General features: G+C 35.9%; 1 protein-coding gene across 2 annotated transcripts; it reads right to left on the bottom strand.

Annotated features, from left to right (window-relative positions):
- Positions 1 to 16,829: 16,829 nt before the first annotated feature.
- On the bottom strand, positions 16,830 to 65,096 carry LOC136038023 (glucosamine-6-phosphate isomerase-like). Of its 2 annotated transcripts, XM_065720963.1 has the most exons (6): positions 64,755 to 65,096; positions 42,663 to 42,764; positions 38,935 to 39,117; positions 31,880 to 32,064; positions 27,275 to 27,448; positions 16,830 to 16,968 (listed from the first exon to the last, which is right to left on the bottom strand). In XM_065720963.1, exons 1-6 carry the CDS (start codon positions 64,876 to 64,878, stop codon positions 16,945 to 16,947), a joined length of 792 nt encoding a protein of 263 aa, XP_065577035.1. In that variant the 5' UTR covers positions 64,879 to 65,096; the 3' UTR covers positions 16,830 to 16,944. The 2 variants fall into 2 exon arrangements, with proteins under 2 accessions (XP_065577035.1, XP_065577043.1); XM_065720971.1 differs by lacking the exon at positions 42,663 to 42,764.
- Positions 65,097 to 66,206: the final 1,110 nt, after the last annotated feature.

Genomic DNA, 66,206 nt, shown 5'->3' with positions numbered 1-66,206 from the left:
ATCTCTGTTTAATCAATCAGTTTCATTATTTATTACAGTTAATATTGCCTTCTGTGTGCCCCAAGAATTTGTAGAAATTATTATGTATTCCTCCATGAACAAAAGAGCCATTCTGGCGAAAAATGTGCGTGGGAGAGGGGTAGTGGTACTCCATTTTGGTCGCTGAAAAAGAGCACTCTAACTTTTTAGTTTGTTTATATAAGTCCTCTTCTGATTTTCTAGGACAATTGGTTTGATATGATCACACTGGGGAACACAAATAAATAAATACTTTTCTGTGACTTTTATCCATTAAGATTCCTTGATTTTGAGGGGCCGCTCCCCCCTTTTTCCAGAATCAGGCAAATTTTCTCAGGCTAGTAGTCCTTGATGGGTAAAACTAAACTTATCGAATTTTACTTATTTGGAATCAGCACAATAAGTCATTTTATTTGATATATCTGTTGATATCAAATTCCATTTTTTAGAGTTTAGCTTACTATTGAGTCGCCTCACTCCTTACTTACAATTCATTTCCCCAAACCATTTGAACAATGGGAAAACTCCTTTTCACAAAGGCTATTGGAGTTCATGGCATACCCAGAGGTAAAATTATTGGACCTTTCAAATATACTGAACAAAATATCTGTCACAAAATTTTCATAGATCTTGGGGGGAGGAAAGTAAAAAAGGGACACGGAAGAGGGTTCGGTTTCCCTCCAGTCATTTTTGACTTTAAAAAGAGGCCACTAGAATGTTCAATTTCTAACCGCATTGGCTCCTATTGAAGTTTCTAGTACAACTTTTTCCATATGCAGCAGAATCCTTGAAAAATTAATTAAACAAATATTTTGAAGTTTGACAAAAGTGAATAGTTCTTGAAATGTTTAGTTGATCGAAGATAGATACAGGTTTCATTTTAGAGCTCTTAGCTCTTATTTTAAATCCAGAGCTCAGAGCTTTTATTTTAAATCCCGACCAGACCTGGTGACATTGGGGGGAGTTGGAGGGGGAAACCGGAAATTTTGGAAAATGCTTAGATTGGAGAGATCGGGATGAAACTTGGTGGGAAGAATAAGCACATGTCGTAGATACGTGATTGACGTAACCGGATTGGATCCGCTCTCTTTGGGGGAGTTAGGGGAGTCCAGTGTTTTGGCGAGTTCGGTGCTTCTGGGTGTGCTAGGACGATGGAAATTGGTAGGCGTGTCAGGGATCTGCACAGATTGACCTGATAACAGTCGTATCTCCGACTCGACCATCTGAGGGACTGAAGGGAGAAGAAAAATTAGAAAAAATGAGGTATTTTTAACTTACGAGTGGGTGATCGGATCTTGATGAATTTGATATTTAGAAGGAGCTTGTGTCTCAGAGCTCTTATTTTAAATCCCGGCCGGCATTAAGCCTCTGATTCTCCTTTTAAATCAATCTGTTGATTCTTAGAATTTTGCTAGGGCTCATGCCATATGAGCTCTTGGCTCTTCCGACCTCGTCACAAGTGCCATATGAGCTCTTAGCTCTTTTTGAATAGCAACAGGGTATTTTTATAATTTCCTCTGTTTCAGTTAGGTTCCCATCCACTCTACGTTCTAAAAGAACTTCAGATATAGCAAGGTTTGAAACACAAGTATTCATATTTTCAATCCGAAGTCTGGACATTCTAAATGCATCGAGGATTGTGAAACCTACAGCCTTTAAACCAGACTCATCTGAACTTCCAGACAAATAATACAGTAATGACCATAACATGGGAACTAGAAATACCTTTCCGGGACATAATTTAGGGTCTGAGTTAATTCCTGAAAGTTTGTTTCTTCTAGTGCAATTGAATAAAAAAAAACAAGTTTTTTTAAATGAAAGTAAGGAGCGACATTAAAACTTAAAACGAACATAAATTACTCCGTATATGAAATGGGCTTTTCTTCCTCAACGCCTCCCTCTGTACGCTAAAGTTTGACTCTTTCTCTTAGCTCTACTTTTTAAAAAAGGAAAAAACTTTAGCGTAAAGAGCGGGGCGATGAGGAAGAAAAGCCCCTTTCATATACGGAGTAATTTCTGTTCGTTTTAAGTTTTCATGTCGCTCCTTACTTCCATTTAAAATAACTTGTTTTTATTTAATTTCTGGACGTTTTTAATTCATGCATGTTTTGATCTTGGCTCTCCGCACATAAATAATTAAAACGAAATTTGCATATTAATTTTCTTTTTGGCTAAATGGCTTTCTCATAGTTTTAATCGGAAGATTTTGAGAAAAAAGGAGAGAGGGAGGAAGCCTAGCTGCCCTCTATTTTTTTGATTACTTAAAGAGGCAACTAGAACTTTTAATTGTTTTACGAATATTTTCATTAGTAAAAAATATACGTAATTTACGAACTAACTTACGTAACGAACTTCTATATTCGTATATTTTTATTGCGTATATGAGGGAATTCACCCCTCGTCGATACCTCGCTCTTTACACTAAAGCTTAAATTCTGTCCCAATTCCTTAAGAATGACCCTTGAATCACAAAGGCCGTAGAATAAATAGTTGAAATTATTAAAAATACTTTCGCGTAAAGAGCGAGGTATTACGAGGAGGTAAACCCCTCGTATGCGCAATAATTTCTCCTCGTTTTAAGTTTTGATGCTGCTCCTCACTCAGTAGAAAAAACTTCTCATATTTATTTTTTCCTTGTTTTTTTTTTAAATAATGCAAAAAATGAGAGGTTTTTACATGGAAAGATCCTCCCGCATAACTCCCCCCACCTTATCTCTCCCTCCCAAACCAAAAAAAATCCCCCTGAAAACGTCCGTACACTTCCCAGTAACCATTACTATATGTAAACACAGGTCAAAGTTTGTAACTTGTAACCCCTCCCAGGGAGACTGCAGGGTAGTAAGTCGTCCCCGAAGACATAGTTATTAGGTTTTTTGACTATAGTGAATAAAATGGCTATCTTAGAATTTTGATCCGGTGACTTTTGGGAAAAAATGAGCGTGGGAGGGGGCCTAGGTGCCCTCCAATTTTTTTGGTCACTTAAAAAGGGCACTAGAACTTTTAATTTCCGTTAGAATGAGCCCTCTCGCGATATTCTAGGACGAGTGGGTCGATACGATCACCCCTGGGGAAAAAAACAACAACAACAAAAAAAATAAACACGCATCCGTGATTTGTCTTCTGGCAAAAAATGCGAAATTCCACATTTTTGTAGATAGGAGCTTGAAACTTCTACAATAAGGTTCTCTGATATGCTGAATCTGATGGTGTGATTTTCGTTAAGATTGTATGACTTTAGGGGGTGTTTTCCCCTATTTTCTAAAATGAGGCAGATTTTCTCAGGCTCTTTTTCAGGCTCTCATGCAATTTTTTTGATGTAGCTATTGGTATCAAAATTCCATTTTTTTAGAGTTTTTGTTACTATTGAGCCGGGTCGCTCCTTACTACAGTTCGTTACCACGAACTGTTTGACTATATTCCAAGATAGTGAAATTCCCTTCAGCTGAAATTACACCTCATTCAGAGTATAGCCCACCTCTACTTATTAAAGTAGTTGACGACTAAAAAAATGTATATAACCCACCTACTTAGACGTTAGAGTGTGAATATAGACTAAAATGGAAATAATATAATATATTTTCTGCTTCTGCAAGAAACCTAAAATCGAGCCGCGTTTCGTAGATACTACGACTGCTCTCTATTACATTTTCCTTAATTTTTTTTCTTTATTTATGCAGTTTTAACGGTTTATGGCCATCTCCCTAATCTGCCATTTTGATATGCACTAAATTTACTATCCACTGACAATCACTTCCGTTGAATAGCATTTTCATCAGAATTTGCCTCAATGTATTCAAATAGCTGGAACGCAAACACAGTAAAACCAACAAATCCTACTAATAAAATCACCAAATTTAGGTAAAATCAGCAGATCACTAGAAAATCACAAACCGAAAATAAAGTCACAAATTTGGTGATAAATCATGAAAGGCGGCAACCTCGGTTTCAAAGTCAATTCTCCTTTTGGTGATTTATTCTAAGAGAAAATGGTCATTTTGTAATAGGTTCAGTGGTAAACCTATATCTATCTTCGATCAACTAAACATTTCAAAAATCATTTACTTTCTTCAAACTTCAAAATATTTATTTGATTAATTTTTCAGCGATTCTGCTTCATGGGGAGTTGGGAGGGGGAGAGGAAATCTTGGAAAACACTTAGAATGGAGAGATCGGGATGAAACTTGATAGGAAGAATAAGCACAAGTTATAGATACGTGATTGACATATTGGAACGGAGGTATTTTTAACTTAAAAACAGGTTACCAGATCTTAATGAAATTTAATATTTAGAAGGAACTCATGTCTCAGAGCTCTATTTCAAATCCTGATCAGATCTGTTGACATTGGGGGGAGTTGGAGGGGGGAAACCGGAAATCTTGGAAAACGCTTACAGTTGAGAGATCGGGATGAAACTTGGGGGGTAGAATAAGCAAATGTTGTAGATACTTGATTGATGTAACCGCACTGGATCCGCTCTCTTTGGGGGAGTTAGGGGGTGGGGTTCAGTGCTTTGGCGAGTTTGGTGCTTCTGGACGTGCTAGGACAATGAAAATTGGTAGGCGTGTCAGGGAGCTGTACAAATTGACTTGATAAAGTCGTTTCTCCCGATTCGACAATCTGGGGGGTTGAAGGGAGAGGAAAAATTAGAAAAAAGAGGTATTTTTAACTTACGAGTGGGTGATCGGATCTTAATGAATTTTGATATTTAGAAGGAGCTCGTGACTCAGAGCTCTTATTTTAAATCCCGACCGGCATTAAGACTCCGATTTTCCTTTTAAATCAATCTATTTGTTCTTAGAATTTTGCTAGAACTCATACCATATGAGCTCTTGGCTCTTCCGGCCTCGTCACAAGTGCCATATGAGCTCTTAGCTCTTGTTTATTATGGAGTCCACCTTTCGTTAGAAGCAACACTTTTATTTTAAAATTCCACTTTACATGATCTTTAAGGCTTTTAAGGTCCTTCGTTACATACCAAATTACAGACATGATTTTAAGGAAGCTTGTGTATGCTATCAAGAGTTCAAATTTAGTACAAACGGTATTATTCTTTTGTTTGCTATTACTTGTCGAAAAGAAACTGAAAATATACAATGAGTACATTAGAGTGGAAAGTTCAAAATACCTCATTTTTTTCTAATTTTCCGAAAAAGAAACTATTTATAATTCAATCTGGTCTGGTCCCTGATATACGTGCCAACTTTCATCGTCCTAGCTTATCCGGAAGTGTCCAAACTAGCAAAACCGGGAGTCCAACTTTGCACGGTCAACTTGGGGAAAAATCTGCAAGTGAGACTGCTGAAGAAGTGACACAGATAGTTCATTATGTTGAAGAAAAATTTGTAAATGCAAATGTTCAGACATTTGTGATGTAGGGTGCTTCAGTTATAAAGAGTTCTAGCCCAAACATTATATCTCTGTCTATTTCGTCACAAGAAGACATTCAGGAAATCAAAGGTGCGATGTAGTTAAAACACATACTCAAGAAAATTCTGGACCAGAAAGTGATTTCAACATTAATGGTGTTAATAATACTAACTCATTTGAAGAGTCAGATGAATCTGTTATGGCTCGTCCAGAGAAGAAACTGCCACTCACTTGTAAAGCAAGACACTTGGCTGAGGACACCAGTTGTGGTGAAAGCTAAGAAGTAAATGAAGCAATCAGGAAAAAAGAAAGAGACAAACCTACCGTTCCCTTTATGGCCTCGGAAAGGACAAATACAACTGCAATAATAAAAAACGCATTGCTCTAGGAATGACGCATAGACGGATAATTGATAGAAATATCTATTAACAAATGAACTAACATCATTTTAATACATTCCTAATAAGGGGGTTAATTCCAGATTTGCCTCTCACTAAATTGGACTATCTGTCATGGCTTTTCTACAATTAGCCATGGCTTGACGACCACAACTATTCGATTTTGATTCAAATACGAGATAGTTGCAGAATTCAAAGTGACCATGATCTCAATCATCATTGATGAATCGACAGACATAACAGCAACAAAATTTCTTGTAATAATTGTTCGCTATTATTCTCTTGATGAATTCAGTAAAAAAAAAAAAAAAAAAAAAAAAAATACTGCTGACGACCATAGTTGCTTTTGCTTCTTTGACAAAGCAAGTACCATGCTAGGATAAAAAAATGGCTTGGAAAAGTCTTTGAAGGATGACCTTCCATGGCTTGCAACTGTCGGTTGTATCTACCATTCGTTTACCGTTCGCCAAGCTGCTGCGTGTGATTTCTTAGACCTGTGTGTTTGGAGCTCAGTCATGACATTTTCCAGTTTTATTGCGTTTAGTACAAAGGGGAAAATAGAGTTTAGACAGTGCCAAGCATTTCTTGATACAGCTGAGGTGGCTTAACGTCTTCTAGAGCAAATGGCACAGTTAATTTTCAATCTTATCTTGCAGTTATGTTATCGTTATTTTCAATCTTATCTTGCAGATAATCAAGATAAGTCTTGATCCAAAGTTTGTTGTGTGGACACATTATTTCTGGATAATAACCTCTCAATAAAGTGAGGCTTCTACCTGGATGATTTCCCCTAGTGACACTTATAATCCGATTGTTTATGTAACTGCTATTGACACTAAATCTCCTGGGATTTAGTGACTTAATAAGTACAGAGTTGTGAAGAAAAGGATTCAATCAGCAGTATCTATTAGTGAAAGTTCTTAAGCCAAATCATAACAATTGTAATAACCGGCTTGGATACGGACTAGATAAGATAAGACTAATTTTTGCCTGTGATTTTTGCCTGTGATAATTGTGTGTGACGTTATGCATTCGAGAAAGGATTATTCAAACGGACATTGTGTAATCGCTCTGGAATAATGGCGAGCGAAGAACTGGTTTATTTGCCAGTTTTTAACTTTTTGCAGTTTAGCCGAAATAATGATGTTAATGATGATCTTATTATTCGGCTTGCCTTGGAATTCTTCGATGCAGCTGCTGTTGCGGCTGCAAAGTCTGCTTTTTTGAACAAAGTTTTGCCTGGAGAAATTTGCCCAAGACATGCAGGAAATAAGGCTACACAGAGTCATTTACGTGATATTCTTGAGCTGCTGACGAAATGCGATTCTGAAGATTTAACCGTACCTACGTATGTTATCTTGTCAGCTAATGAAGTTCCTTTGGTTCTTGACCTGATGTTTTCACATCTATCCTCGAAGCTCACGCAAATGGAAAAAAGTCCTTAATGCTGTTGTGTCGCGTGCGGAAGTTTATGATAACCATTTTCCGCCCCTTACTCAACCTATTGAACCAAATGTCCTAGCGACTATTGTGGTTTCTAAGATCCCTGCTTCACTTGACAATCTAATCAAAAGAAAAGAAATTCTGGATAAAATTACTGGTCATGAACGTGTTAGTTGTGTAAAAGCAAAAAAAAGACCAACTGATTGTTCATATAGACAAATCTGCAGTGAATGACTTTTGCTCTTCGATTAAAAATACGGTAACATCTTGTGCGACTAAGATTGTCACACAAAAAATACTTGGAATTGCTAAAGGAATTTCTCTTGACTTTGATGTTGACCAATTCTGCAGTGAGCCAGGCATAGCATCAACTAGTCGTCTTGGTGCCTCTACAGTTGTCAAGATTGAGTTTACAGATCTATTCTCAAAGACTCGGCTGCTAACAACAGGACTAAAAATCGGCTATGAATTTATTCGAGTTTCTGAGTTTCTGACCCGACCTAGATGTTGTCGCAAGTGTAGATCCCCCAGCCATATCCAGTCCGCCTGTTCCAGTTCAAATCCAAAGTGTGCAGTCTGCTCTGGGCCTCATGTCTCTACGAAAGACTCTCCCTGTAAACTCCCTGCGGATTGTGGTGGTCCGCATGTGTCGTTTAGCCTAAAATGTCAAGTCCTTAAAAAAGTGATTTCTGCTGCCAAGCGATGGCTCGCTCGATATCCCTACTCTCTTTTAATATTAATGGAACTAAGGATTAAGCCTCTGTGATCGAAGAGTTCATAAATGACTACGATATAGTCTACGTACAAGAACACCTGCTCTCTCCCACCAGTTCCAGTTTCCTACAACGAAGTACATCACATCAGTTATTTCTTATAAATGCCCGCACAACCTTTGGCAGACCCTCTAGAGGGCTTGCATGTTTTGTGAAGCGGAGTTTAAGTGGTCTAAATCCCACTTGCTTATGCTCGAACGATCATTTTCTTGCCATCCAGTTAGGCAATACTGTTATAATTAACACTTATTTGCCACATAATGCACGTGGAATTGATTATATGACTCGGTTCGCTAAAGCTTGCTCCTCGTTATGCTCAGCTGGGAAGCAATTCGCTGATTCCGTACTTACATATCTGATTGTTGGTGACTTGAACTGCAATATTTTAGATAACTCGGCCAGAACTGACTGCTTGTTAAATTTAGTTCCTGATTATAAAATTGTGCCAAAGGATTAATCCTAAACTTACATTCATCATTCAGGAAGTGTATCAAATATTGACCATGTAATCTGTTCGCCAAGTCTCAGTATTTCTGAAGTGCATGTCCTTACGGATGAACAAGACATTGATCATATGCCGATGTCATTTACGTTTTCCCTATATGATGTTCCTGCATATTCCTCTATTCCCAAGCCCTCGCGGTGTTTCGACAAGTATAATTGGAATCGCGGAAATATTGCCCTTTACAGTGTGACGCTTGCTACACTGCTTAGTTCTATTCGTATTCCGTTTCATTTGCTCCAGACGCGGGTGCCTGTGAAAAATGTGGTTGCCGATATTAACCTGTACTATTCTCAAATTATTTCGTGTTTGAAAAACGCTGAGTCTTGTGCTGTCCCTTGTGAACGAGTTAGGTTAGGGACTCGTCAACCTGTGTGGAATAATGATTCAGAGTTGAAGTCGATTAAGAACCGTGCAAAGTTATGGTTGCGTATATGGTCAGAATGCAGAAGGCCTGCTTCTGGTATTGTTTTCAGCATTAAAAATCGCACTAAATCTGCTTATAAGAAATATCTTCGTGCAGCCGATTTCGGGGTCTTGATTTTCCATCAAATCCTAGTGATTGGAAGAAAGTTTAAAATTCTAGTAAAATTATTAGTGATGGTCCTGGCAATTATATTTCTAAGTCAGCTTGGGAATTTCATTATACTGCTATTTTTTCCCAAATTAATTATGCAGTTCATTCACGTTTTTTAGCTGTTTTGAAACGTATGCTACCGTCTGCTTTATCTCAGCAGGATATATTACCGATATCCGCTGATTCCATTTACCTGGCTATTAAAAGGCTTAAGTCTAAGTCAGTTGACACCGACGGAATATCAGTGAATCATTTAAAACCTGATTACCCCCCTTTGATATCGCATTTACAACTACTTTTTCAAATGTGTTTGTGTTGTTCTGTCGTGCCGGACAGTTTCTTGTGTGGCACAGTTACTTCTATTTTAAAAAGGGGGAAAGATCAATTTTCATGTTCATCTTATCGTCCTATCACTGTTTCTTTTACCTTAAGCAAAGTTCTTGAGTATTTACTTCCCCCTTCTATAACAGATAATATAAATTTTGGAGGTAACCAGTTTGGTTTTCAGCGTGGTCCGGGATGTCAGCATGCCCATAAAGTTCTTTCTACTCTGCTTTCTGATGCTTCCGGGAAGGGCTATGATCTTTTTTGTTCTTTGGATCTATCTAAGGCTTTTGATTCTGTAGTTCACTCCCAAGCCCTGTTTTCTTTGCTTAAATGTGGAGTGAATGTTTCTATTGTTTCTTTATTAAAATTTTGGTATGGTCATTCTTTCCTTCATATTAAATCTTCTCCTTCTGATCATTCTATGTTAAAGATCTCTGTAAGACAAAGTGTGAGACATGGTGGAGTTTTATCTCCATTAATTTTCAAAATTTGTATTGCTGATATTTTAAATAGTCTTCCAACAACTTACCTTTTAGGTAGTTCAAATGTCTCATATCTTGCTTATGCAGACGATATTCTTCTCATTAGTAGAACTAAGTCTGGGCTTTCGGCTTCTGTTCGTTCTATCTCTACTGCTTTCTCGAATGTAGGTCTAACCCTTAACCCTGATAAATGTGAATTCCTTCATTTTGGTCCTTCTCCTAACCAATCTTCTAGACTTAACTGTTCTGAATTTAGCATTCCGTGCGTAACTTCTTTAAGGTGGTTGGGCATTACCCTTACTAACAATTTAGTCTCTTTTCGTAATAAAATTGTTTCTGATGCTAAGGTTAAACTTCAAGTGGGTTATTCTAAAATTGTTGCGAACAGGGGGAAATACAACCACAAAGCCCTTTCACAAATTCATTCTTGCTTTTGTGATCACTCGGTTTTATATCTTTCAGGATTGTATCCTGTTTTAAAAAGAAAAGATTTAAAGGCTCTCAAGTCATCTTATTTTCGTTTCCTCTGATTTTTGTTGTATCTTCCTCCCTGGTACAAGAACAGTGATATGGTAACAAATTTCGGGGCTCCAGATTTATTAAATAAACTTAAAGTGCTACACCAGAAACTATCCGATTCGATACATTTTACTATTAACCCTTTCATGGTCTTCTAAAATGTTTTCTACAGTAATTTAATGTGTTATCAGAAGTTTCTTTTTCTGTGTGTTTGTTTTCTACTCCGCTGTTTCAAGTGGGTCACAAATAAATTATTATTAATATCATCCACTCATGTCCTTTACAACGCACTTATATGCGACGATTTTAAATTACATTGTGTTCCTTGGTTACATTCTAACAGTTGTGAACAGAATTAAAGTAGAGTTTCAGAGTGGAAGATAAGTTCAGTTACTTCTTGATATGGTGAAAATGATATACTTGAAGGAAATACTGTCAAATTTCGTCAAAGTATATATTTAGGCTCGCACTACCCCATTTGCTATAGACGTTACAAAGCCTGATAATCTGTAAAAGTTCAAAGACATATATTTTGGAGCCAAATTTGAAGCATATATCAGTAACATGAGAGCAAAATCTTGAACACCAAGTATCGGACTGTTTGCTGCTCAAATTAGTCACTTTCTATTAAAAACTATGTTTGCATATTAAATCATGAATCAATGCATGTGGTCCTTTTTTGAATCAGCTCAAATGTTTTTGTCCAACAATTATCATTTCTGGTATAATTCAACGATTCCCTCTATTGCTTTTGATGCACAGCAGGTTTCTGCAACTCTAAATTTTGAAGAAGACTTGTGGAACACCGAATATACAACGCTTCTGCATGTTGACCACGAAATAAAAAAAAAAAAAAAAAAAAAAAAAAAAAAAAAAACAAAAAAAAACAAACGAAAAAAAACCCCACCAAGCTAAAGCATATGCAGTTTTGGTTTTTTAGGGGTTTGTAAGGACATTCAATGGAAATTCTTTGTTCTTGAGCCTCCTTAGGCTCACAAAAGTATTGATGTCCCAGCCTCACTCTAGTGCCTCAGTAGGGTCCAGTGGCTAATCCCTAATACCATTTCGTCTCTCATGCATGTGCATAGGTTTCTTCCAGATGCATTTTTTGGACATACCTAATGCACCTGTGTCAAAGGTGGAAAAATGGAATTTCAAGAAGATTAATACTCAAAACTCATTGAACTCAAGCATTTTTTTTATAATTAAACGAAGGCACTGTGTTTTGTTGTCAGTTGAAAAATAAGTTGAGACGCCTAAGAACACATTTTGCCTTGGAGGAGCTATTTAAAGGCCTTATCAAGGCTTCTGGCATATGGAGGGCCCATTATAAAACTTAATTTTGTTCAATTCAGCCTGGCTTCAAATGTTTACTAAATTCCATCCATAGAATACAACTGAAAAAACAAATAAGCAATGTCACTTGGCAAAGGCCGGTGTAAGCCAACAGCTTTGACAAAACGAAATTATAATGGATTAAAGGTAATTAATTGGTTAAAAAATAAATAAATAAAAAAAAGACATAATAAAAAATACGAAAAAAAAGAATACGACCGAAAAACATAACTAAGCAGTATCACTTGGCAAAAGCTGGTTTAAGCGACCAGCTTTGACAAAAAGAAATTATAATGGATTAAAGGTAATTAATTGGTTAATATATGCAAAAAAAACTGTTTTGTACTTTAGAAATTGAGATAAACAAGCACTTGAACAAGGTCTTGACCTTAATCATCTACCCAATTACCTAGAACAAAACAGTATAGCTCAAACATTAGCCAAACAGAAGTGTCCCAATTCATGCCAAGTTATCAAACAGCTCGTGGTAACGAACTGTAGTAAGGAGTGACCCGGCTCAATAGTAACCAAAACTCTAAAAAATGGAATTTTGATATCAATACCTACATCAAAAGAATCGCATTGTAATGCTGATTTTAAATATATAAGTTTCATCAAATTTAGTCTTACCCATCAAAAGTTACGAGCCTGAGAAAATTTGCGTTATTTTGGAAAATAGGGGGAAACGCCCCCTAGAAGTCATAGAATCTTAACGAAAATCACACCATCAGATTCAGCGTATCAGAGAGCCGTATTGTAGAAGTTTCAAGCTCCTATCTACAAAAATGTGGAATTTTGTATTTTTTGCCAGAAGGCAGATCACGGATGCGTGTTTATTTGTTTTTTTTTTTTTTTTGTTGTTTTTTTCCAGGGGTGATCGTATCGACCCAGTTGTCCTAGAATGTTGCAAGAGGGCTCATTCTAACGGAAATGAAAAGTTCTAGTGCCCTTTTTCAGTGACCAAAAAAATCGGAGGGCACCTAGGCCCCCTCCCACGCTAATTATTTTACCAAAGTCAACGGATCCAAATTCTGAGATAGCCATTTTATTCAGCGTAGTCGAAAAACCTTATAAGTATGTCTTTGGGGACGACTTACTCCCCCACACTCCCCATGGGAGGGGCAACAAGTTACAAACTTTGACCAATGCTTACATATAGTAATGGTTATTGGGAATTGTAAAGACGTTTCAGGTGGATTTTTTTGGTTGGGGGAGGGGTTGAGAAGAGGAGGATATGCTGGGGGAACTTTCCTTCTATAATTTGTCATGGGGGAAGAAAATCTCCATGAAGGGAGCGCAGGATTTACTAGCATTATTTAAAAACACAATGAAAAAATAAATATGAAAAAGTTCGTTCAGCTGGAAGTAAGGAACAGCATTAAAACTTAAAAAAAAACAGAAATTATTACCCATTTGAGGGGCTCACCTCCTCCTAATACCTCGCTCTTTACGTTAAAGTATTTTTAGTAATTTCAACTATTTATTCTACGGCTTTTGTGATTCTGGGGTCATTCTTAATGAATTGAGACAAAATTTAAGCTTTAGTGTAAAGAGCGAGGATCTGACAAGGGGGCGAACCCCCTCATATATGCAATAAAAATATGGGAATACAAAAGTTCTTTACGTAAGCTAATTTATAAGTTACGTAAATCTTTTACTAATAAAAATATTCGTAAAAAATTAAAAGTTCTAGTTGCCTTTTTAATTGACCAAAAAATCGGAGGGCAACTAGGCTTCCTCCCCCGCTCTTTTTTTCTCAAAATCATTCGATCAAAATTATGAGAAAGCCATTTAGCCAAAAAAAAAAAAAAAAATGCAAATTTCGTTTTAATTATTCCTCTGCGGAGAGCCAAAATCAAAAAATGCATTGATTCAAAAACGTTCAGAGATTAAATAAAAAAAACAAGTTTTTTTAACTGAAAGTAAGGAGCGACATTAAAACTTAAAACGAACAGAAATTACTTCGTATATGAAAGAGGCTGCTTCCTCATCAACGCCCCGCTCTCTACGCTGAAGTTTTTTACTGTTTTAAAAAGAAGAATTGAGAAACAGAGTAAAACTTTAGCGTAAAGAGCGGGGCGTTGATGAGGAAGCAGCCTCTTTCATATACGAAGTAATTTCTGTTCGTTTTAAGTTTTAATATCGCTCCTTACTTTCAGTTAAAAAAACTTGTTTTTTTTTATTTAATCATTAACAGATGTAGTTCGTTATAAAACTACAAACCAAACCATAATGGTAATTTTAACCAGTTTAAATCTGATTTACATGTGGAGTTGCTCGGTAGGTATGCTTTCGAAACAGATTAACTATATTTTCAGTGGATTATTTTTCTGTATTTTTTAATGTGTTTTTTTGGGGGGTTTTATATTTTAGTGTTTCGTTGTTTATTTTTATGTTGGTTTCGGTAAATGGTCTCTTGCTCCATACTCTTTTTCTTTTTCTTTTTTATTTTTTATTTTAGCACATCCTTGCAAGCTCCGCTTTTGTTGTGCTATTATATAAAAACGATTATTTTCAATTAAATTATTCTACTACTACTACTACTACCCCTATTCATGAAACTTAGGAGTATAGCTTACAATAACATATTTTTTAAGCTATCGTTGTTCTCTTTTTTACTCCGCCAGACGGACGAGATGGCTAAAATCCATATATTGTATCAAATAACTCGCGGCAATGGGCTGTAAGTAAGGAGTGACTTGGTCCAATAGTCTAGATACAAAAGTCTAGATACATAACAATAGCCTAGGTACATCAAAAGAATTGGCTTTTTCTGCTGATTTCAAATATATAAATTTCATAAGGTTTATTATTTAAATTTACCCATTAAAAGCTACGAGCCTTAGAATATTTGCCTGATTTTCCAAAAAAAAGGGAAACACCCCACAAAAAGTCAAGTGATCTTAATAAAAAAGCCCACCATCAGATTCAAGATATCTGATAACCAGTTTGTAGAGATTTCAAGCTCCTATCTACAAAAATATGTAATTTTGTGTTGTTTTTTTTTTTCAGAGAAAAAGGCCGTGGATGCGTGTCTAATTTTTACAGGTGATCGTATCAAACCAATGGTCCTAGGAGAACAGGAAAAGGCTCATTCGAGTAGAAATCAAAAGCTCTAGTAACTATTTTTAAGTGACCAATAAGATAGAACAACTAGTCTTCCTCTCATGCTCTATTCCCCTAATGACACCTGATCAAAATTTTGAGATCACCATTTGATTCAACACAATCGAAAAGTCTAATAAATACACCTTTGTGAATTAAAAGACCCCATATCCCTTTGAAAAGGGCTGTAGATTATGCAGTTTGCCCATTGTTCTAATACTGTATTTGTTGTCAAAAAATGTACGGAAATTTAAAGGGAATATTTTTGCAGGGGAGGATAATTATCCATAGGGAGGAAAGTTTTTGGAGAGAATTTTCCTTGATCAAGTTTTATACTGGGGGAAGGGATGCCATGGCATGATTTGAAAAATGGTCAGAAATTAGAAGCGAAAACACAAGTTTTTTTCGACTGAAAGTAAGAACCAACATTAAACTAAAACGAACAGAAATTATTCCGTATATGAGGAGGACTACTCCTTCCTCAGCACTCACTGTTTACGCTAAACTTTGACTTTTTTTTTAACAATCCTTTAAGCTTCTCCAATACAAGAGTCGCTGAATTTGAGTTAGAAGTGATCTAAAGAACTTTAAGACTTTAGCGTAAGGAGTAAGGGTTTGGAAAGGGGTATTCCTCTTAAGTGCGGAATAATTCTTACTGGTTTAACTATTACTGTTGCTCCTTAGTACCAGCAAAAAAAATTTTAATATATAAAGTAAGCATAGGATGAACAAAGATTTAGTCTGGAGCGCTAAGTAAAGTGGTATGAATCCATGATAAAGGGAAATAGCGAATAAGAACTTCTAAGCCCATTTCGAAAATTTTATTATTTTCCATATTTTTGGGTCTTTGGGTCTCAGAAACTGTGGGCTTATAAATATCTGTATGTCAAGCATCTTCATGATTCGAAATCCCGATAGTGGTAATTTTCCTAACAAATTGCCCGCATCGCAATAGCTTGTAAATTAATCATACAAGAAACCAAAGATTCCCAGAATTATTTTGATTTGACTTATAGGCTAATTAATTCTTTTGCTTGTAATGTTTCAAGTAAGCATGGAAGTTCTTCAGGGGCAAACCTCTTTTTACACTTCTCACACATCTTACATCTTACGCATTTGGCTATATACCTTTCAGAAACTTTGCTGCGTTTTGATGACAGTACTTGAGGGATATCAAGATGGATTGGGATATTGAGAATCGAAGCGTTGTTAATTTAAGTAGAAACTACAATCAATAGTAATCTCCTTAACACAATTTTCACTAAGTTATCATTTATTTCATAAAGCAGATCCATAATTTTTAGGAGTCCTCATTTGTTTATGAAGGTAAAAATCATAGCTATTATCTTAGTTTACCGCCAATTACCACGGGCCTTTACTATACATCGTGAAAAATTTGTACAGGGTATATGATGCTTTCATACATGGTTTCCTAAGGGTATGTTCCATAATTCAGTCATTATGAATTACCTTTAATTCTTTATTGCTTTAAGTCTAGATTGGAAGACAAATAAAGCTGCCCCATTAATTTGGTTATAATACGCAAAAGGGGTTAACATTTCAGTTCGTTATATACTTACAATGACACAAGTTGTTCGTGATTGTGTATTATATATTGCCTTGGATCGGAAATAATGTGAAAACAATTAATTATCATTAAGGATTGTTGAGTTCTGGATGACACTCTAAGCTTTATTGACTATATTCAATGTTGTCCATTAAAAGAATGTAAGAAACATACATAAATTAAGAAAAAACTGTCTTTCTTCGATTTTAGGACCGATTTATTTTTCATTAGTAAAACCTTGCTTGAGAAAGAAAGGAGAGTAAATTAGTAGTGATAATTTAATAAAGTTTTTAAATCAAGCTAGGGTTATTTGCGTATTGATGTAAAGTGCCAATTTGTGTTGCCAGATAAAGTCCCTTGCAAACTTCTGACACTTTAAAGGTAGTTCTGAAACTAATCATTTTCATTAATAAAGCTTCTTACTGAAGAAAGATTTATTCTACAGCTACTTTATTTTAGTTTTCCTCGGCTTATCATTTTCATATTCAGTAGCAAGGGCTTTCAACTTCTCTGATTCTCCGTCTCGGGTTGCTAAACACTGTGTTCCAGTAAACTCTGAAATAAAAAAAATTACCAATTAGTCGCTATTGTACCTGAGCAAACTCAAGAGGGGGTATGCTGGAGTTTATTTCCAAGTATTTGTTCCGTCCTTCTCCTAGAAAAAAAATTGCTGATTTAATCTCTAGAATCCTGTGTCTGGGTGCCCACATCAATATAAACATCATAATTACCTATTCATTTTCAGTTGGAAAACTATAGGCTCTATCACTATTTTAGCTCTATGACTATCTACTTTGGTTCTACTGCCCTAGAATGACGCATGGACGGATAATAGATAAACATATCTATTGACAAATGAACTAACCTCATTTTTATACAATCCTAATAAGGGGCGATTAATGCCAGAATTGCCACCCGCTTCATTGGACTATTTGTCTTGGCTTTTTCTACAATTAGCCATGACTTGATGCCCACAGCTATTCCATTTTAATTGAAAAATCAACGGATTTTTTAATCAACGGATTCATAATTTATAATTTATATTTGCTGTTATTGCCATTTTCTTGCGAGTAGCACATATTCCTAAGGAATTCTTCTGGTGTGTTCCTGTCATCCACAAAAAGATGATTTTGTTTCTGGTGTTTGATCATAGATTATTACTACTCTTACGTTTTTGGGTAAGTTTATGAATATCCAGTCTAACACTGTTAAAGGAACGAAGGCAAGAATTTTAGCTAAGTAACCGTGAAAACTAAGCTGAGGGCTGCTGAATTGCCCTAATTCTAAATTGCTTTAATTGCCCTACATCTAAACGTCAAGGAACTGTTTATTTTGTTGATCGCTATATTTTGTTGCAGAAGATAGCTTTAGCTAAAGCAGTGAGTTTTTTCGAAGTTTAGAATTTTTTGGAAGGTACAGGTTATAGCTATGAGTAAAAACAGGTATGGATATGCCTATGGCTATGGGTTAAGAATGGCTCTAAAAACGTGGGCGCTTCGAAAAAAAACTTTAGTAAATTTACTAAATTGTCAAAAACATTCTAGGTTTAATCGGTTTTACTAGATTTGACTTTACTAGTTTTACTTATTTGTTCTAAACCTTTAGAAAATTTGGTAATAACCATGCTTAGAATATATATTCCCTCAAGCACGAAACAGCGTCCTAAATTTCTCATATTGGAGAGCAAACACAGCTTAGGTATATCCTATCTCTTTAAACAAGCTATAGTTGTATATTTATTAAAGTAGGTATATTTTTGTTTCTTGAAAACGGTTCCATTTTTCTTTCGAAAATAGGCGTCCTGAGATTTTCTGGCCTGAAAAAACAATGTAAATAGGTCACGAGCTCGAAAAAATTTGTTAAAAGCCTTAGTTTTAGGAAAAAAACCATATGAGTAACGGCACATTTCGAGTACGTTTCAAGAGCATAAACACATCATTTTTGCCTCAGGATTGGTTGTATCATTGGAATATATATGACGCTTGCAAGGTTATACAAGAAACAAAGCTAAGTATAAAATACCAAGTGTATCGAGTCTGTTCACAAAAGGCATTTTCAGCACTTTCATAATACCTAGAGGACAAAAACGTTAATTAAAAATTGCTCAAAGTGAACAAAATGGATCATCCTGAAAATCCCCCCAGAATTATTTTCTGATTGTGCCACTGCTATGGACAGTTCAATTCTCCGGTAATCGCAAACTCACAGCAATAAAATTGTACAGTAATACAGATGTGACAAGCAGACACGACAAGGTGAGGAAAATGAAGACTGAATAATGAATCCAGGAACAAGGGAAGCGTCCAGACCTAATCACCTATTCCCCGCATGTTACGGGAAATTGAATACTGGTGAGTACAATTACAACGTTTGCAGTGGGTTCCCTTCACTATTTTGCTTGTTCCCAGGGAGAACTAATGCACCTTACTGTAATATAACACAGATGGCGCTGTAAAATACTGACAAATACAAGTGATGCGCTAATCTACATGAAAAGAAAGATAGCGCTGGTAAAAATACCCAGAGGGAAAGACCAACATGAATAGTTGGACAATATTTCTGTATTAAACGTCTATCTTTAGAGGGTAGAAAACTAGTTGAATAATAAACTCAAATGAGCTCTGCAACAATATCCAATATTCAGAAAAAAAAAAACAAATTTAGCCACAATAACACTGTGGCTTTCCTCCCTTAGACACCATTATCAGACACTTTCAACAGTGTTTAAGCAAAATCGTTCCTATATACCCAAGTATCTCGTATCGATCCTTTCAGTCTTCAGTTTACCTCATAAACTATTTTACAAAAATTAATCCATTCATCGTTTACATTGTCAAATATTAGACTCGCCAGTATTTTATTAAAGAGTTCCTGGAAATTTTTCCTGAATTTTTCATCGTTTCCATAAATTTTTCTATATACGTCGTAGCTTCCTGGAAGGTAGTTATCCTTCCTAAATTTAGCTTTAGATTAGTCCTACAAACTACAGATGGTAGGCTGCATGAAGCCGTTTAAAATCAATAAAATCGGATACCCAAGTATCTTGTATCGATCCTGCCAGTCTTCAGTTTACGATAACCTATCCGTCTCACTATCGTGTGAGTACCATCTCAACTTATGGACCCTTTAACGGCCCATCCAAACATGTATTCGTGTATCTTGGGTCTTTTCTGCTCGAATATGTAATTGGAAATACCTTTAATTCAAGGAAGAATTTTCTATTTTTTTTTGTTTGAATTTTTTAGGAGGATTGTTTTTTCTTTGGGTCTCTTAAAGTCTCTTAAAGTTTGAGTCTATTAGAAACTGTATTTTTTGTTTAGATTTTTTTTTCTCTTGTGTTGAGTTCTTAAAGGTGTAAATGTACTATGTTGAAAATATATATTTTTTCAATGTATTTGTTTCATTTTCTTACTCCCCTGTTTTTTCTCCTGGCCATAGAGCCTTTCGGGGGACTCCATATTGAAGAGTTTTTGTTGTGAATTTATTGACTGAATAAACTGATTGATTGATTGATAGAGGACAGGAAAAGTTGTAAATAATCAGAAATTTCCAAATATCATATTCGATAACAGGATTTACGTTTCGATATTCAATATCGATATTTGGTCAGATATATCGATAAATCGATATCGAATATCACCCAGCACTAATTTGACTTGAATAAAAAATTTTGAAATGAAGAATATATTGCAGATGGATACCCCCATCTTGATCAATCAACATAACCATATAGCTATTCTGAATAATGCCAACTTTTTCTTCCATGAATGTTTCCCTTGCTGTGTTGCCATCATTATTCCAAAGCCTGTAACCCCTTTTAGAACGCGCTTCGGCGTTCTTGCTGCAACTGGTTCAGTCTTTATTGACATATTCCAGAACCTGGATTAACAAAGACCGTTTATTATTCACAGGTCCGTCAATATACTGCCTTTCTTCATTATTCCTGAATCTGGCTCTAGGATCTACTAAAGAAGACAGAGCTTTTGGCACTCTCAAGTAGCAACACTAGGAAGTCATTAGTTACTAGAGCAGCTTTGACAAGGTCTGAACATCCGTGGCAATGAAATGTCCGTTTTACTGGATTGTCTGAAACAATTGATGAAAGTGATACCAAAGTAACAGGATTCTCTGCTCATCTATTGCAACAAGAAAAGAGTCACATAAAATTAATAGCTATCATCATTTGGACTTCACAACTCACAGCTAATCAGTAGTAAACATAAAGGAGTTTGAAGGGTCGTTGTTATTGTTTAGTTACTATCAATTACCAAAGTAAGAAAATGTTCCCTCTTCCAGTTGCAAACCTTAAACCTAATATGTAAACAACGGGAAAATTCCTTATCCCACGGGCTCTTGGGGCTATGCCAGCTTCAAAAGCATATTTTTTGGATTGTGTTGAACGATATCTTTACCTCCAAATTTTTATTTTACGTCTTTGGGAAGAGAGGGAGTAAAAATGACCTATAGCTAAGGACTTGGTCTCCTCCCAATTACTTTTTGCTTATAAAAGAGCACTAGAACTGTCGATTTCTCAACCGAATGAACCCCTTCATAAGTTTCCATAAGACTGCTTACATACGAAGTGGCAAAATGAAAAGTTCATTAAATAAACGAATGATACATAAAGTCTACTTCACTCTATACTTAGGCAGCGCTACTTTGCCGCCAGGACCGTGGAAAATCACCTCATCGGTGTCACCGAAACGCCAGTATTACGTTTCTACCTACCATCCTCATCCTAGATCGGGCAAGGATATACATTAAGAACCAACAAGAAAATATATTGAGAAAGTGGATTGTACAGAATCCAACTCTTAGTAGAGAATTAGGTCATGTTAGGAGCGTTTCAGGGCTACCAAAACTTTTTGGAAAAAAGTATCAAAAATAGCAGAGAGGATCATCTAAGGAATCATAATTTTTTTCATAGCTGTGACTTAAAACCAAATTTTGGCAAGTGGTCTCACCTTCTTATTTTTTTCGGTCACATTCTGTGGATAGTTTTGTCGTGAACACTTGAAGCCAGACTCAGTGTTATGTAAATAAAATTCTTAGTAGCCTGTTCTTATGGCAGAAGCCTTTCATTGCCTCCCCCAAGTCGAAATGGGTTCTTGGGTGCCTCCATATATGCCTGTTGCTTCACACAGAAATTTTCAGACAGCTCTTTTGATTAAAATCTCTTAGTAGCATGAATCCTGAGTCAGTATAATGTCTCTTCAGTCCTAGAGGACCCGAAGTCCACTAATTACCCAGTGCAGAGAGGCATATTTTGGTATAAGAGTGTGGTATGCTTGGTTCTAGCCCTCTGATTGGGTTGGAACTCTTCAGTCTCGCTTCTTAGGGTTCGTTCCTTATTGTCGTTTCATATGTTCACGCAAATTTTCAAAATATTCAACTTGCACTATATCTGAAAGAGCTTCTAGGGGGGGATCAAGATAAACTTCGCTGAGTTTGGCGTTGAGAAGAAATGAGGGGGGAGGCTAAAACTGTTTATTTCAATATAGGCCTTAAAATGATTCGGCTTTTAAGCCTTTTTTACCGCTTAGAATTCAAGGTGAATTAATTTGCAAAATACTTTACCGACAACGCCTTGCGAATCAATTAGATGATCAAGATGTAACTCTAAGAGTGTTCAGTCGCTATGGGAGCCTCCAATCTGAAGTCCGAGGGTGGGGTGAAGGAGGGGAGGGTTAAAATTTAAATAATCTACTAATGAAATGATCGGAAAAATCTTTAGTTCCATGGTGGAGCTCGATCCCTTTAGATGGAAATACTCTAACAAAAGACACTAAGAAAAAATAGAAATGAGTCCAAAACAGAGTACAAAACTCAACAGGTTCTGACACTTCATAAGATTAAACTACACTCGGCAGACTAGTTTTTAACAACTAAAACTGTAAAAAATACCAAGGATGTTTCTTCGCCAGGTATGATAAAGCAACGTTAATCGAAATACAAACAAGAATTAATTTGAAACAATCATATTTTCACAATCAATATATATAGAATAGATTATATAACAATCAATATATCTATCTATATATATTGGAGTGAATGAATAAATGAGACCCAAAACCAAGAAAAGTTAATAAACACTCTGTCAAAACAAATACTCAAGGAAAACGAAAATAAATTATCATAAAAACTAAAACAGACATATTTAAAGTTTACATTTGGTTCAAGCCTTATCCGGCAGAAATTATCAAAAAGAGTGGATGTGGCTGCTTCCTGAATTTTGTATATTGAAGACTAAAAACTACACGGATTGCTTCAAAAATTACCAAATAACGTCCCAAACATTTTTTTTAAAAGAGTTAAGCTATTAGTTTTTATTTTGCTGTTAATAATAAACATCTGGGTATCATTTTCAAACGCTTTTTCTTAAATTGTAGTTGAAAGATTACATAGGGGGTAATGAGTATACCATAAAAAACAAAATGGGTGTAAAATAACTTCTGTTTCGACAAAGGATGGATTAAAAAACAAAAATGTTTGATAATGTGATGAAGTGAAGCCCATTAATTAAAAATTTGGGGTTTTTTGGGTGGCTCATGCTCGGGTTAATGATCAAAGTTCCCCCCCCCCCTTTCAGTGTCTTTTCCTATAAAATCCTAGCTTAATGGTCTTGAACAAAGAAAACGAGTACTGTGTCTTACAGCTCACATAGTTGAAAGATTTGGTGACTATGTTTTTGGGGGTGACACCCCCCTCCCCCACAAAAAAAGTCCTCAGGAAAAGGCCTATGAGTTATACTAGTTTTCCATTGTTATCATATAAAGTTTTTTTGGAAGGGATGGTCGTATAAACTTCAAAGTGGGCTCATTGGATTTGAAATCAGAGGTTCTAGTGCCCTCTTTAAGAGTCATAAGTGTCCAGAAGGTAATTAGCCACCCTCTCGTCTTCTTTTCCTCAAATGCATCCGATACAAATTTTGAGATAGCCATTTTGTTAAAAATAAGCCAAAGATCATATGATCTTTTTTTTCGGGAGCCTGGAGCCTGGGGATGAGAGTTGTAAGCTTTGCCCCGGGGGCATACAAGATTTTTATGGAAAGGGTGACTGTGTAAACTCTAGAGAAGGCTCTTTTAATTTGAAACTGAAGGTTCTAGTTGTCTTTTAAGAATCAAAAGTGATAAAATGGCAACTAGTCCCCCTCCTCCCAAAGCCCTCTTTTCCCCAAAGGCATTTTGTCGAAATTTTGACGTAGCAACGTCACTTAAAATAGTCCAAAGAACATCTAAGACTCAAAATGACAAGAAATCATAAGCAGCACAATAGCACCGCTGAAGTAAAAAGCGGTGCGGGCACAATGCAATACTTATTATTATTTTTTTTCCTGAGCAAAGCAATTCGTATAGAAAGGGGGAAAACTGCATGACAACAGGGATAGTATGGTTTGAGGCTCTTTCTATCTCTCTCTCAAGGAGAATCCTTGAATTTTGGCCCAGTTAGCCCAAGCCGATACTGAAGTGATGTCTCTGTTCCCGGGATGCCTTCTTTTCAACTTAAATAGTAAGTATAATCAAAGCTAAAATTGCCCTCATTCGAAAAATCTTGAACAACTTTCAAGGTTTGCTTCTATTCCTATTCTATGATTTGGTGCCCCTTATTCTATCTTATTCTATGTTATTTTGTCACCGATATTGACATAAGGTGGCCAGCTCCACCTTAAAAAGACAAATGGCTTAAGGTTTATATCCATTGTGAATGCTTTTGGTAACCTTATTCCTCGGCAGTCCTGCAATTTTGATGTTTCAACGCAGGGTGACGATTTTGTTATACATTCGATAGCTGAAATTCAGGTTTATCAATTCGCAAGATTACATTTTCCAAATTTACCCCTTTTTAGGGCTAATTCTGTTTCTAGTCCTATTTGTAGATATCTATCCGACAGATCATCAAAACTTCGCTGAAGACTAGCTATTGACTGGTACGGATTTAACAGATCGTCCGCATAACAAAGCACTGATGTCTCCATCCGCTTTGAAATGCAACCAACAGGTAGGGTAATCTGTGCAGGAAGAGACGCCTTGTTGTAGATAATTGGTGATGTGATGGCTCCTTGCTTTATTCCGACGAATAAACGGAGCTCACTATCCGAAAGTACATTTCCCAACTTCAAACAAAATTTTAGATGCATATGCATATAATATAATGGGAAAATTATATCAAGACTAACACCATGGCTATGCAACTCTAACATGGCCTGCGAGTTGACAAGGGAACCAAAAGCATTCATAACACCGCTGACCCTCATGCCGACCACACTTGTCAAGAAGGAATTCTCTTTGGCAGATGAACTCTAAGCTCCCACAAATAGTTATTTATTGTTTACATTTTCATGAGTTTAATGTTTTCACACTAATTCATTCTGTGCGGATGAATTAAATTAATTTTTTTCGCTATATTTGATGTTAAGTGGCTGCTTTGAAAGATGTTTACAAAGCGTCTTTTAGTCAATAACACAAGTATTAAAAAGAAGTCTTTGAGATTTCAAGTTGGACCTATGATAGATAAAATATGAATATAATTTGGCTGAAAATGACAGATTTATGGATGGTTGAGGGACATATTCATGGACCAGAAAGTTGGCAACCTTGTTATGACACAGCCTTTGCGCAAGCGCAATGACAAATGTTTCCGATGGAAAACCAAGTAGCAACTGAAACTATGGCTCTGACATATATACTTCTGCAGATGTATTGCTCTGACGGTCCGTCACCTTGCTTAATTACAAGCTATGAAATGTGTGTCATGTTTGGAGAAACAATTTGCTACTTTATTATATTTATGCTGTGCCCAATGAATATGTTCCTTGAGTATCCAAATTATGTAATTATTAGCTGTAATTTATCCATCTCTAAAACTGGAGATATTTTTCGTTCTATTGTGACCAAAAACGCTTTGTAAAACTTTTTCAAAGCGGCCAGTTAGCATCAAATATAATGAAAGGAATATCCATATAAAAAGTTCAAACAAAATGATTTAATTACATAAATCCCTTACTTTGGAGAAAATCTTACTTGCTTACTTTCGGCGGGAACCAGACGAAGAACTGTTCTGCCCAGCATCAGTAGACTTTAGAATTGAGTCTGACGAGAACTTCGATCTGACAGCTACAGCTTCCTCACCGATACTCAGCCTCTCTCTATCCCATCTCCTACTATGACTAAGGAAGCCTCCGCACGGCTCAAGATCCTCTTTGAGTTTTTGCTAAATTTGTTTCATCTGTCCTCCCCAATGTTGTCTTCAGCATGATACTGGCTCGCAGATAAGGTCGTCTCAACATATCGTACTTTGGGGCTGCCCAAGAGGTGGGCGAGAGGTTTGAGGTGACGTATATTAAGGGTATGTGATAGCTCTTCAGTCTAGCCACAGCGGCTTCTTACTTCGCTATTGGATATTCTAGACCATCTTCTGATTCAAAGTATAAAGGGAAGCCAGATGTGATCAAACGAGTCCAGAGCTTTAGCTTCTACAGCCTTCAGCGACCATGTGTCACTGGCATTCAGTAGCACAGTTCGCGTGGATGCTCCTTAGACTCTGACTTTGGTCTTTATCGAGATTACATAAAAAAAAACTAGTTTTTTTAACTGAAAGTAAGGAGCGACATTAAAACTTAAAACGAACAGAAATTACTCCGTATATGAAATGGGTCTTCCCCTCTGCAATCCCTCGCTCTTTACGCTAAAGCTTTTAATAGTTTTAAAAAGCAGAATTGTGGCAAAGAGTCAAACTTTAGCGTAAAGAGCGAGGGATTGCCCCGTGACTTGTCTTCTGGCAAAAAATATTGAAATTTTCAAGCAAAATTCATTTTGCTTGTGCATGATTGTTTGTACCTGCCTATATGTAAATGAGTTTAATCAAAAACCCTAAGAAAAAGTTATATCACAGGAAAATAAAAATATAATTTTGCCAATTCAATGGAATTAGTTTAGGCCAAGAACGAAACAAAATTTTCCGGATACATCCAAGAGACAATTTGGCTTGAATTTTTAGCTGAGCAGAATTGATTTTAACAGATGGGACTATTTTATCCAACTAGAAGCCTTAAAATTACAAGTGTTTCCAGGTGTGTTCCACTTTTTTAATAGATGGTTTGGAGTCTTTACATTTGTAGGATCTCCAGCATTTGGCTTGAGTATGATGGTTTGTACTAGTCTATATATAAATGATTTTAATAAAAAATCCTTAGAAAATTTATACCACAGGAAAGTAGGAATATAATTCAATTAATTCAAAAGAATAAGTTTAGGCCAAGCAGATAAAATTTTGTATCCAACTAAATACAAGAGACAATTTGATTTGAAATTTTAGTTGAGCAGAATAGATTTTAACAGATGGGATGATTTTATTCTACAATACTAGTGCTTCCAGGCATGTGCCTTTTCTAAATAGATGCCATTGAGCCTTTATATTTATTAAATCTCCAATGCTTGGCTCCTGCTAGTATACGACGGTATGTACTAGCCTAAATCAAATAGCTTTAATCAAAAACCCTAAGAACAAAAGGCTAAACTAATAGAAAATAGCAATGCAATTCAATATAATCCAATTGCTTTAGGCAAAGTAGCAAAAGCTATATACCCAAGGGACACTTTGACTTGAGATTCAAGTTTGATCAGAATAGCTTCTATCAGATGGAATGATTTTATTATACTAAAAACCTAAGAATTACAAGTGTTATAAGTCATTTTAATAGTAAGAAAAAAACGATGTAAACAAAGATATTATGTAAACAAAGCTTGCAAAACTGCAAGCATTAGGTGCTCCTTTTGTAGCTTAGGTAAATAAAGGAAATTAAGATTGCACTGCTGTGAATATCAATTACTCATTTGAAACTATTAAAAGAATGCCAATTTACCTTGAAGTATTTAACAGTCCTGACTCGCAGCTCTAAAGTTGCTGTCTCATCACAGACAATCATTCCCTTTGGATGCATCTGAATTGCTGAAACTGTCCACATATGGTTCACACCCTCTTCAACTGCTTTTGATAAAGCCAAAGCTTTATGAGCTCCTGTTACTAGAATCATCACCTTAAATAAAGTGGCATTAAAATCTCGCTTGGAATAATATCACTATAATACTGGTGCTTGGGAACGAGTTATAGGTCCTTATCTCTTTGACCGTTCTTCTGAAGCACCTGAAGCACTACCACATACAGACATGGATAAATATAGGACTAACCGTACAGTTTAATCTTTTGAAAGGATTTATGCAATTGAAAGCTTCTGTGGTATCTTTGTGATAACTTACTTCTTTAGCCTCTGTAGGAGGAGTTCCTACTCTTTCCGAATGAAATAAAGTTTAATCAAGTATTACCAATAAAACATTACAATCAAAAGGGACAAGGCTGAGAACATTTACCTGAGTTTCAAAAATGATGAAAGAGAGAGAGAGAGAGAGAGAGAGAGAGAGAGAGAGAGAGAGAGAGAGAGAAAGAGAGAGAGAGAGAGAGAGAGAGAGAGAGAGAGAGAGAGAGAGAGAGAGAGAGAGAGAGAGAGGAGAGAGAGAGAGAGAGAGAGAGAGAGAGAGAGAGAGAGAGAGAGAGAGAGAGAGAGAGAGAAGAGAGAGAGAGAGAGAGAGAGAGAGGAGAGAGAGAGAGGAGAGAGAGAGAGAGAGAGAGAGAGAGAGAGAGAGAGAGAGAGAGAGAGAGAGAGAGAGAGAGAGAGAGAGAGAGAGAGAGAGAGAGAGAGAGAGAGAGAGAGAGAGAGATGAGAGGAGAGAGAGAGAGAGAGAGGAGAGAGAGAGAGAGAGAGAGAGAGAGAGAGAGAGAGAGAGAGAGAGAGAGAGAGAGAGAGAGAGAGACAGAGACAGAGACAGAGAGACAGAGAGAGAGAGAGAGGAAGAGAAAGAGAGAGAATAAATGCTAGGTACACCAGATCACAAAATTGCAAACCCCTCATTGCAACTAGCAAAGATTGCAAACCCCTCATCGCTGATGATGATTGTAGCCTAACAGCCTATTATTACTTACAAGTACCCCACTATGTCTTACCACTTAAACCAAATTGGTCTTACCATCAAATACGCCACAAACAAATAATAGGTATACCAACTAGCAAAGGTTACGAACCCCTAATTTCCGAAGATGATTATGAGCTAACAGACGACTGTTGCTTAAAACAGTGGTTCCCAACCGGTGGTACGCGTACCCCAGGGGGTACGCGAAACCCTCGCAGGGGGTACGCGAAGGTCCCAAAATTAATTTAGGTTCTACATCTTTAAAACTTGTTTCTGACTCAGTTCCAACATTTCCCTCAAAATCAGATAACATAACCCATTGTATGTAATTTCAGACTCATTTTCAAAACTTTCGCTTTCAGTAACCCGCAAATTTTTCTCCATAGCCGTAAGGTCTCGATTTAAACTCAGCGGGTTCAGTATCTTGTCATCTGTTGAAACACGAAGTTCGTGAATTGTGGTTGCAAACAAAGATGGATATATTCCTGATCAGGAATAACAAGAGGCCGAATGATGGTACCCAAAACTCTGAACCTGCACCTAAGAAGAAGAAATATGACGAATCATCGGTCAAAGTGCGTCGATATTTGTCAGAATACCTAGGGCTCGATTTAGTGCGACAAAGTCTGATCCAGTGAATGCACAGTGCGTTCTTTGTGGTCAAGTCTTGGCCAACAGTTCCATGAAACCTGCGCATATGAACCGGCTCGGTAAGCCCATAGAGTTTTTCAAGCGTAAATAAGAACATTCGCTTGTAACTGTTTGGAAATTGCAAAAGTGGCATCAGTTTCTTCAAAGGCTCTCCGGGCTTCGTATGCTGTTTCATATTTAGTGCGAAACAGAAAAAAACCGCACACCATCGCCGAATGTCTGATATTACCAGCACTAGTGAAAGTCAGTGAAATAATGTTTGACACGAAAACTGCTACTGCCCTTCAGTCTATACCTGTGTCGAACAATACCATTTCAAGAAGGATAGAAGACATTGCAAGCAATATTGTCATGCAGGTTATTGAGCAAATAAAGTTGACGAAGATGTTTGCGTTACAGCTTGACGAAAGCACGGATGTGTCAGGTGAAGCCCAGGTGATCGTCTTTGTTCGATATCAAGATTGTTCTGACATAAGAGAAAATATTCTGTTTTGTCAAAACCTACAGTCAAGAACAACACGAGAAGAACTATTCAAGGTGATTGACAAATTCTTCGCAGAAGGGGGCATCTTGTGGGACTGGTGTCTATCAGTTTGCAGTGATGGAGCTGCCGCCCTAACAGGGAAGAATAATGGGCTCATGGCCTGGATAAGGAAGAAAAATCCAAAGGTGAAGTGGTTGCACTGCATCATTCACAGGCAAGCTCTTGCATCGAAAAGGATGAACGCACATCTGCACGAGACCCTCAACGAGGCTGTAAAAGTGATCAACTTCATCAAAGCCCGACCACTGAACTCAAGAATGTTCAAGTTGCTGTGCCAAGAGATGGGTTCAGAACATCAACATTACTTCTGCACACAGAAGTTCGCTGGTTGTCTCGTGGGAAGATTTTAAACAGACTTTTCGAGCTTCGACAAGAAGTTTATATGTTTCTTCTGGAGCAAAGATCTGCATTCAGTTCACTTTTTGAAAACCAGGACTGGGTCTGCTGGCTGGCCTATCTTGTGGATATTTTCGACAAACTGAATGACTTGAATCTGTCAATGCAAGGTTTCCGGACGGACGAACTCTCCCTGAATTCGAAGATGTGTGCTTTCATCAAGAAATTGGAGTTCTGGCTTAAAAAGGTTCAAAGAAACAGCGTTAGTGTCTTCCCGACCCTTGACAAGTTTGCGGACGATAGTGAAATTGATAACCTCAACACAATCTGTGATTGTAATCGGGAGCATCTGACAAAGTTGCGAGATGAACTTGTGTCATATTTCCCATCGATTATGAACCAAGATAGAACGCAGGATTGGATCCAAAATCCATTTGTTGAAGAGGTGACCTCAAGCTCCGGTCTTAGTGACAAGCTTACAGAGAATCTGATCGAACTTGCCAGTGATCGCGCCTTAGAACTGAAATTCCAAAATGTAACTGTTTCCCAGTTTTGGCTGGAGGTGAAAGGAGAATACAAGGAACTAAGTGAAATCGCCATGTCTGCTTTGTTACCATTCGGATCCACTTACCTTTGTGAAGTGTCATTTTCGGCAATGTCATTGATCAAAACCAAACACAGAAACAGACTGAGTGTACAAAATGACCTTATAATTGCCGTTAGTGACATCGAGCCAAGATTTGATAATATTTTAGCAAAAAAGCAGCCTCAAGTTTCTCATTGATTTTGTACGTACATTTAAGCACCGTCATACTGGACAATAAATCTCGTGTTTTTGAAAATCTGATTTTAGTTAAGAAAAAAGTAAAACAACGATTCTCAAGAAAGGGGTACGCAAACTTTTTGGGCCTTGACTAGGGGTACGCGGACCGAAAAAGGTTGGGAACCACTGGCTTAAAACTCCCCTATATGTCTCACAATTGGTATCGGTCTATTTTTGGTTTCAGTATGTACCTTACTACTGAAGTTGTCACCCCTTTTAAAATTTCAAATCGGTATATCTCATGAAGAAATTTTTCTAGCAAAAAATGGATACATACACTTTGATCAGCTCATCAAGAGCTATCGATTGCCGTCGAAATAAAAATCTATCTGTCTTAGTTCAAAAGTTGACTTTTTTGCCATAGGCCAAGTTTCTAACGTCATCACTTAGAAAGAAGCAAACGATAAACTCTAATTTCCTTAGTAATGACTGAACTTTTAAAGTTTCAGAGGCACATCTGATACCATTTCTGTATTGGCCTATTTTCGTTTTCAGTTTACTACTGAAGTTGTCAACCCCTTCAAACTTTCAAACTGATATATCTCAAGAAGGAATTTTTCTACCAAAAAATGGATGGCATATACTTTGATCAGCTCATCAAGAGCTATCGACTGCCGTCGAAAAAAAAATCTGTCTTAGTTTAAAAGTTGACTTTTTTGCCGTAGGCCAAGTTTCTAACGTCATCACTTAGAAAGGAGCAAATGATAAACTCTAATTTCTTTAGCAATGAGAGAACTTTTAAAGTTTAAGAGGCACATCTGATACCATTTCTCTACCGCAATACCAAGTACGAAAAACCGAATGATAAACTCTGCTGAAATCACGAACAGAAGTGGGTAGAAACAAAAGATTTTTGGCCCCAGGCAAGAGTTCTACGAAGCTTTCCAAAATGTACAATCCGGCTAAAGTTCCACACTTTCTGTAAATACCGCGGAGGTTAGGCCCTTACCACTTTCTAGGAATAAGCTGAAATCGCGGTGCTAGTAAAAAAAAACACGACAAAACCAAAGTGTTGCTCTCGCAACACAATTATATACTTTATCTTAAATCTAAAGACTTCATACTTGAAGATCCAATATATAGCCTGGGGGTTATAACCAGGACCTATCTCTTAAAGCAATCATTCTCGCCCCCCCCCCCCTCACTCACCTCTTTTGAATCCATGACTGTACCAACTCCTACAGTAAGGGCACGTGTTGGAACCTTTGTGATGTCATTGTCAAAAAACCGTGCATTTGCACGTATAGTGTCGTAAGCTAAAGTTTTAACTCTTGTTCGGGAGCTTAGTGAAGAGCCTGGTTCGTTGAAAGCAATATGCCCGTCCGGACCTATACCTTAAAAGAAAAGTAGGCATAAGGATTGTGGAAATAAAGAACATTCAGGATTAGCCATCATTTTAACCTCTCCCCAAAATAACTGCACTTTTGTAAAAATTCTTATTTGGTCGGATGATTATTTTTTTTGGCATCCAAAGCCTTATCTTTTTGCATAGATATCAAACAGTTCGTGTCAACGAACTGTAGTAAGCAGCAACCCGGCTCAATGCTGATTTTAAATATATAGGTTTCATCAAGTTTAGTCTTACCCGTCAAAAGTTGCGAGCCTGAGAAAATTTGCCTTATTTTAGAAAAAAGGGAGAGAAACCCCTAAATGTCACAGAATCTTAACGAAAATCACACCATCAGATTCAGTGTATCAGAGAACCCTGCTGTAGAAGTTTCAAGCTCCTATCTACAAAAATGTGGAATTTTGTATTTTTTACCAGAAGACGGATCACGGATGCGTGTTAATCTTATTTTTTTCTGCAGGGATAATCGTATCGACCCAGGGTCCTAGTGTCACGATAGGGCTCTTTCTAATGGAAATTAAAAGTTCTAGTGCCCTAAAAAAAATTGAAGGGTACCTAGACCCCCTCCCACTCTCATTTTTTCCCAAAGTCACCGGATCAAAATTTTGAGATTGCGATTTTGTTCAGCATAGTCGAAAAACCTAATAAATATATCTTTCGGGACAACTTAATCCCCCATAGTCCCCGGGGGAGGTGCTGCAAGTTAAAAACTTTGACCATTGTTTACATATAATAGTGGTTATTGGGGAGAGTACAGACGTTTTCAGGGGCACTTTTTCACGTTGAGGGGTGTGTGTCGGGGGGGGGGGGGAAGGGTTAATTGAGAGGATCATTCAATGGAGGAATTTATCATGAGGGAAGATAATTTCCATGAAGGGGCCGCAGGATTTTCTAGCATTATAAAAAACAATAATGAGAAAATAAATGAAAAAAAGGTTTTTTTTAGCTGGAAGTAAGGAGCAGCACTAAAACCTAAAACAAACAGAAATTATTACGTATGTAGGGAGGTTCTTCTCCTCCACAATTTTTTCTCCGCAATACGCCACAATACCAAGGGCAACTAGGCCTCCTCCCTCACCCCCTTTTTTTAATCAAAATCGTCCAATCAAAACTATGAGAAAGTCATTTAGCCCCAAAAAATTTAAAATGCAAATTTCGTTTTAATTATTCATGTGCGGTGAGCCAAAATCAAAACAAGCATTAATTCAAAAACGTTCAGAAACTAAACAAAAAAAAAGCAAGTTTTTTTTTAACTGCAAGTAGAGAGCGACATTCAAACTTAAAACAAACAGAAATTATCCCGTATATGAAAGGGATTGTCCTCTTCTCAACGTCTCACTCTTTGCGCTAAAGTTTTTTATCGTTTAAAAAGTAGAGTTGTGAGAAAGAGTCAAACTTTAGCACAAAGAGCGGGGCGTCGAGGAGGGGAAAACCCCTTTCATAAACGGAATAATTTATGTTCGTTTTAATTTTGAATGACGCTCCTTACTTGCAGTTAAAATAACTTTTTTTTTTTAACTTAATCTTAATAAGGGCTAAACATCACGATTTTTTTCTCATCTGGAAGTTACATTACATTTTTCATGGTTGAAAATAAAGGATATGATTTACAACTAAAAATATATATTTTTTTGTCTTTAATATTCATAAGTGTCGCAGATACTGTCGTGCTTGGTGCAAAATATGCGTCCAATGAATCAAGCTGTTAAAAAGGATCGACGGACATTCATCCACACTTCATTCAAGACTTGAAATTTACACAAGCGCAAACTTTCCCAGAACTTGAGGAAATATGAAAATACCGGTTGAAAAAAAAAAATTAAATCTTGCTCCCTCCCCCGATGATTTAATCGTAATACGTGTCTCATCTTTGGCAGGGGTATCAATTCACGAAAATGTAGAAGTTAGGCAAACATTCGCTTTGCAACTTAAAAAAAATGAAAATGCCAAAAACATATTTTCGAAGTCTAGAGGAGGGAGGGACAAATATGATTTTTTTTTCCTATGAAAATACCAGTAGAGGTGTTTCTAAGATTTAGGCAGGAAAAAAGTAACTTAGCAGGTACCATAAATTGTAATAGCTTTTGTAAATTACTCTTAAAATTAATTTATCTGCTTTATTCACTTGGAAAAAGTATGAATATAGACTAAGATGACCCATTTAGAATAGATGAACCGATTATAGTAAGATAATTTATCAACATATCAGACAGTTCGTGGTAACAAACAGTAAAGAATTGAATGATGCAGCTCGATAGTAAACGAAACTCTAAGAAACAGAGTCTTGATAACAAAAGACACATCAAAAGAATATATTTTCGATGCATATTCAAAACATGTAAAATTCATCAAATTTAATTTTACTCATCAAAAGCTACGAGCCTGAGAAAATTATCCCAATTAAAAAAAAGGACATATACCCCCAAAACGTCAAGTGATATTAATGAAAATCACACCATCAGATTCAACGTACCAGTGAACCCTACTCTAGAAGTTCCAAGCTCCCATGTACAAATATGTGGAATATGTGGAAAACGGAGCCTTGATAACAAAAGACACATCAAAAGAATCGAATTTTGATGCATATCCAGAACCTGTAAAATTCATCAACTTAAATTTTACTCATCAATAGCTACGAGCCGGAAAAAATTTGCCCAATAAAAAAAAGGAGATATACCCCCAAAACGTCAAGTGATATTAATAAAAATCACACCATCAGATTCAACCTACCAGTGAACCCTACTCTAGAAGTTTCAAGCTCCCATGTACAAAATATGTGGAATATGTGGAAAACGGAGCCTTGATAACAAAAGACACATCAAAAGAATATATTTTCGATGCATATTCAAAACATGTAAAATTCATCAAATTTAATTTTACTCATCAAAAGCTACGAGCCTGAGGAAGTTTTCCCAATAAAAAAAAGGACATATACCCCCAAAACGTCAAGTGATATTAATAAAAATCACACCATCAGATTCAACCTACCAGTGAACCCTACTCTAGAAGTTTTAAGCTCCCATGTGCAAAATATGTGGAATATGTGGAAAACAGAGCATTGATAACAAAAGACGCATCAAAAGAATCGAATTATGATGCTTTTTTTGCAAAATATGTACAATTCATCAAATTTGATTTTATTCATCAAAAGCTACGAGCCTGAGGAAGTTTTGCCCAATAAAAAAAAGGACATATACCCCCAAAACGTCAAGTGATATTAATGGAAATCACACCATCAGATTCAACATACCCGTGAACCCTACTCTAGAAGTTTCAAGCTCCCATGTACAAATATGTGGAATATGTGGAAACAGAGCCTTGATAACAAGAGACACATCAAAAGAACCAAAATTTGATGCATATTCAGAACGTGTAAAATTCATCAAATTAAATGTTACTCATCAAAATCTATGAGCCTGAGAAAGTTTGCCCGATAAAAAAAGGCGATACACCCCCAAAACGTCAAGTGATATTAATGAAAATCACACCATCAGACATCAGATTCAACATACCAGTAAACCCTACTCCAGAAGTTTCAAGCTGCCATGTACGAAATATGTGGAATATGTGGAAAACAGAGCCTTGATAACAAAAGGCACATCAAAAGAATCGAATTTTGATGCATATTCCGAACGTGTAAAATTCATCAAATTAAATGTTACTCTTCAAAAGCTACGAGCCTGAGAAAATTTGCCCAGTAAAAAAAGGAGATACACCCCCAAAACGTCAAGTGATATTAATGAAAATCACACCATCAGATTCAACATACCAGTAAACCCTACTATAGAAGTTTCAAGCTGCCATGTACAAAATATGTGGAATATTTGGAAAACAGAGCCTTGATAACAAAAGACGTATCAAAAGAATCGAATTTTGATGCTTATTTAAAATATGTAAAATTGATCAAATTTAATGTTACTCATCAAAAGTTACAAGCCTTAGAAAATTTTCCCAATAAAAAAAGGAAATACACACCCAAAACGTCGAGTGTTATTAATGAAAATCCCACCATCAAATTCAACATACCAGTGAACCTACTCTAGAAGTTTCAAGCTCCCATGTACAAATATGTGGAATATGTGGAAACAGAGCCTTGATAACAAGAGACACATCAAAAGAACCAAAATTTGATGCATATTCAGAACGTGTAAAATTCATCAAATTAAATGTTACTCATCAAAATCTATGAGCCTGAGAAAGTTTGCCCGATAAAAAAAGGCGATACACCCCCAAAACGTCAAGTGATATTAATGAAAATCACACCATCAGACATCAGATTCAACATACCAGTAAACCCTACTCCAGAAGTTTCAAGCTGCCATGTACGAAATATGTGGAATATGTGGAAAACAGAGCCTTGATAACAAAAGGCACATCAAAAGAATCGAATTTTGATGCATATTCCGAACGTGTAAAATTCATCAAATTAAATGTTACGCTTCAAAAGCTACGAGCCTGAGAAAATTTGCCCAGTAAAAAAAGGAGATACACCCCCAAAACGTCAAGTGATATTAATGAAAATCACACCATCAGATTCAACATACCAGTAAACCCTACTATAGAAGTTTCAAGCTGCCATGTACAAAATATGTGGAATATTTGGAAAACAGAGCCTTGATAACAAAAGACGTATCAAAAGAATCGAATTTTGATGCTTATTTAAAATATGTAAAATTGATCAAATTTAATGTTACTCATCAAAAGTTACAAGCCTTAGAAAATTTTCCCAATAAAAAAAGGAAATACACACCCAAAACGTCGAGTGTTATTAATGAAAATCCCACCATCAAATTCAACATACCAGTGAACCTACTCTAGAAGTTTCAAGCTCCCATGTACAAATATGTGGAATATGTGGAAACAGAGCCTTGATAACAAGAGACACATCAAAAGAACCAAAATTTGATGCATATTCAGAACGTGTAAAATTCATCAAATTAAATGTTACTCATCAAAATCTATGAGCCTGAGAAAGTTTGCCCGATAAAAAAAGGCGATACACCCCCAAAACGTCAAGTGATATTAATGAAAATCACACCATCAGACATCAGATTCAACATACCAGTAAACCCTACTCCAGAAGTTTCAAGCTGCCATGTACGAAATATGTGGAATATGTGGAAAACAGAGCCTTGATAACAAAAGGCACATCAAAAGAATCGAATTTTGATGCATATTCCGAACGTGTAAAATTCATCAAATTAAATGTTACTCTTCAAAAGCTACGAGCCTGAGAAAATTTGCCCAGTAAAAAAAAGGAGATACACCCCCAAAACGTCAAGTGATATTAATGAAAATCACACCATCAGATTCAACATACCAGTAAACCCTACTATAGAAGTTTCAAGCTGCCATGTACAAAATATGTGGAATATTTGGAAAACAGAGCCTTGATAACAAAAGACGTATCAAAAGAATCGAATTTTGATGCTTATTTAAAATATGTAAAATTGATCAAATTTAATGTTACTCATCAAAAGTTACAAGCCTTAGAAAATTTTCCCAATAAAAAAAGGAAATACACCCCCAAAACGTCGAGTGTTATTAATGAAAATCCCACCATCAAATTCAACATACCAGTGAACCTACTCTAGAAGTTTCAAGCTCCCATGTGCAAAATATGTGGAATATGTGGAAAACAGAGCCTTGATAACAAAAGACACATCAAAAGAATCGAATTTTTGAAGCTTATTCAAAATATGTGAAATTCATCAAATTTAATTTTACTCATCAAAAGCTACGAGCCTGAGAGAGTTTTCCCAATAAAAAAAGGAGATACACCCCCAAAACGTCAAGTGATATTAATGAAAATCACATTCAACATACCTGTGAACCTTATTCTAGAAGTTTCAAGCTCCCATGTGCAAAATATCGCTTTTTTTGTTAGAGGAAAGATGACGGATGCGTGTTTATTTGTTGTTGTTGTTTTTTCTGACGGGTGATCGTATCAGACAGGTGATCGCACAAGGTCGGTAGAGGGCTCATTTTATCCGAATTCAAAATTCCTAGTGTCCTTCTTAAGTGGTTGAAATATTAGAGGGCAGTTAGCCACCTTTCAATGCTTATTTTTTTCCCCAAAGTCGTCCGATCAAAATTATTGAGATAGCCATTTTGTTCAGCACAGTAAAAAAATTCAACTATTATGTCTTTGAGGATGACTTGACCCCCCACAGTCCCCATTGGAAGGTTGCAAGCTATGAACTTTACCCATTATGAACATGTAGTATTGGTTATTGGGAAGCATACAGACGTTTTTCAAAGGGATTTTTCTGGTGGGGGGGACTACATGGGAGAATCTTTTCATGGAGGGGAAGCCATATTTTTCAGCATCATTTAAAAGAACAATAGGAGATTAAATAAAAAAAAACAAGTTTCTTCAACTGAAAGTAGGAATCAGCATTAAAACTTAAAACGAACACAAAGAATTGCGTTTAAGGGAAGGTTGCCTCCTCCTCAATACCTCGATCTTTCTGCTAAAGTTTCAAAAGAGATCATTATTCTAATTAAATAGCCTTCCTGATTTCTTAATCTGAGATTTAAATGGCCTTGGCTTTTGTCACATCCTTAAATAACTGGAACAAAAAGTCAAACTTTAGCGTTAAGAGCTAGATATTGAGAAGAGGGCAATCCCCCTCGCATATGTAATAATTTCTGTTCTCTTTAAAATTCAGTTTTGCTGCTTACTTTCTGTTGAAAAACTTGTTATTTCTTAATACGCCAATAGGGCATCATTGTGAGAACTAATCTAATTTGAATAAAAAATTGGTTCCATTTTTAAGGTCCAAGGAACGTATTTTGGTCACTATTTTAGGTTGACTAATTGAAAAATCAAGACTTTTAAAGAAAGGTTCCTTACCTCCAATACACAGGTCCACTCCTCCAGCTTTTGTTATTTCTTCTTCAAATTTCTTACATTCCATTTTTAAATCATCAGCATTACCATTAAGAATATGGACATTTTCAGCTAGTATGTCTATCTTTGAGAAAAAGTTTTCCCACATATAGTGATGATAAGACTCAGGATGATTTTTTGGTAAACCTAAATTAAAATTCACGGACAATTTTAAGATCTCTGTTTAAGGATTAAAGAAATGTATAGAAACAATACGGGCTATACAGAAACGAGTACAGAAATGATACGGACTATTTCTTCTATGAATTATTTTATACTGGTTATGCACATGTTTATACAGACGTACATTTACTTTGGAAGGATGGCTGAGGTCCACCCGAGAGGACTCTAAAATCTGTGACAAATTGCCCGAATGCTTCTTAAAACTTTGTCTTAAGAAATTTGGTTTGTCTTTTGTGCTTTTCGGCTAAATAGCCAAACAATTGCAACTTGGTTACTATAATTGTACAATTGACGTAATTGAAAACTTTTACGAAATTTCTACTTTTTCAGTCAATTTTTTTAAGCAAGTGGAAAACCATAAAAGTAAGTATCCCTCCCGCGATATTCAGAATACAATTTTGGGTTTTAGGGTCCCTTTTTTTAGACAAGATTCTTAGATATGACTATACAGGAAAGTACGTATAAGAGCGGAAATGACCCTCTCTTTAAATTTTGTTTTGTTCCTGCTAAGTGTAGTAGCCCGAAATATGTATAGATCGATGAGAAGCGTGTGGACGCAGAATATAGGGCATAAATTCGTTTTTAATTACCGTTGAATAGTACACAGCTCTCGTCTGCACTCAGAACTCGTAAATTTTCGGAGATATAGTTATAAAAATATTAGCATTTTACTAAGTAGTCAATATAAACTGTATATGCTTGGAAAAAAAACTGAATGATGGATTTGAGGGTCTTTCAGAGGGGAGAGGGCTCTGGATTGTTTTGATAAATGTCTTCACGTTTTTTCTAAAACTGTATTTACTCCTTCTAGTGTGGATGTACCACGAAGAGGATAAAAAGACCTGTTAAAATATAAAAGAAGAGTTAAATTAAAAAGGGGAGGATTAAAACTCAATGCGCTTTATGGTGGAGTCTAGCCATAGCTCTTTCCAGATTGGATGGATATGACTTCATCTAAGAGGAAGATCCTGATGACTAAAAAATTCTTTTGGAGCTACGCCTCTCGGAGAAGGAATAAGACAGGGTAGAAAATAATTAGTTCAGGGGTGCGTAAATACGTTCTGAGACCATACTGGCTATGCATGACGTATGAAAACAAGAAAGGAAATAATAAATGAAAAGACAGAAATCAAATAGGTGAAAAAATGAGGATTTTGTCAGCCAGTAGCAAAATATGAAAAACAAGCAAATATTTTGACAAGGACCTCCGCCAACTCTTCCTCAGTGCTAAAAAAAATAAGAAAGAGGAAATAGAAAAAGGAAACAAAGAAGAAACAACAACAAAATCTAACCTTCTTAAGTGAACAGTGCGAGAGAAAAAAAGACACTGAATCAAACAACAAAAACCAACTTGAAATCGATGAAAGAGAAGTTACAGGCGAAATCTGTTGCAAGGCAAAGGATACTTATTCAATCTGATTGGTAACTTCTCTTTCATTGATTTCAAGTTGGTTTTTGTTGCTTGATTCAGTGTCTTTTTTCCGTATATTTATTATTTCCTTTCTTGTTTTCATACGTTCATGGGTGCGTAAAAATAAAAATGGTTAAGTTGGTGTGTTTTTTTTTTTCCATTTAAGGTTTCATTTTCTGCCGTTCATTTGTTCGCTAACAATGAACGGTTAGAACGGTTAGAATTGTAGCTAACGGCTAACAATGTTTCTCTAACAATGTTAGATAACATTTTTTAGTTTGACAGTGGAAACAGTGTTGTCGGGAAAACTGTTAGCTTACAGCTTTTTGTTTGGACGGCGGAAAAACTCCTTTAAACAAGATTGCTAATGCTTTCCTTGTTTTGACCAAAAAGGCAGGTTGTTTATATATTGGTTCCAATTGCCGAGATTGACCAAAGGAAAGGGGCCGGGGCTATTTAGTCAGGGTAACAAGTCCTTTCATTAAAAATTTATTGTCTAATACTTTACTTTGAATTCACTTTTTGACAAAAGGTGTGGTTAGAATGCCTTTTTCCACCTTTATTAACGTACTATGAATGGCGTAAATTTTGAAATCGTAGTAGATTCAGACACTTAAGCCAAATATTCAATCATATTTTTTGCTGTTTTTGAATTCGTCTTCCCCCTAATTTTATTATTTTTTAGTTATTTTTCACCAATAGTCCATATCTCGAACCGAATTTAGAAATTACCCATCAGAAGGTAAAAGCCTGGGAAAACATCGGTAAAGAACGTAAACCTTCTTAAAAAGGAGATTGTTGTTCACGAAAACACCAATGTAAATGTTTCAAGCTCGTCGTAAGAACTTTATGTAAGGAGCAACGTTTGCCAATCGTAAGCACAAAATAGAAAAAAATAGATACAAAATATACAAAAGTGTAAAAAATATACAAAAATATACAATAGAAAAAAATACAAAAAATAGAAATGTTGATAGCAATGTGTACCGTAAAGAAATTAGCTTTTCATAGTTATTCCAAGTATGGACAATTCATTAATCATTTGAATTACAAATCAGAGGGTGAAAGCCTGGGAAAATTTAGATAACTAAACAAATGAGAAATTTTGTATTTTTTCGAGAAGACAGTCACGAGTACGTGTGTTTTTTTCAGTGCCGATTGTATCAAACCAATGGTCATTCAAATCAAAGTATATTGGAATACAGCCTATTTGAAACGAAACCGTAAGTTTTAGTAGTCTATATAAATAGCGAAAGAGAATATGCCACAAAGAAGTTGTGTTTTCTGGCATATGTTGGTATAAAAGCAACAGTTTTGGTTCGGAAAGGGCCAAAATGGTATTAAACAAAGACTCCGAGAAATCTAATGGATATAAAATTATCAAAAAACTGTATATTGAGCTTCCTAGTTTTAGAGGCCGTAATGGCGAGTATTGACGCATTCCAAATATCCCAATTTCAGCGAACCATAAGATAGATTCAGAAGAAGGAGGACAGGGGGCGAGATTATACTCTTATTTCTGTCATGTTGTGCCATTAAACGCACAATTGGCGCTGACTAGGGATACACTATACTGAGAACAAAATTTTGAATTAGTCAATCAGTCCCCACCTATACCAATAGTTATACACACCTCCCCCCATTTTCAGAGGCTCTAATGGTATGCGGGGCGTGTTCGCTCCTGAATATATACATCAAATAAACGTTTATTACACAAAATATCTAGAGAGTAGTATTGATGCTAATATGGTGTGGCATAGATGTATATTAGCTATTAAGAGGGGGGTAGTATAGCAAAAGGCATTTTTTGGGGTGAGCACTGGAAGCCTTTAAATATTCATTTTAGATACAAATTTGCCAGTTTTTTAAGAGAAGTTATTCAGAACAATAGGGAGAGATATTTGCCTTCTAAAATCTCTTTCTTTGGAAGAACATGTTTGGACAAAGCATGAGGTGAGGATGCTAAGTGAGCTATACTTCCCTTCTAAACTAAAGAGAAGAATTAAATAAGACAGAGCCAGGAAGGATGGGGCTTCCTCCATGCACAATATTTGTCCACTGAATCGCTTACACCTTAAGTGAAGGAAAAAGGACTTACCAACATACTCGTCCAAATTGAAAGTTTTCACACATTCAAAACTTATGTTGCCAGCTTCATGGTATTCTATAAGCTTCTTGTACATTCCCAGGGGAGTACTGCCTAGAGAAAAGCCAAGAAGATAGGTAAGACTTTAGCTCCAACTCTGAAACCCATAAAAAATAAAAACAAATAAAAAAGGGTGAAAAAAGTGATCTGTTGAAACTTCTGGTAGCAAAGTCGATATCTGTTAACTCCCAGAACAAGAAAAAATCACCTAATGACTTTTCTAAATTTTTCTGAAAATTAGCTGATTCAAATTTATAATGAGATTTTACTAATATGAGTTTGAGCTAGCGCTAATTTAAGCCAGTCGAAAATTGCAGTAGACTTTTTCAGTAAATAAACAAAATTCTATGAAAATCTTACCGGCTCAACTATTTACATAAGTAAAACCTCAATGTAAATATAATTCCAGTGATTCAGAATAAAGATAAAATTCAGAGGCAATTCGGCCCTTTTGGAGAATGTGATGTTCTTTTAAAAATAAACACTATCTTACTTAATATTATATAAATTAATCTAATAAAGATATGCAATAGCATTCAGAAATATTGAAGGGATTTAAGACAAAACCTGAAGTCAAAGTACCATTCCGACAGGAAAAATATTTAGTAACTACTAAATTTGTCCCACTTAGCACTTTGGAAGCAGATATTACTATTCCAAGCTCACAGGTGCTTGAAGCAAGACGCTTTGAAACTTCAGGGAGTGTCACGCTGATTTTTGTGGATAAATTGAAATGTGATCTTGCCTTGAAGTCCGGCTTGAAAGTAGAGTATACAGTACTGCGAGTCTTTGAATGTAAGGTTGTCCCACGGAAGTGCTTCATATGTCTGTCTTTTGATCATCTGGCTAACGACTGTGCCCGTACTCAGAAGTGCCCTAGGTGTGCTAAACCTCACGAATCTACTAAAACCAACTTTTGTAGTTCATTGCAATTTAGGTACGCTCTCTGTCCACCTGGAAAATGGATTCATTCCACTTTTAGCCTTTCGTGTCTTGTAGTGAGAAAAGCTATCGCTGATGCCAATACCATTTTCACCAGTTGACGAGAGAAATTTCTATCTTTTCTCGAAATATTTTTGGATATAAAACTGTGAAGCTAGGGAACTCGTGTGACAAGTATGGCATAATATGTGTTCAGGAACATTTCCTTACTGCAGAAAACATTGGTCTATATGAGTGTTTCCAAAACAAATCTGTGTTAATTCACGAGGCCATCGGTCGAACTGGTTCGGGTAGACCCAGTGGAAGAACTGTTATAATTTAAGATAAGAGCCTACGTCTAAAGTGGAATCAAGTAAATTTTACATAGGTTCCCAACTCGAAGGTCCCAGCATGTTCATCATTATTAATGTTTATTCCCCTACCAGTTATAACTCTATCCAAAGTGAAAAATGTTTTGCAGAGGCATGGAGTCGCCTTCGTCCACTATTGTTCCTTAGTAATAGGCTACTCATTGCGTAATCTGTGGAGATATCCAATGCGACCTAACTAAGAATGAAAAAAAGTCTTATATCAGTCACGTGACAATTCTTATATCGTGAGTCTCAGACTCACATCTGACGAGCGATGCGCTTGTTTGTGGGAAAAGTAATATAATTTACATAAATACATTACTCAGGTAGCATCTCCAATATAGATCAAGTTGTATCTAACTTCACTCTTGCTTCAAATGTTGCTGTGGATTCTGAGTACACATTCAACGATCACCTCGGCTTGTCATTTAAAATTACTTATTTGCATAATACTAGGACAAATCCCTTGCAGTATTACTATAAGACAGAGTGGGAAAAGGTTTATAAGATTCTCTATGAGGATAGACTAGATGAAATACTAACGGAAATTAAAGTGCCGTTCCAGCTTTTACTTCATGGCGTAAGGGATAGCATTAGTCTTGATATATATGCTGCTGAAATTTTTCATGCCATGAAGTGTGGGGAGGCAGCCTCTGTTCCGGTAGCTAAAGTGAAGAGAGGTAGTCGTAAGTTCGGTTAGAGTCAAGATCCCAGCTTAAGCACAGCTGAAAGACGTTCAAAATACGGTATCCCTTTTGTTGTGATTGTGATAAGCCTAGATCCGGTCTTCTGCTCCAGTTATTCAGAAAGACAAATACAGAATATATCTATTGTGTCAGTTAAACACAATCAAAGCTAGGAAAGCTGAGTGTGCCTCTGCTGAGGCTCTTAAAAATCAAAACTTATGGAAAAAGTATAGAAATATTCAGAGCGGTCGCAGTAGAGGGAGTGTTTGTATTCCTGAATAGCAATGATTTCACTCTTTTTCTGCTGTTTTTGGCTCCCATGATTCGAATTTAGAAGCTGGAAGTGATGCCTTATTAAAGAGTAGGCTTGGCCCTATATTGCATAAGCATAACATTTTTCTTGTTTCTAAAAGTGTGTAATCCGGCTTTTGAGGCGTCGTAAAGCTCCCGGTTTAGACGGTGCCACACCCCACCACCTTCAAAACACAAGTCCACAATTTATTGAGCATCTGACACTTTTATTTCATATGTTTATTGATACAGGTCAAGTACCTAATTCATTTGGTTCAGGTGCAGTAACGAGTATTTTAAAAAAGGGAAAAATGCTAATTTTGTAGTAGTTACCGCCCTATAATCTGCCTGAGATCCTATAATCCGCCCTCTTATCCTGCCTGAAATGATACATAAATTTGTGCTAGATTATAGACAGTTTGGTCTTCGAAAGCATCTGAATTGTGATTAGAATTTGAGAAATCTCGTATATTAAGTAGTGTGGATATGCAAGCAGCATTCGATTCTGTAGTCCATCCCAAAGTATTTTGACTCTGCACGATTTTGGAGTTACGTCCTATATTGTTGCGTTGCTTCCGTATTGCTATAACCATAGTTATGTTAGGGTTAAACTGAAAAAAAAAAGCTTTTTAACTTAGCCTATTCGGCTTATTAGAAGATTGAGGCAAGGTTCAATTTTAAGTCCTACTATGTTTGATATTTTTACGACCACTGTAACTATGACAATTAATGGTGGAATTTATAGCGAGCTTTGTGATTTTAGTTTGATTTGCAATGCAGATGATGTCCTGCTCATCACTTCGAGTCTTTCTGCTTTACAGGCAAACATTGATTCTTTGATTTCCGGTTAGAAGCTCCTAAGACATAGTTTTAACTGCTGCTAAGACTGAATTTTTGATTATAATGCCCTAGGTAAAGGTATATCTTCTTTATCTGTTGTTGTAGAAGGTAAATCTATCATAGAGTCTTCTTCACTGAAATACCCCAACCTCGCAAATGGTCCAAATAAGTGTAGTACTCGTATTCTTATCGTTACCTTTAGGAGTTTAAACTATCTACTTCTTTTACTGCCATTTAACATTATTTACCAATGCTGTTTGGATTAATTTTGTATTATCTATTTTCTACGTTTAGAAGTTGATTTTTCTTTTTGTTGTTTTTCTTTATTCCACTTTCGTTGTATGTTGTAAGCGGGCAAAAATAGACTTATCTTACCTTATCATATTTCATTTTCAAGAAGGTTCAACTCATTTGGACGTGCAAAAAATGTCTTCTTTGTAACAAATTACATAAAAAAACTAGTTTTCTTTAACTGAAAGTAAGGAGCGACATTAAAACTTAAAACGAACAGAAATTACTCCGTATATGAAATGGGTTATCCCCTCCGCAATCCCTCGCTCTTTACGCTAAAGCTTTTAATTGTTTTAAAAAGCAAAATTGTGGCAAAGAGTCAAACTTTAGCGTAAAGAGCGAGGGATTGCGGAGGGGACAACCAATTTCATATACGGAGTAATTTCTGTTCGTTTTAAGTTTTAATGTCGCTCCTTACTTTCAGTTAAAAAAACTTGTTTTTTTTATGTAATTTCTGAACGTTTTTGAGTTAATGCATGTTTGATTTTGGCTCTCCACACATAAATTATTAAAATGAAATTTGCATATTAATTCCTTTTTTGGCTAAATGGCTTTCTCTTAGTTTTGATCAGACGATTTTGAGAAATAAGGGATGGGGAAGGAGGCCTAGTTGCCATGCAATTTTTCGGTTACATAAAAAGGCAACTATAAATTTTAATTTTTAACGAATTTTTCTTATTAGTGAAAAATATAAGTAACTTAAGAATTAACTGTACGTAACAAACTTTTATATTCTTTAATTTTTATTATGCATATGAGGGGGTTTGTACCCTCGTTAATACCTCGTTCTTTACACTAAATCGTAAGTTTTGTCCCAAATCTTTAAGAATGACCCCTGAATCAGAAAGGCCGTAGAATAAATAGTTTAAATTACTAAAAATACTATAGCATAAAGAGCGAGGTACTCCTTCTAAATACCTCGCTCTTTATGCTAAAGTATTTTTAGAACCCCTCATATGCGTAATAATCTCTGTTCGTTTTAAGTTTCAATGCTACTCTTTACTTTCAATTGAAAAAACTTTTCCATGTTTATTTTTTCATTGTTTTTTTTATAGTAATTTTAGAAAATCCTGCGCCCCTTTCATTGAATTTCTGCTCCCCCATGACATATCTCTCCAAGGAAAGGTCCTCCCACATAGCCCCCTCCCCTCAACCTCACCCCCAAAACAAAAAAAATCCCCTGAAAACGACTGTACACATCCCAATAACCATTATTATATGTAAACACTGGTCGAGGTTTGTAACTTGCAGATCCTCCCCCAGGGACTGTGGGGGAGTAAGTCATTCCCAAAGACATAGTTATTATGGTTTTTGACTATGCGGAACAAAATGGCTATCTCAAAATTTTGATCTGTTGACTTCGGAGAAAAAATGAGCAAGGGAGGGGGCCTAGGTGCCCTCCAATTTTTTTGGTCACTTAAAAAGGGCACTAGAAATTTTCATTTCCGTTAGAATGAGCCCTCTTGCGACATTCTAAGACCACTTGGTCGACACGATGACCCCTGGGAAAAAAAAACAACAAACAAATAAACACGCACCCGTGACTTGTCTTCTGGCAAAAAATATTAAATTACACATTTTTGTAGATAGGAGCTTGAAAATTTTGCTATAGGGTTCTCTGATACGCCGAATGCGATTGCGTGATGAGTCTGATGGTGTGATTTTCGTTAAGATTCTGTGACTTTTCAGGGGTGTTTTCCCCTATTTTCTAAAATAAGGCAAATTTTTCAGGCTCGTAACTTTTGATGACAAAGACTAAATTTGATGAAACTTATATATGTAAAATCAGCATGAAAATTTGATACTTTTGATGTATATTTTAGTATTAAAATTCCATTTTTTTAGAGTTTCGTTTACTATTGAGCCGGGTCGCTCCTTACTACAGTTCGTCTTATATTTTTTATTTATGAAAACGTTCATAAAAAATTATAAGTTATAGTTGCCTTTTTAAGTAATCAAAAAATTGGTGGGCAACTAGGCCTCCTCCCTTGCTCCTTTTTCTCAAAACCTTCCGATTAAAACTATGAAAAAGCCAAAAGCCCAAAAAAATTAATATGCAAATTTCGTTTTAGTTATTTATGTGCGGAGAGCCAAGATCAAACCATGCATTAATTCAAAAACTCCAGAAAATAAACAAAAAAAATACAAGTTTTTTTAACTGAAAGTAAGGAGCGAAATTAAAACTTAAAACGAACAGAAATTATTCCGTATATGAAAGGGGCTTTTCCTCCTCAACGCCCCGCTCTTTACGCTAAAGTTTGACTCTTTCTCTTAACTCTACATTTTAATACAGTAAAAAACTTTAGCGTAAAGAGCGGGTCGTTGAGGAGCAAAAGTCCCTTTCATATACGGAGTAATCTCTGTTCGTTTTAAGTTTTAATGTCGCTCCTTACTTTCAGTTAAAAAAAACTTGTTTTTTTTTTTAAATTACCACAAAAACCAACCGGGAAGTGAAAATCTTCATTTTGTGATATCAAGGAGGAAAAATTTTAAATCCCAATTTCTTTGGGCTGTCAAAATGATATTTCAGGATTGTGCTGTTACAACGAGCCGGGAAATCTTAAAATTTGAACTTCTTTTTACGGTCAAAAATTTGTTTTCGAGTCTTGCTATGGCAGAGACGAAGAAATTTATATCATTACAGGTACTCTTTTTTTGGCTGTCATAAAATTCGGGTTTGCTTTTCTTTGCGAATTGGTGTAGTTTTTACAAGATTTTGGTTTTTAGGGGATTTGTATAATAAAAAGTAAATGTATGAGAAATGCAAACATATTATAATGTTTTTGATTTCGGCGAGCAAATGGTGGCCACTTTTCTGCCTATTTTCATTTAATTAAAGCTCTACATTACATAGCATATCACCTCCTCTGTTCATCCTAAAACATTAAAATAAAGGCCAAACTCTTTAGAAATACCTGAACTTCAATAAAGCTTCGTATAAGTATACACTTAAAACTAAGTATATGAGTCGAAATACTCCTTCAAAAGTCGGAGCAATCAATTAAGAAAATATATTTTCGAAATTTGTTTATAAAAAAGGCAATTGTGTCTATTTTTTTAACCGGTATAGATGGGTTTCTGACTTCTCAGTTTCAATCAATGGCACGGTGTGGATTTTTTTCAAATGTTTACTAATTAAATGTTGAAAAAAGTGGAAATTCACACTACTTGGGTTAACCACGAAAATGGAATGCAACTACAATATTTTTTCCGAATTTCTCAACTTCTCTATACCAACCAGTCACAAACTATAGTTACGTTTTTGTATAGGGATTGCATATGATTACATATAGGTATTTTGTATAGGTTACATATGGGGATTTACATGTAGGGATATTAGATATAGGGATTTTGTATTTGATCCCTATATTTGTATAGGGATTCCATAAAATTACATAAACTGCTATATACACCGCTGAGGATTTTTACACTTATTTTTTGATACATACCAGTTTTTTTGATACAATATTTTTTGATCATACCAGTTTGATCATATTTCCATGATTGGTTGTCTGTAAATCGAAATTTTTACTGGACAATTCTCTTATTTAATGCTAAGTCTGAGCTGACGTTTCAAATATTTATTTTTGTACTCAACAGACACATCGAGGTTTAAACATTTAAGCTGAATATCTGAAAATTTTTAGACTAAAGAAAAAGATAATATGAAATCTACCATAGCTTGAAACCCTGAGAATTTAAATCACCAATATATACCTATCAAATACAAAATAACACGCATAATTATTTATTTTTTAAGAAGTATTTCAAATCATATACTTAGTTTGAAGCACATACCTACATGCATCTTTATTGGAGTTTATATTTTTCTGAGTGTTTTGGCATTTATTCGAATATTTTTGGATAAATAGAAGAGAAAATACTAATTTTTTAAACGAAAGTAAGGAGCAATATTAAAACTTAAAACGAACAGAAATTAATCCGTGTATGAAAGGGGCTTTTCCTCCTCAACGCCTCGCTCTTTACACTAAAGTTTGACTCTTTCTCTTAACTCTATTTTTAAAACAGTAAGAAACTTTAGCGTAAAGAGCGGGGCGTTAAAGAGGAAAAGCCCCTTTCATATACGGAGTAATTTATGTTCGTTTTAAGTTTTAATGTTGCTCCTTACTTTCATTTAAAAAAAAAACTTGTTTTTTATTTAATTTCTGGACGTTTTTGAATTAATGTATGTTTTGATCTTGGCTCTCCGCACATAAATAATTAAAACGAAATTTGCATATTAATTACTCGCAATTAATCGGAAGATTTTGAGAAAAAAGGAGCGAGGGAGGAGGCCTAGTTGCCCTCCGTGGTTTGATTACTTAAAAAAGCAAATAGAACTTTTAATTTTTTACAAAAGTTTTCATTGTTAAAAAAATACGTAACTTACGAATTAACTTACATAACAAACTTCTATATTCGTATGTTTTTATTGCGTATATGAGGGGGTTCAACCCTCGTCGATGCCTCGCTCTTTACACTAAAGCTTAGATTTTGTCCCAATTCCCTAAGAATGACCCCTGAATCACAAAGGCCGTACAATAAATAGTTGATTTTACTAAAAATCCTTTAGCGTAAAGAGTGAGGTATAACGAGGAGGTAAACCCCTCATATGCGTAATAATTTTTGTTCGCTTTAAGTTTTAGTGCTGCTCCTTACTTTCAGTAGAAAAAACTTTTCATATTTATTTTTTCATTGTTTTTCAAATAATGCTAGAAAATCCTTTCCCCCTTTCATTGAAAATCTCTTCCCCCATGAGAAGTTTCTCCATGGAAATATCTTCCCACGTAACCCCCCCTCAAATCTCCCCCCTAAACAAAAAAAATCCCCTTGAAAACGTCTGTACACTTCCCAGTAACCATTACTATATGTAAACACAGGTCAAAGTTTGTAACTTGCAGCCCCTCCCACGGGGACTGCGGGGAAGTAAGTCAGCCCTAAAGACACAGTTATTAGGTTTTTCGACTATGGTGAATAAAATGGTTGTCTCGGAATTTTGATCCGGTGACTTTTGGGAAAAAATTAGCGTGGGAGGGGGCCTAGGTGCCCTCTAATTTTTTGGTCACTTAAAAAGGGCACTAGAACTTTTCATTTCCGTTAAAATGCGCCCTCTTGAAACATTCTAGGACCACTCAGTCGATACAATCACCCCTTGGGAAAAAAACAAAAACAAACAAATAAACACGCATCCGTGATCTGTCTTATGGCAAAAAATGCAAAATTTTTGTAGATAGGAGCTTGAAACTTCTAAAATAAGGTTCTCTGATACGCTGAATCTGACTGTATGATTTTCGTTAAGATTGTATGACTTTTAGGGGCTGTTTTCCCCTATTTTCTAAAATGAGGCAAATTTTCTCAGGCTCGTAACATTTGATGGGTATAACTGATCTTGATGAAACTTATATATTTAAAATCAGCATTAAAATGCGATTCTTTTGATGTAACCATTGATATTGAAATTCCATTTTTTAGAGTTTCGGTTACTATTGAGCTGGGTCGCTCCTTACTACAGTTCATTACCACGAACTGGTTGATACAAAGCTTAACTCACTCGCTATAGTGGCCAGAAGTGCAAAGGCGAAAAATTATGAAGAAAATATTAAATATCATATTTTTTATGGATGGTAGTTCTTACAAATTACTCTTTTTTATCGATATTTTTAAATCATTTTAATTTCAACAGATTTATTAGAACTTTAACCCTCACAAATTTCAGTCTAAATCTACGACCATTTCCACTACCTACCTACGACGCATAATTGTTGAGGTTCCTTTTAAATTGCTGGTATTTCTTTGTTCGGAAGTTTATCGAAGCAACCTATTAGCTATTTTTTTCTATTCTTCTTTTTTGAGACCACACTGCCGTTCTATGACGAACAAATAAACTCTGAAGTGAGGATAGATCCATTTATTTAGACAGTGAATAAAACAGGTGGATAAGTCCAGATATTTCGATCACATATACAAAGTATCTGATAATCATCATTTAGGCAGGGGAGCCTAAATGATCGCATGCTCAGCGACCTAGATTTTGTTGATGACATTGCAATACTCGAAACCTGCGAAACACGACTTTAGGAATTACTCTCGAATATCAAACAGTTCGTGGTAACGAAAAGTAGTAAGGAGCGACCCGGCTCAATAGTTACCAAAACACTAAAAAACGGGATTTTGATACCAGTAGCTACATCAAAAGAATTGCATTTTAATGTTGATTTTAAATATATAAGTTTCATCAAGTTTAGTTTTACCCATCAAAAGTTACGAGCCTGAGAAAATTTGCCTTATTTTGGAAAATAAGGGGAAACACCCCTAAAAGTCACCAAATCTTAACGCCAATCATCTTAACCGAATCTTAACACAAAATCACACCATCAGATTCAGCGTATCAGAGAACCCTATTGTAGAAGTTTCAAGCTCCTATCTAAAAATATGTGGAATTTTGTATTTTTTACCAGAAGGCAGATCACAGTTCCGTGTTTATTTGTTTGTTTGTTTTTCTGTTTTTTTTTTTAGTTTTTATTCCCAGGGGTGATCGTATCGACCCAGTGGTTCTAGAATATTGAGAGAGGGCTCATTTTAACAGAAATGAAAAGTTCTAGTGCCCTTTTTAAGTGACCAAAAAAATTGGAGAGTACCTAGCCCCCCCCGCCCCAATGATTTTCCTAAAGTCACCGGATCAAGATTCTGAGATAGCCATTTTATTCAGCATAGTCAAAAAACCTTATAACTAAGTCTTTAGGGACGACTTACTCCCCCATAGTCCCCATGGGAGGGGCTACAAGTTACAAACTTTGACCAGTGCTTACATAGAGTAATGGTTATTAAGAAGTGTACAGACGTTTTTAGGCGGATTTTTTGGTTGGGGGAGGGGTTGAGAAGAGGGGCATATGTTGGGGGAACTTTCTATGGAGGAATTTGTCATGGGGGGGGGGAGAAAATTTCCATGAAGGGAGCGCAAAGTTTTCAAGCATTATTAAAAAAAAATGAAAAAATAAATATGAAAAAGTTTTTTTTTCAACTGAAAGTAAGGACCAGCATTAAAACTTAAAACGGGTAGAAATTATTACCCATATGAGGGTCAGTATTTCAGCAGCATTCATTCAGTGAACGACTCTCTGCGTACTTGGAGAGTCAGTTGGAAATAGTTTGTCCACTTATAGGCCACAGTCATTGCCACTGTCCTTGGTACTTCAATGAAAGAACCTCAAGTATTTCAGTAGCATTCATTTAGTGAACAACTCTCTGAGTACTTGGAGAGTTACCTATGTGAAAAACCAGTTTCTGGTTATATTTAACTAATGTATTTGAACTGAATTGCTGTTTATTACAGTGTTATAACACATTGTTAATAATTAAGTTGAAATAAGACATTGTTATTTATTGACTATTTTGTGGTTTACTGGATAGCAGCTTTGGATATAAGAGTACAGCAGAAATTTCTAGCAGGTCTGAAATTTGATATTTGACTTCTTATTTTTCTTAAGTTAAGATAGCCAGTTCTGAAATTTAAAATGAGCAAGTTCAAGAAAGGGGACTTGGTGTTGGCAAAATTCAGAAATTACCCACTTTGGCCAGTAGGAATTGTAGACGTTAATACCCAATTAGAAAAAGTACCAAAATTTCTAGTTTTTTGTCATGGATCCCACGATCTTCAGACAGTTTTAGAAGTAAATTTAGTTCTCTATGCGGAAAAGTCTAAAGAAGCATCATAGAAAACAGAACGGAGCGTTAACAAGGCATTTCAAGAACTGGAGATTTTCCCGGAAATCTACTTTCAGTATTCAAAAAAAGCTCCCTCCGCTATAGCTGGCTTAAATTCTGAAAAATCATCGGTAGCTGTTCTTGTTGAAAAGTTAGTTTCTACGGAAAAAGAGTTAGCACAGACAAAGCAAAATATGCTCAAAGACATCGAGAAATTGGTCACAGAAAAGGTAGCACAAAAAAATAGTATAAACCCAGGTACCGCTGAACAGATAATATCCCAAGTTTATGATGGATTATCAGTAGAATATAATGGAAAATTTGATAAGATTGGCAAAGTACTTAAGGGGTTAGAGCTCAAATAGAGTCACTTGAATATCGTATTGAAAAAATGGAAGATAGACTTGATGAATATCAACAAGAAGCTCAGCTTGATTCCCTTGTATTCGTAGGGGTCAAACAGGCCCCTGGTGTTGACCTTAAAGTAACGATGCACAATATTATAAAGGACAAGATGGGCTGTAGTGCTCTTATGAGTGATCAAATTCTTTCTATGCAACATTTTCGTTTACCCAACCCTACAGCTCAGATTAGTGATGAAAGTCCAGTTGCCCCTGTGATCGTCAAATCAAACAGTTTGTGGTAACGAACTTTAGTAAGGAGCGACCCGGCTCAATAGTTAACAAAACTCTAAAAAATGGAATTTTGATACCGATAGTTACATCAAAAGAATCGCATTTTAATGCTGAATTCTAATATATAAGTTTCATCAAGATTAGTTTTACCCATCAAAAGTTACGAGCCTGAGAAAATTTGCCTCATTTTCGAAAATAGAGGGAAAAACCCTCTAAAGGGCATACAATCTTAACGAAAATCACACCATCAGATTTAGCGTATTAGAGAATCTTATTGTAGAAGCGTCAAGCTCCAATCTATAAAAATGTGGAATTTCGCATTTTTGCCCGAATAAAGATCACGGATGCGTCTTTATTTGTTTGTTTTTGTTTGTTTTTTTTCCCAGGGGTGATCGTATCGACCCAGTGGTCCTCGAATCTTGCGAGAGGGTTCATTCTAACAAAAATGAAAAGTTCTAGTGCCCTTTTTAAGTGACCAAAAAAATTGGAGGGCACCTAGGCCCCCTCCCACGCCAGTTATTTTCCCAAAGTCACCGGATCAAAATTCTGAGAATAGGGAGTCACCGGGGTTTTTTTGAGAATAGGGAGCTATGCTGGGGGAACTTTCCTTGGAGGAATTCGTCGTGGGGGCAGAAAATTTTCATGATGGGAGCGCAGGATTTATTAGCATTATTAAAAAAAAAACAATGAAAGAATAAATATGAACAAGTTTTTTCAATTGAAAGTAAGGAGAAGCATTACAACTTAAAACGAACAGAAATTATTACGCATATTATGGGCTCACCTCCTCCTAATACCCCGCTCTTTACGCTAAAGTATTTTTTAGTAATTTCAACTATTTATTCTACGGCTTTTGTGATTCAGGGTCATTCTTAAGGAGTTGGGACAAAATTTAAGCTTTAGTGTAAAGAGCGGGGTACTGACGAGGGGGTGAACCCACTCATATACGTAATAAAAACATGAGAATACAAAAGTTCGTTACGTAAGCTAATTCGTAAATTACGTATATCTTTTACTAATAAAAACATTCGTAAAAAATTAAAAGTTCTAGTTGCCTTTTTAAGTAACCAAAAAATCGGAGGGCAACTAGGCCTCCTCCTCCACTCTTTTTTCTCAAAATCATTCGATCAAAACTCTGAGAAAGCCATTTAGCCAAAAAATAAATATGCAAATTTCATTTTAATTATTCATCTGCGGAGAGCCAAAATCAAAACATGCATTGATTCAAAAACGTTCAGCAAATTAAATAAAGAAAAACAGTTTTTTTTTAACTGAAAGTAAGGAGCGACATTAAAACTTAAAACGAACAGAAATTACTTCGTATATGAAAGGGGCTGCTTCCTCATCAGCACCCTGCTCTTTACGCTAAAATTTTTTTGCTGTTTTAAAAAGTAGAGCTGAAAGAGTCAAACTTTAGCGTAAAGAGCGGGGCGCTGATGAGGAAGCAGCCCCTTTCATATACGAAGTAATTTCTGTTCGTTTTAAGTTTTTATGTCGCTCCTTACTTTCAGTTAAAAAATTATGTTTTTTTTATTTAATTTTCTAACAAAAATGTTGCGCATACTTTCTTTAAAGCGAAGTCTAAGCTAGCGAAATCTGGTGTTTTTTTAAATGAATATCTCACGAAGCAGCGCAAGATTATCCTGGACAGTGCTAGAGATAAGTTCGGAGCAAAGAACGTTCGGTCAGACCTAGGCCGTATTTTTGCTCGCCTATCAGGTGAAGCTACTTCTAGGAGGCTTCGGAAGGTTGAAGACACCTTCTAGATTAGTATCTTTTTTTATTTCTCTATTGTAGTCTTCGTTGTTTGACCTTATTTGTGAATTCTTGCTTATTTTCTTTTACCGTTGTTTTTTTTCTGATTTGTCTCGTTGGCTACTCCCCCCCCCCCCGTATGGAGAACCATTTTTTTTGCGTTTATAGTGATTCGCAAACTGATTATTTCCGTATATTATTATTGTGATTATGAATGAATGGTCTACATTTCCAGTGCTGATTATTTGTTTATTTCTTAGTTTTTCCTTGTTTCTTTTATCTTCTCTTTTTCTGCTTTTTTCTTTTTTACCCTTACCTTGATTATATAATTCTTATTTATCATTACCATGATTATATTATTTTTTACTTTTTTTTCTTATGTTTTTTCCTTATATCTGTGGTCTGGTGGGTTTGGTCGTTGAGGGAAACTGCCATCCACCATGAGTAGTTTGACGATTTCTATTAGTGGCCAGGGTGGTATTAACTGTTGGGGGAACGTTTAATTGAATTAAAGAATAATCCTTTAGATATTAAAAGTATAATTAATAATTCAATTTGAAGTAGAAATGGTTCTGCCTCCTCTAAACGAGATGATATTTTCTCTGTGTTTCATCTTAACATTCAGGGACTTTGCTCGTCTTTTGATGAGTTGAAACGGATCGTTAGTGGTGGAACTCCTGATGTTATAGGATTATGTGAAACTTTCCTGGATTCAAAAAAGGATATCCTTTTAGATATTCCAGGATATAGGATGGAGAGGCTGAATCGGAAACAAATGGCGAGAGGTGGCCTTGTCCTTTATATTGTTGATTGTCTCGCATATAATGTCCGAAGTGATTTGAGCAGAAGTGAGGAAGGAATCTTTGAATTCCTTTTTATTGAGATTAAATCAATGCGAAAGTATTTGGCTGTGGGTTTGGTTTATAGGTCCCCCAGTGGGTCTATTCCTTCATTTGTGAAAATTCTTGAAGAAGTTTTGGTCTCAGTCCAAAAACATCCACATGAACTAATCCTTATGGGTGATTTAAACCTTGACCTGCTGGATCAAAATTCTTCTTCAACTATTGCTTTTTTGTCAATGAGGCTCTCTTCGGGTACTCTACCTTCAGTTTGTATACCAACCCGAGTTACTGACACGCATGCGTCTCTTATTGATAATATTTTTTCGTCACTAGATGTCTTAGATAATTTGATGCTGGTTAGTGATATTTCTGATCATTTTCCCGCTATTTCCCGGTATAAGAGTACTGATCAAGTGCAGCGTATAGCATCACAATCTAATCTCCCATTTTTCCTTTATGGTGAAACTAAGCTAAGTCTACTTAATTCTCATCTGGCTGATCTACCATGGGATAGTTTGATCTCTGATTAAAATTTTCACCACTCTTTTGATTCCTTTTATGATTCAGTAAAAGAAGAAATCCTAGAAATTTACAATCAGGGTCCAGCGCCCCATACTTCAAAAAGGATAGCACCACTGAATCCATGGATGACTTCAGATCTCCATAAAAGCTGGAAAAGGAAAAATTATTTGCGGAAGCTTTTCAAGGCTTCATCATCTGTAGCTCATCTCGAATAATTCAAGGCCTATAGGAGTATATTTAATTCTCTGTGTCGGAAGGCAAAGTTTCAGTATTATTATAGAAAATTTTCTGAATGTAGGAACGATGCTAGGAAGACATGGTATTTAATTAATTCAGTTCTTAGACCTAATCCTCCTCTACCTTCAGTTCCATCAATGCTGATACTCGATGGTAGAACCGTCCAAGAAGATGCAGATGTTCACCTAGAGTTTACCTCTTATTTTGCTAATATAGGGAAGGCAACTGCTTCCTCTGCAAGTTCTGCATCTTCTCGTTGCGATTTTAAAGCCTATCTTGGCCCCTCGTGTTTAAAGTCGATGGTCTTGAATTCTGTTCCTGAATTTGAGGTAGCTCGTATCGTGAATGCTCTGAGGTAGCTCGTATCGTGAATTTTGGAGAAGGCTATGCTATCCAGGCTTCTTAGTTTTCTGGATGCAGAAGATTTTTGGCATGATTTCCAGTTTGGATTCTGAGCGAGTCACTCTACAGAGCAGGCTTGCGCAGCTTTCTCGAATTTCATTCATTCGGTAATAGATTCTGGTCATATCCCGGCAGCTTTATTTTTGGATGTTCGCAAAGCTTTTGATTCCTTGACTCATCGGATTCTTCTTTGTGAACTATCGCATATTGATATAAGATCAAACACCTTTTCTTGGTTTGATTCATATCTTTCTGGTAGGCTTATTTCAATTGATCCGCTTTTCCGGAGCCCTTCTGAAGTATGTTATGGCTTCCCTCAGGGATAGGTTCTTGGTCTCATTTTATTTCTGATTTATGTTAATGATCTAATTTCGGCGGTAAAAAGACCAGGCCTCTGGCATGCTGCAAGCTGTGTCATCCTGATGCTCAGTCGTATTCCAATACTACTTCTAACGAAGATTTTCTTTTTGCTTTTGCTGATGATACCACTCTTGGGACCATTGGGAGGACGGAATGTGATATCAAGTCTTTTCTTGTGGCATTATTCGAGTGAGCTATTTCATGGTTTAATACGACTTACTTGGTCTCGAATGTTGGTAAGTTGCATTTTCTAATTTTTTTTCTCGAATTAGTAAACCTTTCCCTCAGCTTACACACCTTCAGGTGTCACAAGGCCCCTTGTGTAGACCAGAGAATCGGGTAGTCCGGCTTCTTGGAATACCACTTGATGAGAACATTTTCTTCAGAAACCATATAGCCATGATTAGGATTAAGGTTTCACGGAGTTTGGGTATCATTCGAAAATTTCGACACATATTTCCTGGATCTATTCTGAAAATTTTTTTCTGTCTTGTCCAGTCATATGTGTCTACATTTTCGTCTACGCTGCAGTCACTTTCTGTCATGTATAATAAAGCACGGTGTCTGGTTATGGACACCAACCGTTCCTCACCAACACCGCTCTCAAGTCTACGGTCTATTTACATTATTTCTTGTGCTTCTTTTGTCTTTCATCAGCTTCACGGCAATCTTCCATAATCTTCGAAAAACTCCTTTGGTTATTTCTGATTTAGCTCCATATAGCCTTTTGTTCTTCAAATGATATCTACATTCCGCCTACCCCTACTATTCGATCAGATTTCAATCCCCTCATTGCTTTTCAACAGGTCTGGAATTCACTACCTTCTTCAGTACAGGGATGCCACTCGTTTGGGACTTTTAAAAGGATTCTTAAGGATCGTTTAATAAAGAATCAAATCGAATAACTTTTTTCTTCCTCTGAGGAGTTGATGTCCCCTGTGTTCTGTTAGTGGTGTGTGGTTGTCTTCTGTTGCTTGTATTTTTTTATCCCACCTTGTAGCCCTGGCAATGGAGCCTTTCGAGGGGAATTAAGTGTGTTGTAATATGTGTGTTGTATTTCAATTTTGAATTATATTTTGTATTGTCTAAGCATTTAATAATAAACTTCTCTCTCTCTCTCACCTCCTCTTAATACCTCGCTCTATACGCTAAAGTATTTTTAGTAATTTCAATATTTATTCTACGGCCTTTGTGATTCAGGGGTCATCCTTAAGGAATTGCGACAAAATTAAAGCTTTAGTGTAAAGAGCGAGGTACTGACGTGGGGGTGAACCCCTTCATATACATAATAAAAACATGCGAATACAGAAGTTTGTTACGTAAGCCACTTTGGAAGTTACGCATATCTTTTACTAATAAAAACGTTCGTAAAAAATTAAAAGTTCTAGTTGCCTTTTTAAGTAACCAAAAAATTGGAGGGCAACTAGGCCTCCTCCCTCACTTTTTTTCTCTAAATCATTCGATCAGAACTATGAGAATGCCTTTTAGCCAATAAAATAAATACGTAAATTTCGTTTATTATTCATCTGCGGAGAGCCAAAATCAAAATATGTATTAATTCAAAAACGATCAGAAGTTAAATAAAAAAAAACAAGTTTATTTAACTGAAAGTAAGGAGCGACATTTAAACTTAAAACGAACAGAAATTACTTCGTATATGAAAGGGGCTGCTCCCTCATTAACGCCCAGCTCTTTATACTAAAGTTTTTTACTGTTTTAAAAAGTAGAGTTGAGAGAAAGAGTCAAACTTTAGCGTAAAGAGCTGGGCGTTAATGAGGGAGCAGCCCCTTTCATATACGAAGTAATTTCTGTCCGTTTTAAGTTATAATGTCGCTCCTCACTTTCAGTTAAAAAAAAACTTTTTTTTTATTTAATTCAACAAAAAGGACGACCCAAAAACAAACTGTCGTATCTTCAACAACGACATGTGCCAACTTCATGTCTCCCTATAACTAGATTGGGAAGACATTATCGCTGCCGCCAGTTACAGAGACGAATGGAGACTCGTCTTAGACGTCTTGGGCGCCTCTTGAGGCACAGAAAGATCTAAGGTCTAAGGTAAGGTAATACAGCGACCGTCATATTTTTTTCTTTTTTGTCAATGAACTCTCTCAGAAAATAATCCAGTGAATAATCCGAAAGATCATTATTTTGTGAATGACCCAAAAAGCGATTTATTTTTTGTGTGTATAAATATATTAGTTTCAGTTCTATTATTCTAGTAACTCTAGTGATGACAGTTGCTATGTGACCGAAATATCTTGATTTATGCACCTGTTTTTTTTCGCTGTCTTAATAAATGGATTTATCCTCATTTGAGAGTTTATTTGTAGACAACCTGTTATGCGCCCCCCCCCCCCCGCGCTAAAGAAAACCCTGGATCTGCCCCTGGATAACTGGTATAGTATTAGTGGTTTCTTATTTGTTTTTTTTTAGAGCAAACATTTGTTCAAATTATTATTATTTACTAAGACGATGAGAATTTTCTGTTAGCACGTTATTCATTTTCTGTTAGCCCATGAAATAAATAAGAAAATAGTGAGCTAACAAAAATTGCAAGCGAAAAAAAAAGCTTGGAAGAAAAATCCAGGACTGAAGATATTTGTAGTAAATCACAAAGGAATTCGCTAACTGTAACATTCAGGGAATGTATGCTAGACTTTAAAGCGGGAAAAACTATTCTTTCTGCTTAATTTCTATAGTCAGTTTTTGAATATTGCGCTTAAAAATATCAAAAATTTCCTCTAACAACGATTCCAATTGTCCAAACACACAAAGAATTCCCCTATTAACTAAAATTTTTGTTAGTTCGCATATACAGAATTGTTTGTAAAATAGTCAACAGTTTTTGTAAGGTGGAAAACTAGGCTCTTATAAAAATTGTCAAATGTTGGAAAGCGGAAGTAAGTAAGCAGCTTCGCTATGCAAATTTCGCACAGCAAAGTTTTTTTTTTAAATTCTCCCTTGAAATTATCTTGTAAAATTAATAATTACTTGAAAATCGGTCTAAAAATAATACCAGTAATATATTGTATCTGTGTTGTACACAACGATACATCTTTAAAAAAGGAAGCTTATTATTTAAACAAATTTTGCAACTATGATCTAAATCAGAAGCAAATTAGATATTCATCTGCAGTAATCCGTCTTTTCATTGGACTCCATTGGATGGCTAGCAATTGCAGAAAATCGCATTTCGATATATTTATTTTTTTGCTGAAGTTTTAGGGAAAATCTCTGCCGAAGACTAAGCAGTCAAAATGGTATACAATGGAGATGATACACAGACTGAAGCTCCAATCGTGTTTTATTTATTTTTTCATGTATTAGACTTATTTTATACTCATTAAAATATTTCCCGAAGAAAGGCAAGTTAAATTGATTTTTAAAAAGAGCTAAAAAAATCTAATTTGAATACCCTTTTAAGTATACCACAGCAAGAGAAGAAATACTTTGATAAATGGTTAAATCGTAATTAAGAATTCTAAGGTTGAACATGACGACAAAGTATTTTAGACTTTAAAAAAAGCTACTTATTCAAATTAAACGGCACATGTATTGCAGGAGTCGTTCTTAAACAATTGCGACAAAAACTTAAACTTTAAAGCAAAGAGCGAAGTATTGAGGAGGGGAAACCCCCTTCATATTCAGAACAATTTCTGTTCTTTTTAAGTTTTAATGCTGTTCATTGCTTTCAGTTGAAAAAACTTGTTTCTAATGGATTTCTGATCGTTTGTCTAATAATGTTGAGCTTTCATCAGTGGAAAACTCACTCCCACACAGAAAATTACTCAAAGTAAAGTTTCTTCCATGTAAAATACCCCACTCCTCAGAAAAATTTCCCCCAGATAATTCCATCCTCCCTGAATATCCCCCAGGGAAATTTCTTGCTGATGATTTCGCCTGAAAAATCCTCCTTAACAAAATTTCATTGGAAAAGGACTTTAATTTATAATCATTTTTAAAATCACGTCCCCTAAATATCCACCCACCCCCGCACAAATTCCCCCAGCCCTATTGAAAACCCTTCCATACAATTCCAACCCCGCTGAAAATTTTCTCTGGAACATCTCTACGTATTAAATTTAGCTTGCAAAGACAAAGTAAGGTAAATAAAAAGAATTTTGTAGAGGAATTGTGGCAAATTCCCTCCGTCTATTCTTCCCCTGGTTCCATGGGGACCCTCCATGGAAAAGTTTCACCGTAGTAGATCTCCCAAGCAGAAAGTTCCCACTCCCCCCAAAAAAAGATTTCTTTCTACTTCCCAATAACAAACACTATACGTAAACAATGGGTAAATTTTGTAATTTACAGCCATTTTTGAAGGGACTGTGGGGGGCTTATGTTATCCCCAAAGGCACAGTTATTGATCTTTTCAACTTGGTTGAATAAAATGGCTATCTTGAAATTTCAACTGAACGACTTTTGGAAAGTAGGGGTGTGGGAGGGGGCTAGCTGCCACGAACTGTTGGATTATCTGAAATCTACGGAACAGCGACTATTAACCCTTGTACTGGATCCTGAGTTTTGACGCATTTATAGTATCACGAGGAAAATGCTTTCTATATTTATGCTATATGTATACATATTTCTATATGTATGATATCGGCAAGTGATTTTTACACAAATTATAAGAGAGTACAGGTACAGCAAAATAAAGCTGTTCGTATTATTGGAAATTATGATCGAGGAACTGATAGTACGTTAAGTATATTTAAAAAGTTGAATTTACTAAATGTAGGTCAAATTAGAGATATGCAGATAGGCTTTTTTGTTTTTCATTGCTTGAATAATTTAGGACCTGAAGTTTTACCATCAAGTTTTACATAATTCGTTTTACCATCAGTATTTTACCTTACCCGACATGGAAATGATCTGATTAATGAGGTGAGGAATACAACACGATCGGGGCATGTGACAAGACACATAGGCACGACAATTTGGAATGCCTTCCCAGAGTATATAATGGAGTCAGAGAGTCTCCCACAGCTTAAGCGCCGGTTAAAAATGTAGTTTTTGAAAGATAAATGATCAAGATGGTGAAGAAAAGCGTATTGAATGAGAGTGGGCTATCCAGAATTTTTATATATATATATACACACACACACACATATATATATATATATATATATATATATATATATATATATATATATATATATATATATATATATATATATATATATATATATATATATATATATATATATATATATATATGTATGTATGTATGCGCATATGTGTATGTGTGTATATGCATATATATACACATTATTTTTTATTTTTATTTTATTTTTTTTTCTTTTTTTTTTTGTGTGTATTTAATGAGTTAATATTATTGATGATTAAAGTAACATGAATGTAGTCGCTATTACAGGCCAGAACGGCCTTTTTGTGACTAATTCATATGGATATGATATAAAGGTTAAAAAAAAAAAAAAATTTAACCTACCTACCTACCTAATATGAGGCTATTATCTTGGTTCGAAACATTAATTAAATAAAAAAAACAAGTTTTTTTAACTGAAAGTAAGGAGCGACATTAAAACTTAAAACGAACAGAAATTACTTCGTATATGAAAGAGGCTGCTTCCTCATCAACGCCCCGCTCTTTACGCTAAAGTTTGACTCTGTCTCTCAATTCTTCTTTTTAAAACAGTAAAAAACTTTAGCGCAAAGAGCGGGGCGTTGATGAGGAAGCAGCCTCTTTCATATACGAAGTAATTTCTGTTCGTTTTAAGTTTGACTTTTTGCCACAATTCTACTTTTTAAAACAATTAAAAGCTTTAGCGTAAAGAGCGAGGGATTGTGGAGGGGACAACCCATTTCATATACAGAGTAATTTCTGTTCGTTTTAAGTTTTAATGTCGCTCCTTACTTTCAGCTAAAAAAATTAGTTTTTTTTTATTTAATAACTTTAAAAAGTGGATTTACAGAGTTATATAAAACTCTTTGCTTTGGATTTTTTTCTTCAAAATTTTGCCCGAAGAACTAATATTAATAATAAAAAAAAATAAATCATGGTCATATTGTAATTTCATAGATTCTATTTAAAAAAAAGGTAATTTAGGCACAATTTGGTGCATACATTTTGTAAAATATGTGCTTCCCAATTGATGAGGGGTGTAATCAGTTTGTCCGTAGTTGGAGCCCTCCCCGACCAAAATGAATCAAGGTAGCACAATACCTGTTGGTAGTCCTAGAACGAAAGGGTTCTCCTTAGTTGGGCATTTTTCTTGAATCCTATCTAAGACAACATCTGCAGCATACTTCCCCACTTTGTCCTCTGATTCAAGTATTATAAGTCGCATGATTTCTTTTCACAACTTGCACTGAGGAATCCTAACCTGGAAGAAACTGGAACAGAAAGACCCCCTCACAAGTTACACCTCTTGCAAAAACGAACATGTGGATATTGTTAGAAAAGTGAAACCAATTCCACTGGTTTAAAGGGTAAGACGAATCATAGAATCTTTTACAGATTAAAACACTATATACATAGCAAAGGGAGAATAAATTGAGCGCTAACAGTTTCAAATCCTTCAAGCAAGAGGTTATACGTATTCAGCAACGAGCTTGTACTTGATTAAATAAAAAAAAAAAACTAATTTTTTTAGTTGAAAGTAAGGAGCGACATTAAAACTTAAAATGAACAGAAATTACTCCGTATGTGAAATGGGTTGTCCCCACCGCAATCCCTCGCTCTTTACGCTAAAGCTTTTAATTGTTTTAAAAAGTAGAATTATGGCAAAGAGTCAAACTTTTTGTGCCTTTCTATTGAAAGCTACTCTGCAACTAAGTAATCTTCAATATTATAATAAAGTGTGGTGGAAGTATGAGTTTTAGCATACTTTCAAACAGTTCCTGGTAACGAACTGTAGTAAGGAGCGACTCGGCTCAATAGTAACCAAAACTCTAAAAAATGGAATTTTGATATCAATAGATACATCAGAAGAATCGCATTTTAATGCTGATTTTAAATATATAAGTTTCATCAAGTTTAGTCTTACCCATCAAAAGTTACGAGCCTGAGAAAATTTGCCTTATTTAAGAAAATAGGGGGAAACACCCCCTAAAAGTCGTAGGATCTCAACGAAAATGGCACCATCAGATTCAGCGTATCAGAGAACCCCGCTGTACAAGTTCCAAGCTCCTATCTACAAAAATGTGGAATTTTGTATTTTTTGCCAGAAGACAATTCACGGATGCGTGTTCATTTGTTTTTTTTCTTTTTCCCAGGGATGATCGTAACGACCCAGTGGTCCTAGAATTTTGCGAGAGGGCCCATTCGAACGGAAATGAAAAGCTATAGTGCCATTTTTAAGTGACCAAAAAATTGGAGGGTACCTAGGCCCCCTCCCACGCTCATTTTTTTCCAAAGTCGTCGGACCAAAATTCTGAGATAGCCATTTTATTCAACATAGTCGAAAAACCTTATAACTATGTCTTTGGGAACGGCCTACTCCCCCACAGTCCCCGTGGGAGGGGCTGCAAGTTACAAATTTTGACCAGTGTTTGCATATAGTAATGGTTTTTGGGGAGTGTACAGACTTTTTCAGGGGTATTTTTTAGTTGGGAGGGGGGTTGAGAAGAGAGGATTATGTGGGGGATACTTTCCATGGAGGAATTTGTCATGGGT

This window comes from Artemia franciscana, chromosome 2, assembly GCF_032884065.1.
Source record: "Artemia franciscana chromosome 2, ASM3288406v1, whole genome shotgun sequence".
NCBI classification, from domain to species: Eukaryota; Metazoa; Arthropoda; class Branchiopoda; order Anostraca; family Artemiidae; genus Artemia; species Artemia franciscana.
Note: the sequence above shows the minus strand (reverse complement) of the source record. Positions and strands in the feature narration are given on the sequence as shown.

Coding starts and splice junctions, on each gene's coding strand:
- LOC136038023 (XM_065720963.1), bottom strand. CDS start 64,878: ATGCGACTTATAATACTTGAATCAGAGGACAAAGTGGGGAAGTATGCT. Junction 42,765..64,754: donor CGTTCTAGGACTACCAACAG/GTATTGTGCTAC, acceptor GCTTTTCTCTAG/GCAGTACTCCCCTGGGAATG. Junction 27,449..31,879: donor CAGTCATGGATTCAAAAGAG/GTGAGTGAGGGG, acceptor ACTTTATTTAAG/GTGATGATTCTAGTAACAGG.